The following is a 72,089-nucleotide window of genomic DNA, read 5'->3' on the forward strand; positions in this document are numbered from 1 at the left end:
ATTGAAGTCATTTTAAGATTAAAAAAAAATAATCATTAATAAATTGGAAGCTCTAGTAGGGTCTAAGTTTACTGGTAGTTGCCAAGTACTGTTTAGTTGCATTTGAAAGGTATTTATTGAGCTTTATTTAAAAAGTATTTATTAGGTGCTGGACACTTTTAAATGCTGGGGATACAGCAAGGAACAAAAATAATCATGGAGTTTATATTTTAAAGAGAGAGATATCATAGTAAGTAAATTATATATTGTTATTATTTAGTTTCTCGGTCTTTTCCAACTCTGAGACACCATGGACTATAGCTTGTTAGGATCCTCTCTTCATGGTATCTCCCAGGATACTGAAGTGAATTGCCATTTCCTCCTCCAGAGGATTTTCCCAACCCAGGGATGGAATCTACGTTTCTCCCGTATTCCAGGCGGGTTCTTAACCACCGAGCCACCAGTAAAGTCCCAAGACATACTAGGAATTTTTTATATATTAATAATTTATTGGCCCTAATATATTATGATATATATTATTTTGAACGGCGGTGTTGGAGAAGACGCTTGAGAGTCCCTTGAACTGCAAGAAGTTCCAACCAGTCCATCCTAAAGAAAATCAGTCCTAAATATTCACTGGAAGGACTGATGCTGAAGCTGAAAATCCAATACTTTGACCACCTGATGCGAAGAACTGACTCATTGGAAAAGACCTTGATGCTGGGAAAGATTGAAGGCAGGAGGAGAAAGGGATGACAGAGCAAGAGATGATTGGATGGCATCACCGACTCCATGGACAGGAGTTTGAGTAAACTCCGGGAGTTGGTGATGGACAGGGAAGCCTGGCGTGCTGCAGTTCATGGGGTCGCAGAGTCGGACACGACTGAGCGATTGAACTAAACTGAGTCCAGCAGTATTCTCATGGCAAGACCACGATGGAAAGCGAAAAGACAGGAGTCGGCACAGAGCCATTGTTACTTCGGCCGCAGCTTCTAGGGTGGTTATTCCCGAGGGGTTTAGGCGCCGGAGAGTGCCGCCCTGCAAGCGCTGTGGGCGGAACCAAACCCTTGGCCGACTCTGCGCTACCAAGGCTCCTTCCGTTTCCAAGGCAACGGGACTGTGACGCGAACGCAGCCGCGGCCCCAAAGCCGTGTGGCACCACAGCTTAGAAAGGAACCAATTTGAAGAGAGCTTGGTCGTCTGAACCCGCAGCCCTAGGCTGAGAAGCCCGGAAGACCGTACCCTTAGAAAAGCTGCCTCCGGCAGTGCAACTTCCGGGCCTCTGGCTTCGCCCAGTCCCAGGCGCGACGACTTCCGGCCGCGAAGGTCCCCTGCTCCGTGGCTTGCCCGGGTCCTAGCCATGGACAGGTGGCCGCGGCGGCTGCCTAACCCCTATTGGAACTTCGGACTAGGGCTGCCGCCTCCTCCGCGCGGGCGGCGGACACAGGAGCGCTGAGAAGATGCCCGCGGCTGGCGGGACCTCTCCCCGGGAGGAGAGTTGAGGGCGGAGTGCGGACCGGGAGCTGGCCCATCAGGCGGGATCCGGGCAGATGCGGTGGCGGAAGTGCTGGGACGTGGTCGGGGCCGAGCTAGACGTCTAGGAAGCCGCCGCGGCGGGTCCTCCAGCCCCGAGCAGCTGCCGAGCCTCTGCGTGACCGCAGCGACGAAGGCTCGGGCGCCGGCGAGATGCCTCTGTTCACCCCCAACCCGTTCGAGCAAGATGTGGGTAAGTGCTGGGCCCGGCCCTGGGCCGCTGTTTGTTGTGTTAGAAAGTGGGCGGTGGCGACTCTGGGAACTGGAAAGCCTAGGAAAGGGGGCGGCGCCGCCGCTCATAGGCATCCAGGAATTTTTTTGAGAGGGTGGGCAGCCTCGGCGCGTCCTCAGCGGCCTGGGGCATGTCTCCAGCCCACCTGAGGTTGGGGACCTCGAACAAGGACCATTCCCCTCGTCGAACTCAGGAATAGGGAGGAGCCTGGGGCTCTCTGGAGACTTCACTAATTGAGCAATTACGGAGTTGATGACACAAACTTTCAGCTCCCACTAGAGCTGGTTGAGTCTGGTGTCCCCCGGCCCTGCAGTCCCCTGCCCCGTGCTTAGGAAATGGTGCAGCAGACGCTGATGTGTAAGGCACTCAACACTTAGAGACTTAAAGTTGTTCCTGTTCAGTAGAAGGGAGGTGTTTTACCTGGCTTATATCCAGATGCGTCCAAGCTGTGATAGCAACTATTTACGGTAGTTGGAAGTGTTACTCTACCCATGGATGGCGCAAGTGCTATAAGGTGTTCTGTCTTTTATGAAAAGGAAAACCCCAAGATTTCAGAATAGTCCAGAACACCTGATATTTTACTTGTTGAGGGGTCGTCAGTGATTATGGAGCGAGATAATTAGGTTATGAAAAAGAAACCGCCAAGATTTCAAAACAATCCAGAACACCTGATGTTTTACTTGTTGAGAGGTTTCAGTGATTATAGAGTGAGAAAAAGATGAACTGGGTATGAGAACTTACTTGTGGCATTAGAAAAGCAGTAACTGAAGCTGACTAAAGTAAATATTGATATTTTTGTAGCAGCAGTTAACTGTAGATACAGTTTTAGGATTTAGTGTAATGAAATGCATGGCTGAAAATTGCCAGTCATACTGAATATTGCACATCACAGAATATTGCACCTGTTTCATAGTTACAATTTTCTGACTATGGGAAAAGTCTAGAAAGTGCCCTGTTGTGGTTTGTGATTTCAAAAGTGCTTATTCAAAAGTCTAATAAGTATTTTCTATTTCCAGAGAGCTAGAAAATATTATATGTTTTGACCCTTTTGGTTTTCAAGTATGTAATTCCATAATTTCATTCAGCTTTTCTCTTGGTAGTTTAACATTGGTGACTGTTATAAATCTCGGAAGCATCACGTTGAGGCTCACAACCTCTGCCTTTGGAGTACCTAATGATGTCTTCTTCCTTGCAGTGAGACCTACACTTTTTATTGTTGTTGTGAAGACTTTTGTTTTGTCACAGTTTTAAAAAAGAAAAAAGCAAACTAGAATAAGACAAGTGATTTTCAAACTTAAAAATTGTGGAACTCTTCAAGGGAGATTTTTCATGGAAGCCTATTGTTTTCTGATTGAAAACTTCTCTAGTGAAAGTAAGCCTAGTTGCTTTTCTAAACCTTCCCCTCAGTGGCTCCTGAGGTTCCAACATGGTTTAGTAGATCATAGTTTAGTACTGCTGTAATAAAAGAAGCACTGCCCTTCAGACAAAAAAACAAAACAGAACAAAACCATGTATAGATTATTTAATGGGCAGTGCCATCAGCCAAAGCTTCAGGTACTTATTTGTTAACTTAAGTATGACTGGAAGTCAGTATCCAAAAGACAGTTTAAAAATAAAATAGAAAGCTTGATTGTAAACTTCTTTTAGGCAAGTGGTTGGAATTAATAGAGAAAATGGTATGATTTAGGATTTCACATTGACTTTATATCTCTATCATAGAAGGAAAATTACATATTGCTCTTTGAAAGCGTAAAGCCTTCTTTAATTTGAAAGTAAAGTAATATGACACGCAAGTCATTATTTAACTTGCGATGTCCACAGGAATGTTCCTTTGCAATGTCATTGTCCTTTTCACCTGCTGTCTTTGATTCAGTCAGATTTTTGTTACCATTGTTTCTTTTTTGTCATTGCTTTGTTTACCTTTCATTTAACAAATAGGCATTGAGTGATTACTGTGCACCAGAAATTGTGTTAAGTTCTGGGGACACAAATTTAATAAACAGACTATGTTCCCTCAAGCAACTCTCTTTCTAATGGTGGATTCTTACACATATAAAAAGATAATTGTAGGGACTTCCCTGGCGGATAAGAATCTGCCTGCAAATGCAGGAGATACAGGTTTGATCTCTGGTCCAGGAAGGTTCCACATGTGATGGAGAAGCTAATCCTGTGTGCTACAACTACTGAGCTTGTGCTCTAGAGCCTGCGAGCTGCAACTCCTGCAACAAGAGAAGCCACCACAAATGAGAAGCCCATGCGCCACAAGGAAGCATAGCCCCCACTCTCCACCACTAGAGAAAGCCCACAAACAGCAACGAAAGACCCAGAGCAGCGAAAAAGAAATAAAAATTTTTTTAAAAAAATTGTAATACAATGTGAAAAATACAATATTAGAAATATAGGCAATGCTTTATATTTTCCCTCTATTTACAGCAGTCATTTTCCCTGAAAAGAAGGCAAGGACCTCAGGCATACATTTTATCTGTACCAGTGTTGACACTAGCCTCTCTCTCTCCCTGCTTTCCTGACAGTACTTAAACCTGCAGGGAGTAACCACCTCTTACCATGTGTATGATATGGTCATTTTATAATTAACTGAAAGTTGAAACTACCTTCCTTTGGTTGGTGCAGTCTCATCAGAGGATGCACAGTCTTTCTGATAGCATTCATGTGGAGAAGAAATCCTTTGCTTGAGGCAAAAGGCTGTAGCAAGTCAAGATGTCCTAGAAGGCAAATGGACTTGTCAAATGGGAGCAGGTCAAAGTCGAGGAGGTCAAAAGCTCTGGCAAGTTCCAGTTTTTATCCTGAAGTCAAAACCTATAAATCCTGAAGGATATGCTAGGTACACCATACCTAGCATTAGCGCTCTTTAAATATTTACTGGAATTCTTCTAATCTGGATTTATTGTTCATTTTGTTGAATAAAATTTCTCTGAAGCTGTGCTGAGAAAAAAAGAGAAAATATCCGCATGTATCCCTTCGCTCTCCCCCAGCCCTGAGTCTTCTCTTGAAGGGGGAGTGTGGGTTTCCTGAGGTAGAGCCTGGTTAGGGCAACCTTTTTAGGGGATTCCAAGGAGAAAGTAAAACATGAGGGACAGAGTCAACAATAGCAAGATTTAGTGATAGTGTTAAAAGGACTGATGTCATTTCCTTATATTCTCTATCAATTTTTTCCAGTCTCATGACATTGGTTCTGGAGTCATGACTGTTCTGCTCCCTAACTCCAGTTCTTATTTGCGTATCTTTTTTCTCCTTACCCAAGTCAGGCAGTCTTTCTTGCCAGTCTCCGCCTCTATGCCTTTTACTGTTCACTGATAGATTTTTGCTCTTTTTCAACAACTGTTGGTATCTCCTTCCTTAAGAGATATACTTAATTGTTTTCCGCAAAGCTAAGCTTAAACTCTGCCTCTATAAAAACTCTTCAGACTAGTGGATTGAAGTATGAACTGTATCTATAAGGAGACTTTTTCAAGTAAAATTTGAATGTATGTATTGCTGTCTTTGGCTTGTGTTGTGTTCAAATAACTTAACAGTGAGGTGGCTTAGGATTTTCTGTATGGAATTTTTTTCTCAATGAAATTTTACAAGAAACCCTAATGTAAAAATAGATATTGGTAGCTCTCTGATAATACAAATTAACTTTATATGTTTAAATTTATTACCTTTATGTAGTTAAGGCAATTCTTGAACACATGGAGTGGTTATAATCTTTGTAAAAAGTTAAAATGAAAAAAATTTTTGATTATAGGTGAGAATGGTAGCCTTAACCATCAGGTTTTTTCCCCCATACTTTCTTTTGCTCACGTGGTACCAAAAATCCTAATACCTAGTCCTAATTAAAATAGTTATAAATTATAATTGATGTATTTTGTAATTTTTTAAGCAATGAAATATTTTTAGCATAAAGCACAGAATATAATGTAAACTTCTCTCCCTATCCACCTCTGTCAAATCCTAACATTTGTCACACTTTATTCTTGTTTTCTTAGGAAAACATTCAAGATACAATGGGAATTATTACCTATATTTAGTAACTACTTGACACTATTCTTTTTCCTCTCCTTACAGTAAGCACTAAAAGATTAAAAAAAACTATCTTATAATGTATACTAAACATGTAAATACGTGTATTTTTACATGTTTTTAAACTTCATAAAAATAATACTCTTTGTAGTCATTTGCAACTTGTCATTTAGCACTTTTTGGGAGAGTTATTCATATTGATGTTTGTAGCTCTAGTTCATTAATTTAAAAAACTATGTGATATTCCACGTTTTTTAACTCATTATCCTATTAATGAACATGAAGTTTTTTACAGTTTTTTTGCTGTTACAGACAACACTGCAGTGAGAATTCTTATCCATGTTTTCTTGTTCATAAGAGTGAGAGATTCTACAGGGATTGTATCTTGAAGAGGAATCCTTTATTAAAAATGAATATAGTGCAGAGTTGCAAAATCTTAAATAATACTGAATTGTTCTTTCATGTATTTTGTGGAACATTTTACTCCCACCAGCAGTGGAAGACAAGCCCCTGTTCCATATTCTCAATAACACTGGGTATTGTCATAATTTAAAATTTATGCCAATTTGATGGGTATGAAATAGGGCATTGTTTGCATTTCAGTTTCATTGCAATTGAACATCTTTTCATGTTTTTTGGTTTGGTGAGTCAGTTTTTTGTTTGTAAAAATTGGGCTTCCCCGGTGACTCAGCAGTAAAGAATCCACCTGCAGTGCAGGAGCCACATAAGATAGGGTTCGATCCCTGGGTCAGGAAGATCCCTGGAGGAGGGCAGGGCAACCTACTCCAGTATTCTTGTCTGGAGAATTCCATGGACAGAGAAGCCTGGCAGTCTACTGTCCGTAGGGTCTCAAAGAACTGGACACGACTGAAGTGACTTAGCTCACATACACCGTCTGCTCATTACTTTCATATGTTTATTCTGTTGGGTTATTTTCTTACTGAGTTTTAGCATTCCACATGCATCTTCTACTAATCTTTCATTGTTTACATGAATTGCAAATATATATCCCAGTCTGTTGCTTCTTTTTGTTTCTGATACCTTTTACTGTTAAAAAAAAAAAAAAAAGAGGTTTTTGTTTAGCAATACTGTCTTTCTCCTTCGCCTTAATTTTTTTTGTTCTAGAAAAGCTTCTCTCTGCTCTGAGTCTATAAGAATGTTGTCATGTTTTCTTCTGAAAATTTTATTGGAGTTTTGATTTTTGTAGTTAGGTCTTTAATCCATATGGACTTGGTCTTTATGTAAGCTCTAAGGAGGGATCTGATGGGATAGTCAGTTTACAATAGACAGTAATCAATTGTTTAATCACCATTGTTGAACTGTCTATCCTTCCCCTATTAGTTTGGTGCACTTTCTCCTACATAGTAAATCCCTTTCCCTGTATGAGACCTGTGTCTGTGCTTGTTGGTCACTGTTCTGTTTATCCTATACCAATACCACATTTTATTCCTATGTCAGTGGTTTTCATAGGTGTGGTAGGGTCAGACCTGTGTCTTGTTTTGCTAGTCTTATCTGTTTGGAGCCTTTTTTCTTCCATATGAGTTTATTATTAGATTAGTACAATCGTAAAAGGAAATTTATGTTCTTTTAAGATTTGAGAAAACATTGTAGTTTATAGTTTATTTATTTATAGTTTAAGTGGCCACAGGACTGGAAAAGGTCAGTTTTCATTCCAGTCCCAAAGAAAGGCAATGCCAAAGAATGCTCAAACTACCTCACAATTCCACTCGTCTCACACGCTAGGAAGGTAATGCTCAAAATTCTCCAAACCAGGCTTCAGCAATACGTGAACTGTGAACTTCCAGATGTTCAAGCTGGTTTTAGAAAAGGCAGAGGAACCAGAGATCAAATTGCCAACATCTGCTGGATCATTGAAAAAGCAAGAGTAGCGGAAAAACATCTATTTCTGCTTTATTGACTCTGCCAAAGCCTTTGACTGTGTGGATCACAAGCAACTGTGGAAAATTCTGAGAGAGATGGGAATACCAGACCACCTGACCTGCCTCTTGAGAAACCCGTATACAGGTCAGGAAGCAACAGTTAGAACTGGACAGGGAACAACAGACTGGTTCCAAATAGGAAAAGGAGTACGTCAAGGCTGTATATCGTCACCCTGCTATTTAATTTATATGCAGAGTACATCATGGGAAACGCTGGGCTGGATGAAACATAAGCTGGAATCAAGATTGCTGGGAGAAATATCAATAACTTCAGATATGCAGATGACACCACCCTCATGGCAGAGAGCAAAGAAGAACTAAAGAGCCTCTTGATGAAAGTGAAAGAAGAGAGTGAAAAAAAAACTTGGCTTAAAGCTCAACATTCAGAAAAGTAAGATCATGGCATCTGGTCCCATCACTTCATGGCAAATAGATGGGGAAACAGTGGAAGCAGTGGCTGACTTTATTTTGGGGGCTCCACAATCACTGCAGATGGTGAACGCAGCCAGGAAATTAAATGACACTTGCTCCTTGGAAGGAAAGTTATGACCAACCTAGACAGCATATTAAAAAGCAGACACGTTACTTTGCCAACAAAGGTCCGTCTAGTCAAGGCTATGGTTTTTCCAGTAGCCATGTATGGATGTGAGAGTTGAACTGTAAAGAAAGCTGAGTGCAGAAGAATTAATGCTTTTGAACTGTGGTGTTGGAGAAGATTCTTGAGAGTCCCTTGGACTGCAAGGAGATCCAGCCAGTCCATCCTAAAGGAGAATAGTCCTGAGTGTTCATTGGAGGGACTGATGTTGAATCTGAAACTCCAGTACTTTGGCCACCTGATACGAAGAGCTGACTCATTTGAAAAGACCCTGATGCTGGGAAAGATTGAGGACAGGGGGAGAAGGGGACAACAGGGGATGAGATGGTTGGATGGCATCACCGACACAATGGACATGGGTTTGGGTGGACTCCGGGAGTTGGTGATGGGACAGGGAGGCCTGGCATGCTGCAGTTCATGGGGTTGCAAAGAGTCGGACACGACTGAGCAACTGACCTAAATTGTAGTTTATTCTTCATTTATATGAACTGATGATATTGATAGCTAATAATACACTTTTTTGTGTCCTGATACTAATATTTAGTTCTAAGCTTACTTAGATTTATAGTTGACCCTTGAATGACTCAGGGGGTTAGGGTTGTCGATCCCCCTGCACAGTTAAAACTCCATGTATTAACTTTTGACTCCCCCCAAAACTTAACTACTAATAACCTGCTGTTGACAGGAAGCCTTACCGATAACACAGTCTATTAATATGTTTTTGATGTTATATGCATATCTACATATATCTTACACATTCATGACACACCTTTTTCTTAATCTTTAAAATATTTCTAGGCTGCCCAATTTGTCTGCAGATTTTTTCACATTGTCGTAAACCTCTAAAAATTTTTTATAGTTATTAGAAAAAAATTTGCATATTACATGGATCTGTGCAGTTCAAATCCATGTTATTCAAGAGTCAATTTTAAAGTTAAGACGGCAAGAGGAGGATTTCTTTACAGGTAAATATACAACATATTACAACTTAACATAGAGGGTTGAGAGGAAAGAATTTTTTTTTTTTTAACATTATTGCCTTATTTGTCTATAACTATGCTTGTTAGTTGGAGAAGGAAATGGCAACCCACTCCAGTGTTCATGCCTGGAGAATCCCAGGGACGGGGGAGCCTGGTGGGCTGTTGTCTCTGGGGTCGCACAGAGTCGGACACAACTGAAGCGACTTAGCAGCAGCAGCAGCAGCATACTTGTTAGTGACTGTTTGTATTTAGTATAGGAATTGAACCTAGGAAGGTCAGTGTAACAAGACTTTGCCCCCTGAAAACTATTGACATTTTGAAGCTGCCACCTACTTAGTTTTAGCTCATATTATTTCATTTTCATGTCAAAAATTTGCCAGTACATAGTGGTGTAGTTTTGAGAATTTTAGGCATTCTAATGGTATCTCATTGTGGCTTTAATATGTATGTATGTGCTTGATCTTTAATATAGTCACTAAATTAATATTCTTTTTTGAAATACCTATTTAAGTTTTTCATCCATTTTTCTTTTCACTTAATTTTCACAACTCCTCTTTTAAACATGGCAGCCATTCTAATTTCCATTTTACAGATGAGAACATGGTTTCAGATTTCAGTCAGAGCTGAGGGGAAGCCTTAAGTTAGTGTATAAATTTTCAGAGCTGGGAATAGAGAAGGTGAGTCTTCAGTGTTTAATGGGTGATGTGGGTGCTCCATGTGTGCCCGGTGATTTCCTCAGTCTTCAGAGAACAAGTAATCATCGGCCCAACCTAACTGCTTTTGATTCTCCATCAGTGGTGTTTTGGCAAGTTAGGGGCTACTTTTGGAGATTCATTTTTCCTTTTCCCCATCTGTTAGTAAGTGTTTTCCACATGAAGCCTTCAGGTAAGTCTGTTGAAATGGAAATTATACTTAGTACATTTATACTTCTGCCCTGTTTCCTAATGTCAGAGTGTTTATAGAAATGAGCATAACTGTTCTGTGGAGTTGGGAGTGGGGTATGAGAAAATATGGTCCACTGGAGAAGGAAATGGCAAACCACTTCAGTATTATTGCCTTGAGAACCCCATGAATGGCATGAAAAGGCAAAAAGATAGGACAGTGTAGATGAACTTCCCAGGTGGGTAGGTGCCCAGTATGCTACTGGAGATTAATGGAGAAATAACTCCAGAAAGAATGAAGGGACGGAGCCAAAGCAAAAACAACACCCATTTGTGGATGTGACTGGTGATAGAAGTAAGGTCCGATGTTGTAAAGAACAATATTGCATAGGAACCTGGAATGTCAGGTCCATGAATCAAGGCAAATTAGAAGTGGTCAAACAGGAGATGGCAAGAGTAAACATCAACTAATTCTAGGAATCAGTGAGCTAAAATGGACTGCAGTGGGTGAATTTAACTCAGATGATCATTATATCTACTACTGTGGGCAGGAATCCCTCAGAAGAAATGGAGTAGCCATCACAGTCAACAAAAGAGTCCAAAATGCATACTTGGATGCAGTCTCAAAAATGACAGAATGATCTCTGTTTGTTTTCCAAGGGAAACCATTCAGTATCACGGTAATCCAAGTCTATGCCCCGACTGGTAACGCTGATGAAGCTGAAGTCAAACAGTTCTATGAAGACCTACAAGACCTTTCAGAACTAACAACCTAAAAAGATGTCCTTTTCATTATAGAAGACTGGAATGCAAAAGTAGGATGTCAGGAAACACCTGGAGTAACAGGCAAATTTGGCCTTGGAGTACAGAATGACGCAGGGCAAAGGCTGATAAAACAAGAGAACGCACTGGTCATAGCCAAGAGAACCACTGCCAAGAGAACACACTAGTCATAGCAAATACCTTCTTCCAACAACACAAGAGAAGACTCTACACATGGACGTCACCAGATGGCCAACACTGAAATCAGATTAATTATATTCTTTGCAGCCAAAGATGGAGAAGCTCTATACAGTCAGCAAAAATAAGACCGGGATTGGACTGTGGCTCAGATCATGAACAACCTATTGCCAAATTCAGACTTAAATTGAAGAAAGTGGGGAAAACCACTAGACCATTCAGGTGTGACCTAAATCAAATTCCTTATGACTAGACGGTGGAAGTGACAAATAGATTTAAGGGACTAGATCTGATAGAGTGCCTGATGATCTATGGATAGAGGTTCATGACATTGTACAGGAGACAGAGATCAAGACCATCCCCAGGAAAAAGAAATGCAAAAAAGCAAAATGGCTGTCTGAGGAGACCTTAAAAATAACTGTGAAAAGAAGAGAAGCAAAAAGCAAAGGAGAGAAGGAAAGATACACCCATTGAATACAGAGTTCAAAAACTAGCAAGTAGAGATAAGAAAGCCTTTCTCAGTGATCAGTGCAAAGAAATAGAGGAAAACAATAGAATGGGAAAGACTAGAGCTCTCTTCAAGATAGTTAGAAATACCAAGGGAACATTTCATGCAAAGATGGGCTCAATAAAGGATAGATGGTACGGACTTAACAGAAGAGAAGATACTAAGAAGAGGTGGCAAGAATACACAGAAGAACTGTCCAAAAAAGATGTTCATGACCCATAATCATGACGGTGTGATCACTCACCTAGAGCCAGACATGCTGGAATGTGAAGTCAAGTGGGCCTTAGGAAGCATCACTATGAATAAAGCTGGTGGAAGTGATGGAATTCCAGTTAAGCTATTTCAAATCCTAAAAGATGATGCTGTGAAAGTGCTGCACTCAATATGTCAGCACATTTGGAAAACTCAGCAGTGGCCACAGGACTGGAAAAGGTCAGTTTTCATTCCAATCTCAAAGAAAGGCAATGCCAAAGAATGCTCAAACTACTGCTCAATTGCACTCATCTCACATGCTAGGAAGGTAATGCTCAGAATTCTCCAAGCCAGGCTTCAGAAATACATGAACTGTGAACTTCCAGATGTTCAAGCTGGTTTTAGAAAAGGCAGAGGAACCAGAGATCAAATTGCCAACATGTGCTATCTATTTCTGCTTTATTGACTATGCCAAAGCCTTTGACTGTGTGGATCACAAGCAACTGTGGAAAATTCTGAAAGAGATGGGAATACCAGACCACCTAACCTGCCTCTTGAGAAACCTGTATACAGGTCAGGAAGCAATAGTTAGAACTGGGCATGGAACAATAGACTGGTTCCAAATAGGAAAAGGAGTATGTCAAGTAGTATATTGTCATCCTGCTATTTAATTTATATGCAGAGTACATCATGGGAAACGCTGGGCTGGATGAAACATAAGCTGGAATCAAGATTGCTGGGAGAAATATCAATAACTTCAGATATGCAGATGACTCCACCCTCATGACAGAGAGCAAAGAAGAACTAAAGAGCCTCTTGATGAAAGTGAAAGAGGAGAGTGAAAAAGTTGGCTTAAAGCTCAGCATTCAGAAAAGTAAGATCATGGCATCTGGTCCCATCACTGCATGGCAAATAAATGGCGAAACAGTGGCTGACTTTATTTTGGGGGGCTCCAAAATCACTGCAGATGGTGACTGCAGCCATGAAATTAAAAGACACTTGCTCCTTGAAAGGAAAGTTATGACCAACCTAGACAGCATATTAAAAAGCAGACACATTACTTTGCCAACAAAGGTCCGTCTAGTCAAGGCTATGGTTTTTCCAGTAGCCATGTATGGATGTGAGAGTTGAACTGTAAAGAAAGCTGAGCGCAGAAGAATTGATGCTTTTGAACTGTGGTGTTGGAGAAGACTCTTTGAGAGTCCCTTGGACTGCAAGGAGATCCAGCCAGTCCATTCTAAAGGAGATCAGTCCTGAGTGTTCATTAGAAGGATTAATGTTGAAGCTGAAACTCCAATACTTTTGGCCACCTGATGTGAAGAGCTACTTATTTGAAAAGACCCTGATTCTGGGAAAGATTGAGGGCAGGCAGAGAAGGAGACGACAGAGGATGAGATGATTGGATGGCATCACCTACTCGATGGACATGAGTTTGGGTAGACTCCGGAAGTTGGATGGATAGGGAAGCCTGGCGTGCTTGTTCCATGGGGTTACAAAGAGTTGGACACAACAGAGTGGCTGAACTGAACTGAACTGATGGTTCTCAGCAAACCGGATAACAGAGGGTATTATGGGAGTGTCACATAAGAAGAAAGTGAACTTGTAGGGAGGTAAAGCCTGCTGTAGACCTTTTACCTTTTTCAGTTCAATTCAGTTCAGTTGCACAATCGTGTCCGACTCTTTGCGACCCCATGAATCGCAGCACGCCAGGCTTCCCTGTCCATCACCAACTCCCGGAGTTCACCCAGACTCACATCCATCAAGTCAGTGATGCCATCCAGCCATCTCATCCTCTGTCGTCCCCTTCTCCTCCTGCCCCCAATCCCTCCCAGCATCAGAGTCTTTTCCAATGAGTCAACTCTTCACATGAGGTGGCCAAAGTACTGGAGTTTCAGCTTTAGCATCATTCCTTCCAAAGAAATCCCAGGGCTGATCTCCTTCAGAATGGACTGGTTGGATCTCCTTGCAGTCCAAGGGACTCTCAAGAGTCTTCTCCAACACCACAGTTCAAAAGCATCAATTCTTCGGCGCTCAGCTTTCTTCACAGTCCAACTGTCACATCCATACATGACCACAGGAAAAACCATAGCCTTGACTAGATGGACCTTAGTCGGCAAAGTAATGTCTTGTTGGTCTAATACAAATATGTTGTCTTCAGACAACACTGAGTATATTGGCCTACATTATTCTAGGTGTTGGTAGTTTTGTGCACATTTGAAGGAATATTGAAACTGTGCTTTAATGTACAAGTAGTCTTCACTTAACATAATTCCAGTATGCATGAATTTAGTTACCATGTGTTGGTTAACTAGTTTTCTTTGTGAGGTAGGTCTGTTTTGATATTACTAAATTCTAGGATGCCTTCACTCCTAAGGTGTGATAGCCTTTTGGGGGTTTCAACTGATAGCCTAAAATGTGGTCGTCTCTGCTCTAGTTGGGTGGAGTACTAGTCTGCTTGGGCTGCCATAGCCAAATTACGTAGACCACGTAGCTAAGCAGCAGAAATCTGTCGCTTATATTTCTGGTGACTGGAAGTCCAAAATCAAGGTCCCAGCAGGGTTGGTGTCTAATGAGGGCTCGCCCCTCAGGCTGCAGATGGCTGTCTTCTCACTGTGCCCTCACCTGACCTCATTTTTGTGCATGTGAGAAAAGACAGGGAGGTCTCTGGTGTCTCTTCTTTTGAGGACACTAATCCTCTTGGGTCAGGGCTTCAACCTTATGACCTTAGTTCACCTTAATTACTTCTTTAGAGTCTGGTCTCCAGCTCCAGCAGTGCTGGGGGGTAGGGCTTCATGGTGTGAATTTTGTGGGGACACAGACATTCTGTCCATAACAGGCAGAAACTTGTAAAGACTCCTTGCGTTGTGCAGCCTTCCAGCCTCATAGCAGGTGATCTGTGCTAGACCTCACAGAACCTCACCCAGAGTGTGTGGGAGTGTGGGTGTGTAAAGCATAGCCCTTGACCAACAAGGACCCACAGTTAAATCCCTATGCTCGGAAATCTGGCCTCTGTCTCCTAGGTGCCTCATTTGGGCTGGTTCTACTTGTGTTTTGGGCTTCCCTGATAGTGCAGTTGGTAAAGAATCTACCTGCAATGCAGGAAGTTCAGTTCAGTTCAGTCGCTCAGTCGTGTCCGACTCTTTGCGACCCCATGAGTCGCAGCATGCCAGGCCTCCCTGTCCATCACCACCTCCCAGAGTTCACCCAGACTCACGTCCATCGAATCAGTGATGCCATCCAGCCATCTCATCCTCGGTCGTCCCCTTCTCCTCCTGCCCTCAATCCCTCCCAGCATCAGAGTCTTTTCCAGTGAGTCACCTCTTTGCATAACGTGGCCAAAGTACTGGAGTTTCAGCTTTAAGCATCATTCTTTCCAAAGAAATCCCAGGGCTGATCTCCTTCAGAATGGACTGGTTGGATCTCCTTGTAGTCCAAGGGACTCTCAAGAGTCTTCTCCAACACCACAGTTCAAAAGCATCAATTCTTCGGCGCTCAGCCTTCTTCACAGTCCAACTCTCACATCCATACATGACCACTGGGAAAACCATAGCCTTGACTAGATGGACCTTAGTCGGCAAAGTAATGTCTCTGCTTTTGAATATACTATCTAGGTTGGCCATAACTTTTCTTCCAAGGAGTAAGCATCTTTTAATTTCATGGCTGCAGTCACCATCTGCAGTGATTTTGGAGCCCCAAAAAATAAAGTCTGACACTGTTTCCACTGTTTCCCCATCTATTTCCCATGAAGTGATGGGACCGGATGCCATGATCTTCATTTTCTGAATGTTGAACTTTAAGCCAACTTTTTCAGTCTCCTCTTTCACTTTCATCAAGAGGCTTTTTAGTTCCTCCTCACTTTCTGCCATAAGGGTGGTGTTATCTGCATATCTGAGGTTATTGATATTTCTCCCGGCAATCTTGATTCCAGCTTGTGTTTCTTCCAGTCCAGCATTTCTCATGATGTACTCTGCATATAAGTTAAATAAGCAGGATGACAATATACAGCCTTGACACACTCCTTTTCCTATTTGGAACCGGTCTGTTGTTCCATGTCCAGTTCTAACTGTTGCTTCCTGACCTGCATACAGATTTCTCAGGAGGCAGGTCAGGTGGTCTGGTATTCCCATCTCTCTCAGAATTTTCCACAGTTGCTTGTGATCCACACAGTCCAAGGCTTTGGCATAGTCAATAAAGCAGAAATAAACTCTGGTTCAATTCCTGGGTCAGGAAGATCCGCTGGAGAAGGGATAGACTACCCACTCCAGTATTCTTGGGGCTTCCCTTGTGGCTCAGCTGGTAAAGAAGCCACACGCAGTGCGGGAGACCTGGGTTTAATCCCTGGGTTGGGAAGATCCCCTGGAGAAAGGAAAGGCTACCCACTCCAGTATTCTGGTCTAGAGAATTCCATGTGTAGTCCATGGGGTCGAAAAGAGTCGGACACAACTGAGCGACTTTCACTACTTGTGTTGGGACAAGTATGTGTATGCCCAGGTAGAACACGAGGGCCATGGTGAGGCTTGCTTCATATTTCTCTTCTCTCAGAAACCTCAGATGTGCACTGCTTGTTGTTCACTTCCTGACCACAGTTGCCTCAAATATTTTGGCCTGTTTTATTCTTGTTTTCAGCCCCATGGTGGCTCAGATGGTAAAAAAATCTACCTTCAATGCAAGAGACCAGGTTCCATCCCTGGGTCGGGAAGATCCCATAGAGAGGGAATGGCAAGGCACTCCAGTATTCTTGCCTGGAGAATCCCATGGATGGAGGAGCCTGGTGGACTACAGCCTACCGGGTTGCAGAGAGTGGGACGTAGAGTGACGAACAACATACTTGTTTTCAGTAGAGTAGCAAGTCTGGTACCAGATATTCTGCCATGGTTGAAAGCAGACCAGTCGTGAGTTTTTATTTTCAAACCTAGTAGGAAGAGCTTTAAAGATCTCCTTGAGGCATTCTTCTTTTGTATAATTTTTTTTTATTACTGATGGAACATATTTTCTTAAAAGTTTTATGGGTAGACTTGAATCCTTTTTAATGCTGTGTGTTGAACATAATGGGCTGTGTAGAGGGTGAGTCTTTTGTTCCTTATAGGTATTGATGGACTGATTCTTTATGATATTCTTAGAATCTTTCTGAAGTATTTCACTGTGTATTTGAAGCTCTCTATATACAATCATAACCTGGTGATGAAATGTTATGACTTACACCCACCAAACCCTGGAAATTTAGCATTTAGGCCCCAGGAGGGCTCTTTTAATTCTCCCCTGCTCTATGTATTTGACATAGGATAATGTGAGATAGGGCTCCAACACTGGGCATGGTGACATGCTATAAAAGAATGGTTCCTTAATTATAATATTTAAGATTTTTCCTGGAGTTTAAAATACTTTTAAGTGCATAATTTAACTGTTATTTCCTTCACTTGAGAAATGAAATCCTTTTTGGCAGGCCATTATAAAGTCTTTAGATTTTACACTTTTTAAAAAGGGTAATTGTGAGTCCTATATTTGTAGAAAGTAAACTATGTTGGATAGAGTATTTAAATTAGGATTTTTCCATTTTCTATAAAAGATCAAGTAAAAAAAATTCTGTTGAGATATTTTTGAAATTGGAAGGGTTTTGAGGAGGTATCAAAGAGGCTTCACATTTAATTATGTATCACATAGCCCAAAGTGAAAAAACAGTCATTAAAAATTGAGTTCTAGCAGGAATAGGTAGGTTATTGGATGATCTAAAAATCAGTTGTGGAGGAGGGGAGCATGAGTGAGTGTTGAGTGTATTGGTACTGATACACATGTATACTGACAAAATTCGGTGATTGATGATGCTGGCTTCTCAGATCAAAGAGGAAAGGATAGATTCTTAGATCCCCACCTCACCCCATGTGCCAGATGAAATTCCAGAAAGACTAAGGATTTACCTGTAAAAGATAAATAATATATATATTTCTCTATAAAGAAAAATATTCTGGGGGAATATTTAATCTCAGGTAGTTGTAACACTGCCAAATGACATTAAAAAAAAAAAAAATGTCTGTACAGCAAGAACAAAACCCCGTTATAGGCAGAGAGAAAATTTGAGCATGAAGCTGGCAAGTTGTAATATATGTGATTTGCTCTTTAGCCTCAAGATAAATATATATCACTGTACTAGAAGTCTTTTGCCTCCTTCTGGAGGCATTCCTTTCCCCATTCACCCTGGCTGTCTTTTTAGATGGACTCCCAGAGGTATTGGTATTGTCATTCCTCTTCAGTAAACAAGTGGAGAACTGGAACCTCCCTTTTAAGCTCCCTGGTGCTGTTGCCTTTTGTTGCCACTTGGTGTTACTGTTGAAGCTTGATTCTGTGGAGCCCCTTGTACTGCTCAGCTATGAAGCTCTTCATGGTCCAGAAGCTTGCACAGACTTCACTGGGGCCCCTTGGGGCTTCTTAAAGGCTATGAGAGTTCATTTACTCAGAAGCTCTGCTGTTGTTTCCCCCTGTAGAGTCATTGTACCAGGGTTACAGGGTATGAAGGAGCAACCAGCACCATTTATTAATTCATTCATTTGACAAATAATTGCTTGGCACCCGCTGTGTGCACTGGATACTGTTTTATTTATTTTAAGTAATAATAGTGAACAAAACAAAGCAAACACTTCCTGCCATGTTGGAGTCTACGTTCTTTCTGAGGAGTGGGTGGATGGGATAGTGGTGGCAGAAAGAGATGACGGGGTTAAGCGTTAATGCCATGACACATCTGCAGAAACTTCTGTGCAGTCAGTTCTGACCTCTTTTAACTATTTTGTTATTTGTTCTATGTGGGATATCAGTAGGAGTGATTCCAGTAAGTGTAATAAAGAAGAGAGGCTGAGTACTTGATGGATTTAAAATTACGGTTCACTGATGATTTCTTGCTAGCTTATGTAGGCACTTTGTGGCCACACTGTATATACTGGTGCATCATGCAGCGATTAAAAATGTTGTTGGTGGTGGGTTGTTCAGTTGCCAAGTTGCATCTGACTCTTTGTGACCCCCTGGACTGCAGCACATCAAGCTTCTCTGTCCGTCACCATCGCCTGGAGTTTGCCCAGATTCATGTCCTTTGACTCGGTGACGCCATCCAACCATCTCATCCTCTGTCACCCTCTTCTCCTGCCTTCAATCTTTCCCAGCATCGGGGTCTTTTCAGATGAGTTGGCTCTTCACATCTGGTGGCCAGAGTGTTGGAGTTTCAGCATCAGTCCTTCCAATGAATATTCAGGGTTGATTTCCTTTAGGATGACTGGTTTGATCTCCTTGCAGTCCAAGGGACTCTCAAGAGTCTTTTCCAGCTCTACAGTTCAGAAAGCATCAATTCTTCAGTGCTCAACTTTCTTTATGGTCCACCTCTCACATCCATACATGACTATTGGGAAGACCATAGCCTTTACTATACAGTACAGACATGTATTGGAGAAGGCAATGGCACCCCACTCCAGTACTCTTGCCTAGAAAATCCCATGGATGGAGGATCCTGGTAGGCTGCAGTCCATGGGGTTGCAAAGAGTCGGACACAACTGAGTGACTTCATTTTCACTTTTCACTTTCATGATTGGAGAAGGAAATGGCAAGCCACTCCAGTATTCTTGCCTGAAGAATCCCAGGGACGGGGGAGCCTGGCGGGCTGCCGTCTGTGGGGTCGCACAGAGTCAGACACAACTGAAGCGACTTAGCAGCAGCAGATAGACATGTATTTATGAACATGAGATGATTATGTTAAGTGGAAAGGCACCTTAGGAAGTAATATATTTAGGATGATCACATTGTTGAAAAGTACCTTTTCTCTACCTCTGAGGTCTCCTTTCTGAGCAAGGAGTTCTGTTGGTGTCACCCAAGTCTGCCCCCACTTCGTTATTGACTCCATCCCTGTTATAATGACTTGAGTGGTGCGTGCTGAGTCACTTCAGTCATGCGACCCTATAGATTATAGCTTATCAGACTCCTCTGTCCATGGGATTCTCCAGGCAAGGATACTGGAGTGGGTTGCCATATCCTCCTCAGATCTTCCTGACCTAGGGATCAAACCCACATCTCTTAGGTCTCCAGTATAATGACTTATCTAATTGTGAATTTGAGAGTAACTGCTGAAACTCCAGTACTTTGGCCACCTCATGCGAAGAGTTGACTCATTGGAAAAGACTTTGATGCTGCGAGGGATTGGGGGCAGGAGGAGAAGGGGACGACAGAGGATGAGATGGCTGGATGGCATCACTGACTTGATGGACGTGAATCTGAGTGAACTCCGGGAGGTGGTGATGGACAGGGAGGCCTGGCGTGCTGCAGTTAATGGGGTCGCAAGGAATTGGATGCGACTGAGCGACTGAACTGAACTGAACTGACCCTCCTAGTGCCCGTTGTCAACGTAAGAGCTATCGCGTCTTTTTATAGCCATGAATTGATTTCTTCTTGGAATAATTGTGCAGGGGCTCAACCCTGCAGGGAGAGGTCCATCTCTGGGGCTCACTGCTAGCAAGCCCATTTGTCCAGCACACCTAAAGCTTCTATTAGGAATGACAGTGATACTTTATTTTTTGTTTTGTTTCTTGTTCATAACTTTGGCAGGGAACTGGTTAAGTTTTGGGGTGCTCTCTTTTATTTAGTTTTATACATATTTTTTCCCCGTATACGTTTTAGAAAAAGGTCTGGGTAAATATGCATCATACTTTTCCAAGAGGTTCGTAGAACTAGGAGATTTTTCCCCTTTTTTTTTTCCCTGTCTGTACTTTTGAATTAACTGGGATTATTAGATATGTTGAGAAATAGTTAAACATTTTCAACCTCTGAAAAATACAGCCTGGTCTGACTTTCCCTGTGAAAGAACTAGTTATCTTTCTACCAGGGAAGAAGCTAGACTTGAGTGATAAGTTTCTACCTGCAGAGCTTGGTGCTTAAGTCTAGAACTTATGATAGGCAAAAATATATTACTAAAATGTCTGACTTAACATTTCACGGTCAGAATAATTGCCTTTTACCCTTAAATTTACAAGTTTTCAGTTTTTTGTATCCCTTAACTACTCTTGTGGATATAGATGAATTTACCTCTTTTGTCTTTTAACCTTCCTACTACCTTTGTCAGTAGTTAATCTACTATCTTCACTGTACATTTGCCTTTGCCAGTGAGATTTTTCATTTCAAAATGTTTGTATTTCTAGTTTTGATGTTTGCTGCATAAATGCTTTAACATTTCTCGTAAAGACAGTTTCAGTTCAGTTCAGTTCAGTCACTCACTCAGTCCTGTCCGACTCTTTGTGATCCCGTGGACTGCAGCACGCCAGGCCTCCCTATCCATCACCAACTCCCAGAGTCTGCCCAAACCCATGTCCATCGAGTCGGTGATGCCGTCCAACCATCTCATCCTCTGTTGTCCCCTTCTTCGCCTGCCTTCAATCTTTCCCAGCATCAGGGTCTTTTTAAATGAGTCAGCTCTTTGAATCAGGTGGCCAAAGTATTGGAGTTTCAGATTCAACATCAGTCCCTCCAGTGAACACCCAGGACTGATCTCCTTTAGAATGGACTGGTTGGATCTCCTTGCAGTCCAAGGGACTCTCAAGAATCTTCTCCAACACCACAGTTCAAAAGCATTAATTCTTCTGCGCTCAGCTTTCTTTACAGTCCAACTCTCACATCCATACATGGCTACTGAAAAACCGTAGCCTTGACTAGATGGACCTTTGTTGGCAAAGTAATATCTCTGCTTTTTAGTAGGTTGGCCTTAACTTTCCTTCCAAGGAGCAAGCATCTTTTAATTTCATGGCTGCAGTCACCATCTGCAGTGATTTTGGAGCCCCCCAAAATAAAGTCTGACACTGTTTCCACTGTTTCCCCATCTATTTCCCATGAAGTGATGGGACCGAACACCATGATCTTAGTTTTCTGAATGTTGAGCTTTAAGCCAACTTTTTCACTCTATTCTTTCACTTTCATTAAGGGCCTCTTTAGTTCTTCTTTGCTTTCTGCCATGAGGGTGATGTCATCTGCATATCTGAAGTTATTGATATTTCTCCCAGCAATCTTGATTCCAGCTTGTGCTTCATCCAGTCCATCGTTTCTCACGATGTACTCTGCATAGAAGTTAAATAAGCAGGGTGACAATATATAGCCTTGATGTACTCCTTTTCCTGTTTGGAACCAGTCTTTTCTTCCTTGTCCAGTTCTAACTGTTGCTTCCTGACCTGTATACAGATTTCTCAAGAGGCAGGTCAGGTGGTTTGGTATTCCCATCTCTCTCAGAATTTTCCACAGTTGCTTGTGATCCACACAAAGGCTTTGGCAGAGTCAATAAAGCAGAAATAGATGTTTTTCTGGTACTGTCTTGCTTTTTCAATGATCCAGCACATGTTGGCAATTTGATCTCTGGTTCCTCTGCCTTTTCTAAAACCAGCTTGAACATCTGGAAGTTCACGGTTCACGTATTAATGATGCTAAACTCTTTTAGCTTTTGCTTGTTTATGAAACTCTGTCTCCTTCAAATCTGAGTAATATCTTTGCTGGGTAGAGTGTTTGTTTTTGTTTTTTTTCAGGTGGGTTGTAGTATTCTTGTTTGTAGGTTTTTCTCCTTTTCATCACTTTGAAAATATTATGCCATATTCTTCTGGTCTGCAGAGTTTCTGCCAAAATATCAGCTAATGGTCTTATAGGAGTTTCCTTGTGTGTAACTGGTTTCTTTTCTCATGATACTTTTACGTCTTTCCTGGATTTATTATTATGTAAGACATCCTGATTCTTTTGTATGTTTATCTCTTATAGAAAAGGCTACAAATGAGTACAATACTACAGAAGATTGGAGTCTTATTATGGACATATGTGACAAAGTTGGAAGCACTCCTAATGGGTAAGATGGCCAGTCATGCCCAGTGAATGTCTAGGAGCTTAATAATCTCTCTCTCTTTTCCTGATATAATTCTGGAAGGAAACAGGATTTTTGCTATTTCCTTTTGGGAGTAAAAGTAAAGACATGCTACTGGCTGAATTTCTGTGGTTAATCTTATTCTGAAAGAACCATAACTGAAAACTTGAAATATTAAAATGTATAATTAAAGCCTTGATACAGGGAATTCCCTAGTGGTCCAGTGCTTAGGACACTGTTCTTTCACTGCTGGGGGTCCAGGTCCAATCCCTGGTTGGGGAACTAAGATCCCAGAAGCCTCAAGGTACAGCTCAAAAAAAAAAAAAAATATATATATATATATAATGCCTTGATTTAATAGGGACAGATGTTAACAATGAATAGACTTAATTATTTAGGGTGTTCCCCTGTGACTTAGACATGTTATTAATGAGGTAGATAAATATAACAATATATAATATATTCAAAAGATCTTTCAGTAATGAATAGATAAATGCAATAAATCATGATGAAAAAGTGAATATAATAGTGCTTTGAGGATGGAATGGGGACATTAAACTGATTATACATTAGAGGTTTAGAAGACTGATGAAAGCATTTGTTTTAATGTTACAGCTTTCTGAAGTTTATTCATGCATGGTTATACTTAAATCATTTGAGATTATGTATCTTGCTAGTTTTTTTCCCCACAAGATAAGAATTTGCTGTCTGAAAGCTGTCAGTCTTAAATGTAAAGATAATTTTTATGATATTGTTCTCTTGTGTTGACTGACCTTTTTGATTTTTGGTTTTTGGGATACACAGCCTTTGCAACAAGCATTTTTTTCCCCTCTACAAGTCTATGAGCAAAAGGTGTAAGATCATTTGATAGATTTATTCCTTTAATGAAGTAAAGTTTGCAGGTGTACATATAAGGTATTGTGTGACCAAATAGCTTTTAAAGTTACTTGATCATAGAATACCTTATGTATTTACTGCTTGAATTGAAATTCTGAATACCTAACTTTCTTCATTTTTTTAGAGCAAAAGACTGCCTAAAAGCCATAATGAAAAGGGTAAATCATAAAGTTCCTCATGTTGCTCTGCAGGCATTAACTGTAAGTGAAAGTCATGTTATTATTTGGCCCAAATTTTAAATGTGTTTGTTTCAGTAAGTTAAGTAAGATTACATCTCAACATTTGTATATTGATTTTTATTTTAATTAATAGCTTCTTGGGGCTTGTGTGGCAAACTGTGGAAAGATATTTCATTTAGAAGTTTGTTCCCGTGATTTTGCAACAGAAGTACGTGCTGTGATAAAAAATAAGGTAAATTTTAAAAAGGAAAGAAATTGGAGTCATTAAAAAATATATATGCTGTGTTATTTTAGCTGTGTTATAGCATTAGTAGAGTTGTAAGTGAAATCATTTTAGATAAACTTGAAACAAAACAAACTTTCTGTTCTAAAATTTGTTGTTTGCATTTGTAGCCCCAAAAACTGTTTTCCTCCCTAAAGCATATATATAAGTGATAACGCTGATCTTTATTGAGGGTTAGCAGCCACTGCTTTAAGCATTTTATGTATGCTGTCTTGTTTAATGCTCTTAACAACTCCTAGAAGGTAGATTTCCAGGTCATTCCTATTTTATAGATGGAGAAACTGAGACTTAAGAGTAACTTGTCTAAGATTATGCAGCTAATAAGTGGCATAGCTGAAGTTCAGATGTAAGTGTCTGTGATACCAGCATCCAAACTAACCATCATTCTGTCCTGATTCCCAGTAGAGATGGTGAGCAAAGGAGGCCTTTATTTTAGAACAAGGTGGAGAGGGTCTTTGTGATGGGGTTGTTATTGATTTATTTGTAATAGAAACTCTGGTATACTGTGTTCATACTGTTAGTGACAAAAATCTCAGAGTTTTACTTTAGTTGATATAAAAAGTTTAACCTGATATTGAGAATATTAGGAAAACATGAAATAATCTCTGAATATGACAGATTCATTATCATTGTGTAAGATATAAACATTAATGTTCAAAACGGGTAATTTTCCAAGAGACAAGTATATATTAAAGTAGGTATTTATCGAGTGCTCATCTAAACTAAGGTTTGCTGGACTCTTGTGGATATTCATAAAACTAGAGAATTTTGGTGGTAATTCTCTTTGTTAAATAATTCAAGTGCTTATTTTAACCATTTTTTTTCCTTTGCCTTTTCATTAAAAGGCTCATCCTAAAGTATGTGAAAAACTGAAATCTTTAATGGTAGAATGGTCAGAAGAATTTCAGAAGGACCCTCAGTTTAGTCTGATATCTGCAACTATTAAATCTATGAAAGAAGAAGGAGTTACTTTTCCTCCATTAGGTTCTCAGGTAAGAGATTCATTCAGATTCATGGATGACCCTATACTATAGTATTTTGAAGGTATATACCTTATTTCAAAGCTGGCAAGGTCTATCTTAGTCATTACTCACCTCCACTCTACATGAGTTTGTCTAGAGCAGTGCCTGTAATTGTTGAGTGAATTCTACACATGAGAACTTTGAGAAGTGAGTCATCCATAAATAATCTGTTTAATGCGACTCTGAATCTAGAGTCATGCAAAAGGCATAGATGTGTGAGAGAGCCCTTATGTTCAAGGTATTTATAGTCAATTGAAAGGGTAGCTTTATATATGTGAAAAATAACTGATTATAAGTGACAAAGATGGATGGGGGGTGCAAAAGTTAGATGCCAGGAAGAAGAGGTAACTGTAGACTGGGATGATGAAGAAGATGAAGAGTAGAATTTTTAGGCTGGAATGCAATTCAGTATGTAAGAGGAGTAGAGAGGTTGTCAAGGGAGGAATGACATGAATCACTTCATGGACTTGAGAAAGCTCGAGGCCTGTCCGTTGAAGAGGGAACATGCCTGAAATGTGCTTTTGTTTATATATAAAATGGTTGGCCTTTTACAGGTTGGCCTGTAAGGCTAGAAGTTTATTTGAGGACACAGGGACAGCTTTTGCAGGACCGGGGTGGAGGCAGGGATAATGATCCCAGAGTCCGTGGTGTATTTTGGTCTGTGGGGAAAAACACTGTATCTTGAGTTCTGCTCTCAGTGTCTCTTGTTTTTTCAGGATATGGGCTAGGGAAAGAAACTAAGAGAACTGTACATTTTTTCAATTTTAGACCATAGACTGAAGACACAAACAGAACCTTTTTAGTTGATCAGATCTGTGGGTTCAAAGTAGAATGTAGTGAGGTGGATGAACTGGAACCTGTTAGAGAGAGTGAAATAAATCAGAAAGAGAAAAACAAGTATCATATATTAGCACATATAAATGCAATCAAGAAAAATGGTACTGATGAACGTATGTGAAGCCAGGAAGAGAGTTGCAAGCATGGAGAATGGACTTGTGGGCACGGTGGGGAAACACAGGGTGGTACAAATTGAGAGAGTAGCATTGACATATATGTACTATCATGTGTAAAATAAGTAGCTGGCAGGAGGCAGCTACCTCCTGTATGTAGCACAGGGAGTCAGCTTCAGTGCTCTGTGATGATGTGGATGGGTGGGATGGGCATGGGGTAGGAGGGAGGCTCAAGGCGGGGGGAATATATGTATACTTATAGCTGATTCACATTGTCATAAACAGCAGAAGCCAACACAGCATTGCAAAGCAGTTACCCTCCAATTAAAAATAAATTTTAAAAATAAAAGTCTTTTAAGTAATACAAAGCCAGCATTTCCTTGCTCTGTCCTTTCTGCAAGTCATTCTCAAAAATCAGTGTTGATCATTCGGAAAAAACTGCTTGATGGTTCAGAAACCTGGACATCTCTGTCTTCCATGCCCTTAAGTTTAAGCATGACCTTCCTTAGTCCTCTGCTATGTCTGAAGAGTCACCGCCATTCAAACACAATGAGTAGTGAAGGGGGTTAGCATGTGTGCCTAGAGCTGCCCCTGTTGTCTGTGTCCCGCCTCTGCTCTTCTTCATTATCCTGACTTCTTGCTACTTCTCCTGTAGCCCCGCACCTCTAGCAGCGTATCATCGCTCACTGAATTAGAGACTTTGGACCACCGAGATCAGGAAGTGCAGTCAGGAAAGATGTATATTTAAGTACTTTTCTTCATGCCAGATTCTGTGTCAGATACTAAGATTCATGCAAACTGTAAGCCAGTTCATGTCTTTTGTGATATTTTTCATATTTTCTTGAAAATTCTGATGTTCTGTTTTAGTATTTGAAACAACTACTTAAAATTATCATAAAGACCTTCACTTTTAAGTGAAACTCATTAGTTACATTAGTTGTTTTTTTAAATTAGCATGTGTGAGTAATTATAGAGCTTGTGTTTTCTTTGAAAAGGTAGTTGTGTTCATTTTACTTATACATTACAGACTGTCTCAGCTGCTGCCAAGAACGGTACGTCATCGAACAAAAACAAAGAAGATGAAGATATAGCTAAAGGTAAAGGATCAAGCACATGTCGTTTAGTATTGCTGATCTTTGCAGAATGATTTATTGAAATAAAAATTAAAACTGAGTTTACTTGTAGTATTTTACCTCAAATCTAAAAATTAGTGGAGTCTGAAAACTTAAGAGAGACAACTGACATAAGGTTAATTGAATTCATAATCTTGTCAGTAATAGTTTTTAGTGTCCTACCTTTGAAGAGATTACATTTCACCTTTTCTTTAATGCCAAAGTTATGAGTCAAGCACAGAAATATGTTCATGACTTGTCCTATATGGAAAGCTACCCATATTATAATGTCACAATCTGTTTGCTGTAAAAATAATAGCTGCTGTATATGACAGACTGTGATATTAAGGAATGAGCAAAAACTTTATATTTTCAAAAATGTCATAGTTGCTGCCCTGTTCCCTTTTGCCCCCCACCCCCACCCTGCAAAAGCTAACTATTTAGTATTTAACTGGACAAATAACATTCACTTGATTTATTCTTATTAAATAGTATATTATGTAATATTTCTTTTTAAACTCTTAAAAAATCAGAGTTAATACTGGCTGTCTTGTTTTTTGCATTTTAATTTTTCAAACTAGCTATTGAATTATCATTGCAAGAGCAGAAGCAGCAGCACACAGAAACAAAATCCTTATATCCATCTGCAGAAATTCAGTCAAATAATAAAGTTGCAAGGAAAGTGAGAGCTTTATATGATTTTGAAGCCGTTGAGGACAATGAACTCACCTTTAAACATGGTGAAATTATTATTGTTTTGGATGACAGGTATGTTTTAAATGTTTCTGGAATATTTTGAAGTTATTCAGTATCATATCCTTAATTTAGAATGCTGAATATTCAGCTTTTGACTTTGGTGTGTTTAAATCATACTAGAACCTTTTCTGCCTTAATTATTTCTTTCTAAGATTAGTTAGACAGGGTAGTTTGAGTTTCTTATTCTTTGGTTAAATTTGGTAACAAAGTGTTCTTTGTATCCTGGGTTAAAAATGTATTGAATAATATTGTTTATTATCACAATTGAGACAGAAATATTCAGTCATCTGAATGTATTTACATTGAGAATTGTATATACCAAAATTACTGGCAAAAAAAAAAAAAGAAGAGATATAGCTGTAATACCTTTGATCAGCTCAGCTAAAAACTACGCTTGGCTCCTCCCCAGTTGTTAATCTGCTACTGCCTCTCCCTCACAATTTCTCTATCACTTAGAGTTGTAATAAAGAATAGATTTGTCTTTATTGAGCCTTATTCTACTTTAGTTTGCTTTTGAAAGAAATTGATGAAATTTAGCAAGAGTGAGACCTAACAACTCATTACTAACAGATTGCAAATGTATTTGGTATCCATTATAAATAACTTAGTAAGGATACATTAGTATATTTTTAAATTGGTAGATACCCAGAATGGTTTTACTGTGCTGCAGTAAATATTTATTGGGCAAATACTATATGAATATGCTGTGTTTATAATAAAGAATGAGGAAACAGTTCTTTTCTTCTTAACCTAGAATAAAGTAAGGGAGTTAAGATTACTTTACAAGTAAATATGTGGTATGGAGATTGTGAATGCCGTAAAAGGTAATGTTGGGGTCCAGAAAAAAGCGGAGTCACACCTGGCACACACCTCTAGGAAAAAAGGTTTATCCACTGGGTTCACTTTGGGTGAACTTTGATCTTACAGACCAGGAAAATAAAGGTCTGTTACACAGTCAAGATAACATTATGTTTACTTAGAAAGTAATCTTTTTTTTTTTTCCTTTAAGAATCTTTTTTGTTTTTCTTTTTTAAATAATCATGTGGAGCAGAGCACATGACCCCTGAAGGAGAATATATAGATGTGAAGGTGAAGGGTTAGTATGGGGTCTGAATGCTGACAGTCTGAAATGTCAGGCTTCTGGGTGTAAAATGTTTATAGAAGAACTGAAGTTTACACTTCTGATACTTTTATACAAGCATAAAATTAAGCACATTTATAAAATAAATAGAAGCAAAACTACAAAATGAGCGTTATTTTTATGTAATGAGAAAATTTTCCAGTGTAAGTTACTGCTCACAAGGTAAATAACAGTACTGATCAGTGGCACAGCTGCTTCCTCATTTTCTTCAGCAAGTCTGTTCTGCTCACTGCTCTGATAACTCAATTTCTTCTGATTGTTTCTTATGTGGTTGTTGTGACTCGTTCATACATACCATATCCCTTGATGTCATTTGATGTTCATGTGGCATTATGTTATCCATACGGTCTGCAGGCTTGCAGTATGTAAAGGGTTACATCATTGTGAAGCCATGTGTCTTTTCGTTGATGTCTAGTTAAAGCACAAATCCATTAAATAACTTAGACTCATACGGAACTATTTTCAGTTAAGGCTTATCCTTGCAAAAGAGAATGTTTTTTTCTGCTGTAAACTACTAAGAGAATTCAACATGGATATGATGGAATATGTAGGTTGATTAAATGTCATTTTGATGTTAGGAGACCCCAATCTTAAAACTGCCATAGATGTGCTCATCAACACACATAAGTTAAATGTTGTCATTCTAGGAGATTGGTTATTACTGGCAAGATTTTAAACACAAACGCACACTTGGGTACTAAAGTTAAATGGCCATCTTGCATTAGAAAAGAGATCATCTGGATGATGCAGAATATGACTATAGCCATCGTTTTTATATTCAGTTGAAATTGAAAGTACAAAATTTAAAACTTCACATATAGAACTTGAAGTCCCTTGAAAATATATCATTCTCTAGACAGGTGCAGATTCCTTATTAACAGAGTATACCAAAAAATGTCACTCTCAGTTCAGTTCAGTTCAGTCGCTCAGTCATGTCCGACTTTGTGACCGCATGATACGCAGCACGCCAGCCCTCCCTGTCCATCACCAACTCCCGGAGTTCACTCAGGCTCACGTCCATCGAGTCCCTGATGCCATCCAGCCATCTCATCCTCTGTCGTCCCCTTCTCCTCCTGCCCCCAATCCCTCCAGCATCAGAGTCTTTTCCAATGAGTCAGCTCTTCACAGGAGGTGGCCAAAGTACTGGAGTTTCAACTATAGCATCATTCCTTCCAAAGAAATCCCAGGGCTGATCTCCTTCAGAATGGACTGGTTGGATCTCCTTGCGGTCCAAGGGACTCTCAAGAGTCTTCTCCAACACCGCAGTTCAAAAGCATCAATTCTTAGGTGCTCAGCCTTCTTCACAGTCCAACACTCACATCCATTCATGACTACTGGAAAAACCATAGCCTTGACTAGATGGACCTTAGTTGGCAAAGTAATGTCTCTGCTTTTGAATATGCTATCTAGGTTGGTCATAACTTTTCTTCCAAGGAGTAAGCGTCTTCTGATTTCATGGCTGCAGTCACCATCTGCAGTGATTTTGGAGCCCCCAAAAATAAAGTCTGACACTGTTTCCGCTGTTTCCCCATCTATTTCCATGAAGTGATGGGACCAGATACCATGATCTTCGTTTTCTGAATGTTGAGCTTTAAGCGAACTTTTTCACTCTCCACTTTCACTTTCATCAAGAGGCTTTTTAGTTCCTCTTCACTTTCTGCCATAAGGGTGTTGTCATCTGCATATCTGAGGTTATTGATATTTCTCCCAGCAATCTTGACTCCAGCTTGTGCTTCATCCAGTCCAGCATTTCTCATGATGTACTCTGCATATAAGTTAAATAAGCAGGGTGACAATATTCAGCCTTGACATACTCCTTTTCCTATTTGGAACCAGTCTGTTGTTCCATGTCCACTTCTAACTGTTGCTTCCTGACCTGCATACATATTTCTCAAGAGGCAGGTCAGGTGGTCTGGTATTCCCATCTCTTTCAGAATTTTCCAGTTTATTGTGATCCACACAGTCCAAGGCTTTGGCATAGTCAATAAAGCAGAAATATATGTTTTTCTGGAATTCTCTTGCTTTTTCCATGATCCAGCAGATGTTGGCAATGTGATCTCTGGTTCCTCTGCCTTTTCTAAAACCAGCTTGAACATCTGGAAGTTCACAGTTCACGTATTGCTGAAGCCTGGCTTGGAGAATTTTGAGCAGTACTTTACTAGCACGTGAGATGAGTGCAATTGTGCAGTAGTTTGAGCATTCTTTGACATTGCCTTTCTTTGAGATTGGGATGAAAACTGACCTTTTCCAGTCCTGTGGCCACTGCTGAGTTTTCCAAATTTGCTGGCATATTGAGTGCAGCACTTTCACAGCATCATTTTTCAGGATTTGAAATAGCTCAACTGGAATTCCATCACCTCCACTAGCTTTGTTCATAGTGATGCTTTCTAAGGCCCACTTGACTTCACCTTCCAGGATGTCTGGCTCTAGATAAGTGATCACACCATTGTGATTATCTGGGTCGTGAAGATCTTTTTTGTATAGTTCTTCTGTGTATTCTTGCCACCTCTTCTTAATATCTTTTGCTTCTGTTAGGTCCATACCACTTCTGTCCTTTATCAAGCCCATCTTTGCAGGAAATGTTCCCTTGGTATCTCCAGTTGTCTTGAAGAGATCTCTAGGCTTTCCCATTCTGTTCTTTTCCTCTATTTCTTTGCATTGATTGCTGAAGAAGGCTTTCTTATCTCTTCTTGCTATTCTTTGGAACTCTGGATTCAGATGCTTATATCTTTCCTTTTCTCCTTTGCTTTTCACCTCTCTTCTTTTCACAGCTATTTGTAAGGCCTCCCCAGACAGCCATTTTGCTTTTTTGCATTACTTTTCCAGGGGGTGGTCTTGATCCCTGTCTCCTGTACAATGTCACGAACCTCATTCCATAGTTCATCAGGCACTCTATCTATCAGATCTAGGCCCTTAAATCTATTTCTCACTTCCACTGTATAATCATAAGGGATTTGATTTAGGTCATACCTGAATGGTCTAGCGGTTTTCCCTACTTTCTTCAATTTGAGTCTGAATTTGGTAATAAGAAGTTCATGATCTGAGCCACAGTCAGCTCCTGGTCTTGTTTTGTTGACTGTATAGAGCTTCTCCCTCTTTGGCTGCAAAGAATAGAATCAATCTGTTTTTTGGTGTTGACCATTTGGTGATGTCCATGTGTAGAGTCTTCTCTTGTGTTGTTGGAAGAGGGTGTTTGCTATGACCAATGCATTTTCTTGGCAAAACTCTATTCGTCTTTGCCCTGCTTCATTTTGCATTTGCCTGTTACTCCAGGTGTTTCTTGACTTCCTGCTTTTGCATTCCAGTCCCCTATAATGAAAAGGACATCTTTTTTGGGTGTTTGTTCTAAAAGGTCTTGTAGGTCTTCATAGAACCGTTCAACTTCAGCTTCTTCAGCGTTACTGGTTGGGGCATAGACTTGGATTACTGTGATATTGAATGGTTTGCCTTGGAAATGAACAGAGATCATTCTGTCGTTTTTGAGATTGCATCCAAGTACTGCTTTCGGACTCTTTTGTTGGCCATGATGACTACTCCATTTCTTCTGAGGGATTCCTGCCCACAGTAGTAGATATAATGGTCGTCTGAGTTAAATTCACCCATTCCAGTCTATTTTAGTTCGCTGATTCCTAGAATGTCGACATTCACTCTTGCCATCTCTTGTTTGACCACTTCCAATTTGCCTTGATTCATGGACCTGACATTCCAGGTTCCTGTGCAATATTGTTCTTTACAGCATCGGACCTTGCTTCTATCACCAGTCACATCCACAGCTGGGTATTGTTTTTGCTTTGGCTCCATCCCTTCATTCTTTCTGGAGTTATTTCTCCACTGATCTCCAGTAGCGTGTTGGGCACCTACTGACCTGGGGAGTTCCGTCTTTCAGTATCCTATCATTTTGCCTTTTCATACTGTTCATGGGGTTCACAAGGCAAGAATACTGAAGTGGAGAAGGGAATGGCAAACCACTTCAGTCATTCTCTGCTCCCAAATATTACAAAGGATCTAGGAAAAAATAAACCTAACAAAGATACTTAAGGACGTCATGGAAAAATTATAAATCCTTTGAAAGATATAAAATAATATATATATTTATATATCAGTAAATATAAATGGAATGAGATGTCATTTATGCTGAAGAAACTTTAATATTGTAAAGATTACTTTTTCTAATATTAATACATAAACAATTCATTTCTAATTAAAAGCTCAATAAGGCTTTTTTCCGGAGAACTTGGAAACATTTTTATTTTGACATTAACATGGAAACATGAAGGTCTACAATAACACAGAGAAGGTACTTTTTCTGTCGCATATCAAGGCATATTAAGAGGTTATAATAAATATAGTCTATTGCGACAGGATGGAATCCAAAAATAAGCTTATGAACAGATAGCAGCTTGCTGTTTGAAAGATAGACTATCATAAATCAGTAGGAAAAATGATGTACTGTTACATAAATTTTGCTGGGATGAATTGACTTTCTATGCAGTATAAATAAAATTTGATTCAGCTTCACACAGTACATAAAATTTCATTCCAAATAAAGACCTAAATGTGGAAGAGCACTATAAAGGAAAATGTGAAACTATTAGGCAAATATAAAGGAGAATAGATTGAGGAGTTCAAGGTATTTGCATAATACAGACAAATGCTCTTCAGATATGTACAGAGCTCCTAAATATTCATGAAAAGAGACACATGACCCAGTGAAAAAAGAAAAGTGGACAGAAGATATGAGCAAGCAGTCTACGGAGGAATTAGTCTGGATGCTCAGAAGTGCGAATGGGCACAGCAGTAAGAGATGATTTCTCCTGTGCAATACCAAGTGTTGCCTGGATAGTTAAGACATGTGAGCAAAAATGACATTCTCACATGCTGCTGAGGGAAAGGAGGTTGGGGAATTGCCACAACCACTTCAGAGAACATTTGACAACATTAGTAAAATGGAAAATGCTTAGGTTCTGTGGCCCAGCAAGCCTGTCTCTGTGAACATGCCTAGAGAATTGTTGCATGTGTGCCCTGAAATCTAGAGTGATTATTACCCCAGCCTTTATAAGGGTGAAAGAAAAGACTGGAAATAACCTAAATGTCTGCCTGCATGGGGATGAGTACATCAAATATGCCATATCTGTGTGATGGATCTTTAAAAGGAATTAGTAAAATCTGAAAGAATTAACCTATAAAATTTTAAAGATATATAATGATTAACATTTATATTAGGTTGGTGCAAATGTAATTGTGGTTTTGGACCATCAATTTTAAATCATTATAACTAAGCTCGAACATATCTTTATTAATCAAAATAGGAACCTTTTCAATCAACACGTTTTTGCCAACGAGTAATAAGTTTACTTATTCCTGTAGTATAAAAATCTGTGCTCCAGATCAATCCTAAAGGGTTCTGCTCTATAGCATTGTGTCTAGGATTATAATACTGTACTGTGCACTTAAAATTTGCTGTGAAGGGGGATCTTTCATTGTGTTATCACCAAAAATTAATAAATAGAGACGGGTGGAGAAAGTTTTAGGAGGTAATGGATATATTTATTGTATAAACTGTGGTGATGATGTTCAGATGCATACTAATTTGTAAGTCCCATCAAGTTGTACAGTAAATAGGTACAGCTGTTTGTATGTTAAAACCTTAAGAAAGTGGTTTCGAAAAATTTAAAAAAAAAATCTGTGCTTCAGGATTTTACTCTTGGAAAGCATTTTCTGCCTCCTGCTGGTTTGTGGAATCATTTTCCCTGCAAAAAGTTGTTGAGATGCTCAAAGAAGTAGTCAGTTGGTGAGAGGTCAGGTGAATATGGCGGATGAGGCAAAACCTTGTAGCCTAATTTGTTCAACTTTTGAAGCATTGATTGTGCAACATGTGGTCAGGCGTTGTCGTGGAGAAGATTTGGGCCCTTTCTGTTGACCAAGGATGGCTGCAAGCATTGCAGTTTTCGGTGCATCTCATCAATTTGCTTAGCATACTTCTCAGATCAGTGGTTTCACCAGGATTCAGAAAGCTGTAGTGGATCACAGTGGCAGCAGACTACCAAACAGTGACTGTGACCTTTCTTGGTGCAAGTTTGGCTTTGGGAAGTGCTTTGGACCTTCTTACCAGTCCAACCACTGAGCTAGTCATCACCAGTTGTCTTATAAAATCTACTTTTCTTTGCATGTCACAGTCTGATCAAGAAATGGTTTGTTGTGGCGTAGAATAAGAGAAGATGATACTTCAAAATGATTTATTTGATTTGTGGTCAGCTCATGAGGCACCCACTTATCGAGGTTTTTCACCTTTCCAGTTGGCTTCAAATGCCAAATGACCATAGCATGGTCAACGTTGAGTTCTTTGGCAACTTCTCATATAGGTGTAAGAGGATCAGCTTTGATGGTGGTGTTACCTTCCGATGGCTGGCCACTATGCTCCTCATCTTCAAAGCTCTTGTCTCCTTTGCAGAACTTCTTGAACCACTTGAACCACTGTACTCTCCTTTCATTAGCAGTTCCTGGGCCAAATGTGTTGTTGATGTCGTGAGTTGTCCCTGCTGCTTTACGACCCGTTTTGAACTCAAATAAGAAAACCACTCCAATTTGCTTTTTGTCTAACATCATTTCCCTAGTTTAAAATAAATACAAACAACAAGTAATAAGTCATTAGCAAAAAATATAAAGCAAGAAATGTGCATTAAAATGGTGTATAACATAACCATATTTATTTAAGAATACATCAATGTCAAATGGCAAGGTTCAGCAATGCAAAACTGCAATTACTTTTGTACCAGCTTAATATCTATAGAGTTGGCTATACATATCTCTATATATCTATACCGGTAGAGTAAACTCTATATGTAAACTCTATATGTAAATATAGAGTTTATAGATACAGTAAATGAATAAAAAATACATCTGAAGGAAGGTGACATAACTTGGTGGTGGTATGAAGGATGGATGTGAGTTTGGGATTTGGAAGTGTTGATAAAGGAAACTTCAGTGTTATCTGTAATGTTTTGGTATTTTTTTAAAGTGCAGAATCAAATATGACCAGTTGTTGATAGGTTCTGAATTTAAGTATGAGAATATAGATGTTTATTTTATTTGTACTTTTTTATATCTCTTATCAAGTTTACTTCCCTGGTGGCTCAGATGGTAAAGAATTTGCCTGTAATGCGGGAGACCCAGGTTTGATCCCTGGGTTGGGAAAATCCTCTGGAGAAGTCATGGCTACCCACTCCAGTACTCTTGCCTGGAGAATTCCATGGACAGAGCAGCCTGAAGGGCTATAGTCCATGGAGTCACAAAGAGTAGGACACGACTGAGCAACTAACACAAAAATTTAAGAAGAACTACTTTTAACTATAGTAGAATTTGAGCTAGTATTTTCAAAATAGACTAAATTTAATTTTTATCTTAATTACTCTTGACACTAATGAAATATAGAGTAACAAATGGCATTTTTGTACTGTATTTTCAGTGATGCTAATTGGTGGAAAGGGGAAAATCACAGAGGAATAGGACTCTTCCCATCTAATTTTGTAACATGTAATTTAAACATAGAATCGGAGGCAGGTAAGTTAAATCTGTGGAAAGGTTAAATCTATTGAAGTTTTTTGTTTGAATTTTATGATTTGGTTTGAAATATAAAGTAGATTGGCATTTAATTCTTGTTTTGAATAATTTATTTATAGATAATACAGTTTAACCTACTTCTTCCCAAATTAAGGGGTTAGCTTATCCCAGGTCAATTCCAAATTACAGTTATTTCCTTATCGTTATATTTTAAATCCTTTGAGAGTTAATGTGCATGGGTACATATAAGGCATAAAGTAAGCTGTGCTTGACCATGTAAATATTTAAATCAGTGTAATTATGGTTTAAGAGGCCATTTGCATTTGTCTAGTACAAAAAATGTTTTATTCATCATTGAAGCGCAGTATCAAAGCAGGCAGGTTGGGGGATCCATTGACAAATGCTGAGTGTGATTACAGGGGTTAGGAGTACTCCTAAATTTTAGATTTTTCCTTACATTGATTTGGTCCCAGGGAACTCAGAACAATAACAAAGTAATGTAATCAAGACAGTAGGTTCCTAGTTCACATCTTCTGAACTTCCCTCAGTTTTGCAGCCACAGACAGTTCCACACAGCTGCTGCCAACCATGCCAAGAAAGCATCCATTTGTTAGGCAAGCAGGGAGTTGGGGGGCAGGGTGGTGGTGCTGAATGTGCAGAACAACTGGTAATAATACTAATGATGGTGAGGGTCAAAAATAAAATTGCTCAGTGGTGTTTAAGCACTCGCTTATCAGGTGTTGTGCAAAGTCCTTTGCTTGCACTATTCATTTAATCTTCTTAAGTCTGTGAGGATAGGTACTTTTGATATCCCATTTTATAGATAAGAAAAGTGAGGTAGGTTATTTGGCTAGTAGGTGGTAGAGCCAGGATTCTAAAGTTGGCTACTCTGCCATTAGAATGTACTTGTACTGACACAGCTGCTGAACATACTGCTTTACTGCTTCTAATCTTTATAGTTCTAGGGAACTTAAATTGAAAGCTCTGTAGCATGTGTAACATCATCTTTGTATAGATTGAGTGATGCATTCAATTAAAATTCAGAGAGATGAATACTGAGTACTCTGCCACTCAATACTTCTTTTGCCTCCATTCTGACTCTTAAGTTGATCTGAACATTGGAGACACTAGGTTTAATAGCTTGATAGACCATGCTCAAGGAATGCCGTAGAATTCACTATAGGCTGGAGAAATTGAGCTTCTATTTTTAAAAGTAAAAAATACCCTGGATTTTCAGTAAATCCTTGTGTTATGCTGAGCTCTGCTTCTTAGGGCATACGTGAAAGTTAACTAAATATTTGAAATAACTGTTGGGACTTAAAACTTCTTTGGTTATATAGTTTTTGATTATAATTTTAAATTCAAATTTACTTTATTAAAATATAGTACATTGTGGCAGTTCTCCAGTGAGCATTTAAATAATTTTCTATATATATATTTTTAAGTTATTTTTCAACCTTCTCTTTTCTAAGAAAAGTTTTTGTTTTGTGTTGCTCTAACTATTATCAGGTTGAAATCAGGTCTCTTTTTTTATTTTTTACATGTAGAAAATAATTTTATATAGCAGGAAAGAGTGTAGTTCATAGATTTAACTCTGAAATTAGGTAATTAGATAATACTCTACTCTCGTATATATATTTTCACCCTAGCAATAACACCCAGTTTTAGGAAGGTGCCTGTAATGACAGTTCCCGTTAATATTGCTTACTTGTTCCACTAGAATGTAAGTTATATCAGGGTAAGGATTCCTGTTTGTTTTATTCACTAGTGTATTTTCAGTGCCTCAAACAATGCTTATCATATAGTAAGGGCTAAATAGATAGTTGTGGCATGAATCAATGACCATATGTAATAACATATTGATTATGAAATGTTATGATTATATTGATTATGAAATGTTATTATTTAGTTTCCTTTTTTTTTCCTTATGAATAATCACAGGCTATTTATAAATTAATAACTAAACTACCAAAGTGAATACTGAGGAACTTAAAGTTTACTTTGTTTCCATAGCAGCTGTGGACAAATTGAATATAATTGATGATGAGGAGGAGGAAATTAAGAAATCAGAGCCTGAGCCTGTTTATATAGATGAGGTAGAGTCATTCTTTTGTTCAATGGTTAAACTGTCAAGACTTTTAAAATGTGTTATTCTTGAGAATGCTTGAAAATAAATTTTTATAATCGTTGAAATTACAGCTCTTCATAAAGTGTCCTGTTACTTTTTTAGGATAAGATGGATAGAGCCCTGCAGGTCCTGCAGAGTATAGATCCAACAGATTCAAAACCAGATTCCCAAGACCTCCTGGACTTAGAAGGTACTCAGTGAATATTAGGGATTACCTTAATGTCATTTAATGTTTTAGCAATTTATAATGTCTTCAATTTTTTCTGCCTCGGGTTGCTTCCAGAGATTAGAAGTCTTTGGTGGGAAGTAGACTAGTGTAGTAAAATAGTAAACATATGACTTGGAAGATGTTACAACCTGCCTATCCTGTTCATTGGGGAAGTCTTTACTTTTCTGTAAGCCCACTCATGAAATTTGCAGTTCAAAAAAGGACAGAATTAGAAATAGCATCATAAAGTAACTGAGTCAAAATGTTGAAAATTCTTATTCCTCTTCTAATTCTCTTGTATCAGAATTTTAAAGGTCAAAATTATACATGATCTATGTTTACTTTGTAATGTAGGGGTATTTGATACATGCTGATGTGTCTTTTTACTCTCTAAGAAATTTGAAGCAATTAAAATGATGTTTTTGTGCCTTTTTAAAAAATCCATTGGGAGAAAAATCTCTGGTATAAGTGTATCAGTTCAGTTCAGTCGCTCAGTTGTGTCTGATTCTTTGCCACCCCATGAACTGCAGCACGCCAGGCTTCCCTGTCAATCACCAACTCCTGGAGCTTACTCAGACTCATGTCCATCGAGTCAGTGATGCCATCCAACCATCTTATCCTTTGTCGTCCCCTTCTCCCACCTTCAATCTTTCCCAGCATCAGAGTCTTTCAAATGAGTCAGTTCTTTTCATCAGGTGGCCAAAGTATTGGAGTTTCATCTTCAGCATCAATCCTTCCAATGAATATTCAGGACTGATTTCCTTTTGGATGGACTGGTTGGATCTCCTTGCAGTCCAAGGGACTCTCAAGAGTCTTCTCCAACACCACAGTTCAAAAGCATCAGTTCTTCGGTGCTCAGTTTTCTTTATACTCCAACTCTCACATCCATACATGACTACTAGAAAAACCACAGCTTTGACTAGACAGACCTTTGCTGGCAAAGTAATGTTTCTGCTTTTTAATATGCTGTCTAGGTTGGTCATAGCTTTTCTTCCAAGGAGCAACCATCTTTTAATTTCATGGATGCAGTCACCATCTGAAGTGATTTTGGAGCCCCCCAAAATAGTCTTTCACTGTTTCCATTGTTTCACCATCTATTTGCTATGATGTGATTGGACTGGATGCCATGATCTTAGTTTTCTGAATGTTCAGTTTTAAGCCAACTTTTTCACTCTCTTTCATTTTCATCAAGAGGCTTTTTAGTTCTTCTTTGCTTTCTGCCATGAGGGTGGTGTCATCTGCATATCTGAGGTTATTGATATTTCTCCCAGAAGTCTTGTATAAATTTTATTAAATTTTTCATAGAGGAAAATCTGGTTATGAATATAGAATATTGTGCTACTGTATCAATGTTTACATTGGAGATATAAAACTGTTATATTGAAATGGTTTAAATAAATATATATATCTGTATATAATTATTTTATATATTGTGACAAGTTCATTTTATTGTAACTGATAATAGTTTTTTAAGTATTTTTAAGGTTTTTGAGATAACTCCAAATTTCAGTCTATAAAGTAGTACTTTGAAAGAACATGGTGGGATTTCTGTTCTGATTTTTACTTTGCCTTGGTCACATGGTATTAATATTGGTGCTGAATAGTATTACTGTTTGGCCTGTTACAGTCCTTTCTCTAGCATAACTTAATTCTCTTTATATTTTAGATGGTGTTACATATTGGTGCTCTGTTGTTAAAAATTGTTGAAATTGACTTAAACTGGTTTTTTAGTTTCAAGATTTTTAAATATTTTTGTGTTTACAGATATCTGCCAACAGATGGGTCCAATGATAGATGAAAAACTTGAAGAGATTGATAGGTGAGATTCTTCATGCAGGAAATGACAAGTATAGTTTTCTTATGTTGACTTGTTTTGGCAGAACTTTAAGCTAGGAAGTTTTTGTGGAACTGTTCAGTCTCTTGAAATTGTTTCTGTTCCTAAAAACCCTTACAGACTAATAGAATGGTACTTCTGATTTTGATAATAGCTTTTTTCATGGCAATGTCTTATATGTAGAATGATGGACTCCTATTTTCATTTTTGTACTTGGGCTGGAGTTGAGGGATAATGAAGAATAAATTTGAATAGAGCACAAAATGAGAACAGGAATCACAGGCAAGCACTGTTTTATTATATAATGAAAAGTAGTATTTGTAACACTTTCCAGTGAAATTTCTTCTTTTACTCTAAATCCGATTTACACACCTTCTCTTCTCATATTTCTTCCTTGTATTTCTGTATTTCTGTTGTCCTTTTCATTTCACTATCCCATCGAGTCTTGCTCTTCCTTAGAGATAGCAGCACTGAAGGTCAGACTGTCAGGCTTTTGAGCTTTTACCCTAGTTTTGCCCCTTCTCTTATTCCTCAGAGCTTTGTATCTTAAGTTGGAGGGGGCAGCCATGGTGAATGGCAGACAAGGAAGAAGGCTTTAGTGTCCCACCATCATCCCTTTCTAGTATCTGTTTACTGAGCTTGGGTATAAAATAGCATAGGAAGAACAGGAGCTACTTTGCTTCTTATCTGCCTTTACCAGAGAAAAGGTTTCTTCTAGTCACTGAGGATTATAATCTTTGTTCCCTAGGACTTTTTTTTTTTTTTTTTAATAAAGTTGTTGTATTTTCTATAGAAATGAAAAATAAATCCCTGTCTCAGTAAATGAAATTATGGTGACAGTTTCATCATATTTTTGGTCTTATTTTAGAGAAAGCATGGAGTATCTACTGTTAATCTGTTATTTTGGTTTCAGTGCAGGTATGTTAATGGTTAGTAGATAATCAAATGGAAAAGATTAAAAAGAGGGCTTCCCTGGTCACTCAGTGCTAAAGAATCTGCTCGTTAATGCACAAGACACAGTTGGATTCCAGGTCTGGGAAGATCCCATGTGCCACGGCACAGCTGAGCCTGTGCTCTAGAGCCCGGGGACTGCAACTGCTGAGCCCACAAGCTGCAGCTGCTGAAGCCTGAACCCCCTCTAGCCTGTGCTCAGAAACAAGAGAAGCCGCCGTAATGAGAAGCCCGTGCACTGCAGCTAGCCCCCATTCACCACAGCTAGAGAAAAGCCTGCCCACACAGTAGCGAAGAGCCAGTGCAGCCAAAGAAATACATAAATAAAATTATTTCTTAAAAAGATTAAAAAGAAAATGGTATTATCTTAGGTGTGGTTGCTGCTGCTGCTGCTAAGTCACTTCAGTTGTGTCCAACTCTGTGCAATCCCATAGACACAGCCCACCAGGCTCCCCCATCCCTGGGATTCTCCAGGCAAGAACACTGGAGTGGGTTGCCATTTCCTTCTCCAGTGCATGAAAGTGAAAAGTGAAAGGGAAGTCGCTCAGTCGTGTCCGACTCTGAGCAACTGCAGCCTACCAAGCTCCTCTGTCCATGGTATTTTCCAGGCAAGAGTACTGGAGTGGGTTGCCATTGCCTTCTAGGTGTGGTTAGGGCTACAATTATTATAAACCTTTCTAAAGACTAAAAATCTTTTAACTCAGCAATTTCAGGCCCATACTAAATACATAGGGATATATGCAGATTTAGCTCTTTGGGTGTTCTTCACAGTGTTATTAACAAACTTGAAAGTAACTAAAATGTCTTTCAATGTGAGATTGGTTTTTAAAAAAGTATACATCCACACATTCTACAGTAAAAAGCATTATCATTGATAAACATCTATTGATAGGTAGTGAAAAAAGCCAAAGAGATTACAGAATAATTTTTTGTCAATAAAGAATATTTTCAGAGGAAAACAAATAGTCACTTTATTTTTTTAATTATTTTCCTCTGAAGATATTCTTATGATATTACTTTTTTGAGCGAAAGCTCACCTGTTAACCAGTTCTGTCTTTAATTTCAGTCTCTGAATAGGCCAGCTGGCATTTTCTGTTTTATGCCCACTGACTGCAGATGCAGCTCCTGTTTTGGAAAATGCTTGTTATTCTTCAACAAATTTTTATTGACTATTTACCCTTGTTGAGCATTCAGAGATGAATAAAATACTGTTTCTTCCCTTGAATGGATCACCATTAGTTTGTTTTTCCTAAGAAGAAAAATAACTTTACTGTCAGAATATTAAATTTTAGCTTTCATTTCTGTCATTGTACAGAATGAAATTTTGTAGCATTTATCCTACTAGCAAATTATATTGGGTAAACATGTAAATTGACTTCAAAACAAGGTGTAGATAGAGTTATTGAAGAAAGATCCATAGCCTGAGCTTAACTATGTTTCAGGCTGTTCTAACATTCTTTTCTACTGCCTTCCCAAAACCATTTTTTACCACCTCTGTCAAAGTGCCTTTTCTACCACCTTTTCACTCTTCCCTTGTGTACCCTTCTTGTTTCTTTCAATTGCCTTGATTTACACTGTCCCACTGACCTGATTTGGTCTTCCTTTTTTGCTTGACCTTTCCATCCTTCCTGGAATACCAGCTTACGTCCCAGCTTCTCCATAAAGCCTTGACAATCACATTAATCCCCTCCTCTAAACTCTTCGGTCCCCTACCTATTTCACTGAGTTTTGCATTTGGTTATGTGCTATCTTATATCATTTACTATTTTTCAGGCCTTGTCTTCCTAACAGACTGCAGTCTTTCTGAAGGAGAGAAGGATACTTTTGCCTAATTTCTCTATCCCAGGATAGTGTGAGGCACAGTTTAGTAAAAATTTGTTACTGCTTTGGGACTGTGTCTCAACTCCTTGAAGGTGATCTCAAGTGTGCACTCACCCTGCCCTTCAGTGTTCTTCTGGTGTTTCATTAGTGTAATACTGGCTTATATGGACTCTGGTTCTTAGAGCCTACGGTTCTTAGTGACACATCTGTTAGCATGGATGCTCATTTCTGAAACTTTCTGTGCAATTTACAGCCAATATTTCTGAAAGTAGAGTTCAGCCTTCTTGATACAGTCATACATGCAAGAGAGCAAACACCACTTTTTGTTTCAGACATAACAGTCTCTGATAGAGGAAAGGTGACAAGTCCTGGTAGGATTCAGTCCAGGTCATGTATTGGGTAGCCCTGTGTCTGGCTGCTTGCTTTGCTTCTTGTCTCTTGAGTCTCTCTGTATTTTAAAAGCTACATTAATAAACAGATTTGTGGGTGCTTTAGGCCAGATTGTGGCCATTTAACTTTTATGAACTTGTCAGTTATAAAGGGAGTTCTTTATTACCCCAGAATGAAAGCAAAACTGTACCAAGTTGAAAGGACTGGCTTTGGAATTCCCTGGGCAAATTTGAAGATGCAAACTTGAAAATATTCTTATTTGGACCTATATTCACTCACTTTCAAAAGAAACCAATGAACAAGCTGCAAAGACTAGTTTATGTATACATTTTCTTATTTGCATTTTCAAGGATAATTATTAATTTTTTTTAGTTGAGCCTTTCATGAGTGTAAACAAATAAAAATGTGTCATTTTGTTTGTGAATGCGCTTATATCTCAGTCATATTGTATCTCACACCTGGCTCTGGGCCTTGCCTGAGTACTTTCTTTTTCTACTAAGATTTTTAATTAAGACTTGGACTCTTCCTCAATTCAAAAATTACTCTTGTTTGTAATTGAATTTTTAACAGAAACCTGTAACATAAGAAAAAAAAATTCTCCTAGCACCAAAATTATGAATTGGTTGCATTTTATGAGTTGTGGAAAGGAATTACCCTAGTATTACGAAGTATATCAGCCTAGTCATTACATGAAGTAAATAATTCCTCCTCCTGTTTTCCCTGTTTGAATATTCTTTCATAGTAGAATCTTTTAAAATATGAATAGAAAATGTAAATTTTAAAAATTAATTTATGTTGCCAAGTGAAAAGTGAAGGCGCTCAGCCGTGTCCGACTCTGCAGCTCCACGGACTGTCACTTACCAGGCTCCTCAGGTGACAGTCCATGGAGTTTCCAGGCGAGAGTACTGGAGTGGGTTGCCATTTCCTTCTCCAGGGGATCTTCCTGACCCAGGGATCGAAACCGGGTCTCCCGCATTGCAGGCAGACGCTTTACCATCTCAGCCACAGGGAAGCCCTTCTTTTCATTAGTCTGGTATGTTGCTAAAAATATGCTTAAATGCTTAAAAACTTTGAAAGGTAGTAAAGAACTTTTCTTCTATATCAGGAAGCATTCAGAACTGTCTGAATTGAATGTAAAAGTCTTAGAAGCTCTGGAACTTTATAATAAGTTGATGAATGAAGCGCCAGTATATTCAGTCTATTCAAAGATCCACCATCCAGCACATTACCCAACTTCATCAGCTGGAGTTCCAATTCAGGTGAGCATGCCTTTTGAGAACATTTTTCAAAATTTAAAAAAAGTTTTAAATTAAAATAAAGCGTAGTATTAAAATTTCTGTGGTCCATGAATAACATTATAAAATCCATCTTCGTCAGAAAAATGTTGGATAAACAGTTAAGTGTTCACCAGGACAATTAGACACTCATATTTCACAAATATATTTTAGTTCATTTATAACATAATGAAGAGACCATTAAATATATGAGGGGAGTTCTGTTCTTCAGAAGGTTTTGTAAATATAAATCCTTTGATTTAGGACAGAGCCTGGCATGTCAGGAATCTTCCAGATGAGGTACTGATGCTGTTCCTGTTGCTCAGCAAGCAAAATCTAACATTTATTTTAAATTTCTGTTAAGATTTCTTTAACTTCTATGATTATTAAAAAGGCCTAAAGAACGTATTTTGTTCCCAGATCATGCTTTATATTTTCTCAGATGTGCTTACACTGTTAAAAACCCACACAGGATGAGGATATGATGCAGGTCTGTACGTGCAGGCTCCATGAGCCTTTCATGAACATCTTTTCCAGGGCTTTTTACACCTTTTCTGCGCTTCCCAGCTGAAGTGAATATTATATTTCTCTGTATCCAGTATTCTGAAGCCTTTTTCAAATTTCAGCCAGTTAGCAGTTGATTTCAGAATGAGGTCGGATGAACAAATTTCATGTTAATGTATGAAAACTGGTATGTAAAGGAGTGTGTGAAGGAGACACCAAGGAGAAACAGAATGTGGATGCATAATCTAGGTGACTTGACACAACATAATTGTTAAGTAAAAAAAGAATAGTTACTATGGTAACTGTCACATCAGACAAGATGCATTTATCAAATATGCTGTTCCCCGAACTTCTGAAAACGATGAGAGTCATTACATGTGCGGGTAGAAAGGACTTCTGGATGCAAAAGACAGCTGGAGTTCATTCAGTATTGCTTCTGTTTATCTGCTGCTGTTGTGAACATGAAACAAAATAAAAAGTCTGTGCCATTGTGTTACAGGACTAGATGTTGTATTTACTCCTTTGTGTGTCTGAAAAGGGTTACTTGTCCTTCCTGTGTCAGATTTTTATGTTTAGTTGCATGCTGTTTACAATCCATGTTTCGCTAAGCACAGCTTATTCCTTTAAAAAGTTAGCATGCTGTCTAGTTTGATTCTTCATAGAATGTTATCTATACTATTCACGCATAATAACATTTGAAATATTTAAAGTTCCTATTCTAATTTGAAAAAGAAAAGTTCATACTAGAAAAAGTTAGAGTAACACACCATTAGCTGCATCTGTGAAGGCCATTCAGGAATCCTAATGTGCAGAAGAGGTCCACTCCCACCATCTTAGCCTGCTGTCGATGGGCTGTGTGTGTCTGCTAAGGAGGTAGTATGATTTTTTTTTCCTGTTAAAATTTTTGGCTGCACTGCACAGCTTAGTTCCCCAACCAAGTGTCAGACCCATGCCTTCAGCAATGAAAATATGGAGTCCTAACCACTGGAAAGAAAGTGAAAGTTGCTCAGTTGTGTCCAACTCTTTACAACCCCATGGACTATACAGTCCATGGAATTCTCCAGGCCAGAATACTGGAGTGAGTAACTTTTCCCTTCTCCAGGGGATCTTCCCAACCCAGGGATCGAACCCAGGTCTCCCACATTGCAGGTGGATACTTCACCAGCTGAGCCACCAAGGAAGCCCAAGAATACTGGAGTGGGTAGCCTATCCCTTCTCCAGCAGATCTTCCTGACCCAGGAATTGGACTGGGGTCTCCTGCATTGCAGGCGGATTCTTTACTAACTGGCTCTCAGGGAAGCCCCCTAACCATTGGACTGCCAGGGAATTCCCATGATTATAGTTGTCAATGTAGTAACTGATCTGGCATTTCTAGAATTCTAAATTTTCATGTTTTTGGTCTTTGCTTTAAAAATAGCTCAGTTTAAAACTGGTGTGATGATAGTTACTGTATGATACTTGTTAAACATGCAGTTATTTTGAATGTTGTATTTTGTTAGCAGGTTGTAGATCCTGTCCTGAAAGAGATGTTACCCTGGAAATTAAGTAGGGCACACATACATATAAATATCCAAAGAGACTTAGACCATGTTGCTAGTTCTTAAGGGCACATCTCCTTTACCCAGAATTCTTCTCTTCTTTTGTCCTATCTGTCCTGCAGGAAGGATGAAGGAGGCATTGCCAGAGAGGGCCTGCCTTGATACCACTTATCCTTCAACTTAAAGTTTCATTCTTAAGTTGAATAAGGCACCCTGAGATAGGGGTGAAGAAGGTCATCTCTGTCATGGTGACTTGAAGGGAGTATATAGTTCTCTGTGGCTCAACAGCAAGACATGTTACCTAGTAATAGACAGCCTAGATGAATTCCAACCTGCTGCTTAAAAATACACCACCTCCCTTCCTTTCATCCCATTGCAAAATAAAAGAATGAGCAAGTAAATCATAAACTTCCATGGATTTGGCACTGTGATGTGGAAGTGCTCCACATTTTATACCAGGGTGGACAGATTGGTGAAATCAGATTGCTCTCCAAAGAACTATAACATTTTATTTCATTTAAGTCTTTTAAAGTTTTAATGTATTGCTAGGCAGTAGTTTGGGAAATCAGTGAGTCAACCTTTTCTCCTTGGTTAACAGACATACCCAGTTCAACCACATGGTGGAAACTATATGGGTCAAAGTATTCACCAAGTCACTGTTGCCCAAAGCTACAGCCTAGGACCAGATCAGATTGGTCCACTGAGGTCTCTGCCTCCAACTGTGAATTCCTCAGTGACAACACAGCCTGCTCAAACTCCGTACTTAAGGTAAGTTTTTGGGAACTATGTTAATTTTGTAATTATATACATTAAATTTTCACAGATGTTCAGAATGAGCATAATTAGACCCTTTTCTTTATAATAATAGTGCCCTCTTCTGCTGTTGAGATGAAGTTTTAGAAGTGCTCATTCGAGATCCCATGAGATAGGAATGGTGCTATCTTAGCTTTGCTACCCATACCGAGATGGTGCCCAGACATGGATTATAGTCTGGGTCCCTGGGAAAAAATACAGCTAACTTGGAAAAGGAAATGGCAAGCCACTCCAGTACTCTTGCCTGGAAAATCCCACGGATGGAGGAGGCTGGTAATCTACAGTCCATGGGGCCGCAAAGAGTCAGACATGACTGAGCGACTTCACTTTCACTGTCACTTCCCTTATAGAAGCCAAACCAATGATATACTTAACACGATGCTATAATTAGTAGTCTCAGTGAAGACAGAAGTCGCAACCCACTCCAGTGTTCTGCCTAGGAAATCCCATGGACAGAGGAGCCTGGCGGGCTACAGTCCACGGGGTCGCAAAAGAGTCGACATGACCGAGTGACTGAACAACAGCAAAGTAGTCTCAGACATATTTTAGGATGTGTATTCTTAAAAAGCAAAACCCTTTGCTGTGTTGACTCTTAAAAGAAGTATGTTTCAGCTGTGGAATTTGTCGTCTGATTTTTTTTATACTCTTCACTTCTATTCTGAAAACCATGTTTGAATCTTGCCTTCTGTTAACTTTGCTTAACAACCCAAAATGTCTATTTAGTACAGTCATATGTAATGATCTCGAAAGTCTCTTCCCACTCTTAAATTCCATGAGTATAAATTTTAGATATTATCTGGTAATTAAATAAATCTGTTCATACTGGTATTTAACTCAGTTAAAATGTAAAAATTTTGTTATCCTGAGTGACATTAGGAATTACAGAGAGAAAAACTATAGAGGAGTATAGACATTAATCTTCCTGTATTGAAGCAGTATATTTGGTGCAATTAAAAATTATAGCCACTGGGGAAGCCCCTTTTAAAAGTTACACTACGTTGGGACTTCACTGTGGTCCAGTGGTTGAGAATCCACCTTCCAGTGCAGGTGGCATGAGTTCGATCCTTGGTTCGGGAACTAAGATCCCACATGCCATGGGGCAGCTTAGCCCGTGTGCCACAACTAAGGCTTGGTGGAGCCAAATAGGTAAATAAATAAAAAATAAAAGCTACACTATAGTAATTATAGGAACAAATAGATGTCCTGCAGTTTGGTGTGATTTTCAACCTAGTAGGGATTTGGAATTTTTTTGTTTTGTTTTTGCATAGTGTTAATATAGTCTGTTGAGGGTAGACTCAGGTCCTGTGTGGATTCCACATTCTCCCTTCTTGTATTATTTTTATGTTGGGATTCAGGTTAAGCTACCAGGGGCAGCTTGGAAAGGGCGCTACAGAGGAAAGTGTAAAGGGTGGGTAAGGAAACACAGTCTCCACTGTGCTGACTGAGAGAAAGGGGACAGGGGAGAACAGGCCAAGGGCGTGCTTGAGCTGGGGTTCTGTTCTCACCACAGCTGGTCAAGGACACCAGGGGCCGAAGCAATCTGTGTCTCCTCGGAAGATTTCCAGATGTTTTCTGTGAGAGATTTGGGGGAAAACTAAATTAGATAGGCCTTATAATCCTATATTTTGTTTCACTTGGAGTACTTCCTTCTTCCCAAATATGATAATTACATTAACAGTGTTGGATAGCTGGAGTGGTTAAATCCTAATCAGAGTAGTAGAGCTATATAAACTTAGAAATACGGAAAAGACATTTTTATTTTGTCACAGTGTTTGATCTCCGACTGTAACGCAGACAATGCAAAGTAAATATGGTTTTCTTTTTAAAATTTTGTTTGCAGCACTGGACAAGACACTGTTTCCACTCCTGCTTACATGAACCAGAACTCTAACCTTCAATCAGCTCCTGGTGCAGCTGTTTACACACAACAGATGGGGATGTCTGTGGATATGTCATCTTACCAGAACACTACTTCCAACTTGCCGCAGTTGGCAGGCTTTCCGGTGGCAGTTACAGCTCATTCAGTTGCACAGCAGCAAACAAATTACCATCAACAGCAGCCTCTCCTTTAAAATCGAACCAAGCATTTTCTTGAAAGCCTTCATAAGTGTACTGCTCAACCCTTGTGATTATAATCTGAAAATATTAACAGAAGGAAAAAAAATTTTCTCAACTGAAAAGACCCATGAATAAATAAAGCACAAAAACCTGTCTTATTTTATTATGCTATAAAAAGTTCTTTTCAAGTTCCAGCTTGTTTGAAGTCAGACTTTTGATCAGAGGCAGCTTCAAGTTGCTTCCAATTAGTTTTTTCTTACTTTCAAATCTCTCTGCAGAAATCTGGACAAACAAGTAGCCTTATGACACTAAACAACAAGAGATAGGAGTGCAGGAGTGTGAAAGGAAAGCACCATTTACCCCTAAATTGTCATGGTAATTGGGAAAGCACTGAAACCTTTAAGTACTTTTTGTCTGCTTTTTTTTTTTTTCAGTTTCCCACATACCATTGTTTAAAAAGGCGAACGTGTTTTTGTGCAAGCATTTAGCTTCCCTGCATATTTCCTTTGTTTCCTTAAATTGCAGTTGTGTTTGCATTACTGTCAGTTTTGCTCTCAGTGATGTGTTGAGTAATAATTAGCATAGAATTGTCTACAGAAGGAAGAGCACTTTGGGAGGAACAGAAATATTTTCTGTTATTATTAGTGAAGACCATGTAAATGCAGATGTGTGTTAAAGTGTAGCCAGTTCTCCAGTCATGCCAACAGTGGGTTGAGGAATGCCCCATGAAACATTTCCATTCGCTGGAAAAAAAATAAAAACATTTTTTCCTACAAGGGTCCTTAGCATTTAGAATTGCCACTTAACAACCTTTTCAAGTGGTTTTGGCCAGCATCTAGTGAAGATACAAGGTCCATTTGGGTGGGTTTTTTTTTGATTGGTCAGTTGGTTTTGTTTTTCTGCAGCATGGTGTGCAGAGACACTGCATTTCCTTTTTCCAGACTATGTGAATTTGAGCTATGAGACATTCCTAATAACTTGATGCAGTGTATACCAGGCATGAATGATGTGTGTTTTTACTGATGTGTTGTTTTTTTAAAAGGTGATTTGAAAGATTGTTGACAATTTTGGCCATTGCTTTCAGAAGTAATCTTGAGCTTGTGGAATAAGATTTATAGGGAAGCCATCAAGACCGTTTTCCTGAAGCCTATGTTCTAGGTGAGTTTGAAATGCTAATATATTCCATTTACTTGGGAATTAGGTAGTAAACCAATAGGGATTGTTTTCTTTCCTAAGAATTTGCACCACTACTGCATCATCTGCCAACTTTTTAGATAGCACAAAATGTGAATACATATGCTCACAGGTTGATGGTATTTCGACTGGGAGAAACAGTGGATAAAAGTGAAGTTTTTAAAAATTTAACTCGCAGGAATTCCCTCGCTCTCCATTGGTTATGACTTGGCGCTGTTACCGCTGGGGTCCATAAGCAAACCAAGATCCTGCAAGCTGTAAAAATAAACTTGCATGGAAGCAAGATTTCTATATTGTTTTTTAAAGAAAGCCCTTAATCTTTATACTAAGAATCCATTTGAAGATAGTGCTCTGGAAATATTTGTCATTTCTGTATTTATAGAAATTCCATTATAAATATGTTCCTTTTTCAAAGAAACTATATTCTGGAAAAAAACAGTCTTCTGTGTACTACTTGGTCTACGTTTAAAGGGAAAAACAAGCAGAATTTGAAAAACCCAATTTCTGTCATTGTCTTATTTCAAATATAAGTAACTGGAAAGAAACTTTTAACCGTTCATATCTGTTTTCTGTTTTTATCCAGTATTTTCCTTCTATGTGAATTTAGTTATATACTTGTAAGAAATTCTAAAATAGCACCTTACTTTTTTGGAAATCAGTCTTCTATAAAGAAAACAAAACAGAAAAACATTTACAAAACCTCTTGATAATAATTAACATTTGCATAATATATGAAAAATCTTAATTTTTCCCGCAAACAATATTTAATAAACAGTTATTTTAATGTTTGTGTATATAATTTATGTATAATTGTGATCTGAGTTGTAAAAGCTTGATTCTGTGTAAGTCTTTGAATTACAATAAATACTGCACACCCACTAATTTGGGTTCTGCCATTTTTAAGTTCAACTAATGTAGTTTTGGAATGATATAACATGAAACGTGTATATAGTGTATATTGGCATTTATCTGTGAAATTTTATATATCTGGAAGTTTCTTCTCCCTTTTAAATTAAAAATAATTTTATTTTTGCCATACTGTAGTGAATTTTGTGTTACAGGTTGTTGGTAGTATAAAAATGTTATTAAATCTGTGTACTGAGATATTTTTGGTGTTAATAAGAAAAACAGGGTTATTTTTCTTTCTTTTCATGATCTTATGGATGTGTTTAAGACCTGTTTATAATTAAATGTTTTCTGCCAAAGGAATTGTCTAACATCAGATTTCTGCATTAGGTTCATACTCACTATTTTATATAAAAAATAAAAATAACTTCTACTTTTTCATATGGAGATACATTAGAAAGAATTCCTGACAATTTATAATACAATTTTCACTAATGTAGGAAAAATCTACCCTAGATCTTAAACTATATGAAGTGAGGAATAGTCTTACACTTTGAAAAATATATGATGTACCAACATTGTCTTGTAATTAAGTAACTTGTTTATAAAATTACCTGAACATTAAATAATTATAATACTTATCAATTAACAATTGATACCTGACTACATAACAGATATCACTGTATATTTTGAAGACAGTTATGAAGTTTCACCATCCAAATTTTTTAAAAATTGATTTTAGCTGTTAAAAATTATGGTTTAGGAATTTTAAAAGAATGTTCTTCTTAGTAAAAATTGTGCCAAGGCCCCTGACTTCTGGGAGAGCATTTATTGTCATTTTGATGAGAAAGCTGAAGTTATTTTCATAAGTAATAAATTATAAATACTATAGCACCAATCTGTCATGCTTTGTTTCTGTCAAAAGGCATTTTTCTTATTTATGTACATCAGTTTTAGTAAGTAGAGGACTCAGTTCTAGGGATTTGATTTAGTTTTTTGTGAATATTAAATATTTATTTTTTAAATAAAATTCTCCACAGAAGATTGTTTCTAATCTTACCAAGCCAAATTTAAATTTGCATCTTGAAAAAACCTTACTGTGTCAAAAAGAAAAATTAGGTTGCTTACATAGAGTAGTGGGATGACCGAAAGTAAAGTCGCGTCGCTCAGTCGTGTCTGACTCTTTGTGACCCCAGGGATTGTAGCCTACCAGGCTCCTCCGTCCATGGGATTTTCCAGGCAAGAATACTGGAGTGGTTTGCCATTTCTTTCTCCAGGGGATCTTCCCAACCCAGGGATCGAACCCAGGTCTCCCACATTGTAGGCAAACGCTTTACTGTCTGAGCTACCATGGAAGTTCCCACGTAGCTCAGTTGGTAAAGTATCTGCCTGCAATGCGGGAGACCTGGGTTCAGTTTCTGGGTCAGGAAGTTCCCCTTGGAATAAATGTCCTCCCAAAATTCATGCTCCCCTAGAATGTCAGAATGTGAACTCATCTGGAAAAAATCAGCAGATATAATTAGTTAAGGATCTCAAGGTGAGATCATTCTGGATTTAGGGTGGGCTCTAAATCACATGACATGCCCTTATGAGAAGAGAAGACACAGAGACACAGCCAGCAAGTTGTGAAGATGGAGGCAGAGATGAGAATTAATCTACCACAAGTCAAGGACTGCCTGGGGCCACCAGAACAGGAGGAAGCAAGGACAGATTCTTCCCTAAGAGACTTCAGAAGTAACATGGCCCTTGATTTCAAATTTCTAGCTTCTAAAACTCACAAGAAATCAATGCTTTAAGCCACTCTGAGGGACTTTGTTATGGCAGCACTCGGAAACTAATGAACTTGGATAAAAGTCTATGGTGAAATCGGAATACCGGGCATTCCAACTTTTACAAGACTGGTTAAAATTGCCACAAGAGTTCTGAGACAAGTCCAGCTGCTAGACTTTTATTATCTTTTTCAAACTGTAATGAGATTGTATGTATAAATGAAGCTAAGACCCCTGATAATCCCATTTTTAGTGATTAAAAAAATCTGCATTTCAATAATTGATTTCCTTCTGCCAGAGCTTATGCAATTACTATTCGCTCTTCTAGTGGGTATTGAACAAAAGGAGAAATGTTCAAGGCAAGCAGAGGGACAGAAGAAGAAACCAGAAAACTGGGTATCCTCCAGAAAGGCTACTGAAGAATTATGTTCTTATTATATACCATAAAATAAAGGAAAATTTCCAATACTTTTACAGCAGGTCAATGACCTCTACTAATTATATGTAGTCTAGGGAGCCTGTCTTTAAAAAAATTGAAGTGAAATCATGTAACATAAAATTAGCCATTTTGAAATGAACAGTGGCATTTTAGTACCATTTACCACATCCCCAAATTAGTCTTTTTGTCTTTTTTTTCCGTTTAGCATAAAGTTGTTGAGGTGCATCTCCACATATAACATAGTAAATGATGTTCATATACCACAGGTTTATTTATCCATTCATCTGTTGATGGGTACTTGGACTGTTTCCACCTTTTTGCTATTGTGAATAGTGTTGCTATGAATGTGTGTGTACATGTTATTTGAATACCAATTTCCAGTTCTTTTGTATCTATATATTAGGGTGAAACTACTGGGTCATATGGTAATTTTATATTTAATATTATGAGGAACTGTCAGACTTTCATGCTGCCACCAGCAATGCTTGAGGGTTCTGACTGATTTCTCTACATTCTCACCAATGCTTATTTCCTATTTTTAAAAATGATAGTCATTCTGATGGATGTGAAGTGGTGCCTCATTGTGGTTTCTATTTGTGTTTCCCTAATGGGTATTGAGCATCTTTTCATGTGCGTGGCCACTGTGTATCTTTTTTGGAAAAATATCTGTGAGCCTTCTGCTCATTTTTTAAATTGGATTGTTTGTCATTGAGTTGTAAGAGTGCTTGATAGATGATGGATACTAGACACCTGGATCTCGTTTCTTGCATTCTGTAGGTGGTCTTTTTATTTTCTTGATGATGATCTTTGATGCACAAAAGGTTTTAATTTTGATGGGAGTCCATTTTATTTACAATTTCTTTTGTTGCTTGTGCTTTTGATGTCATATCTAAGAGTTTATTACTAAATCCAAGGTCATGAAGATTTTCTCCTGTTCTAAGTGTTTTATGGTTTTAGCTCTTGAAAGTAGGTCATTGATCCATTTTGATTTAATTTTTGTGCATAGTGTGAGATAGGACTCCCAACTTCTTTCTTTTGCATATGGGCATCCAGTTGTCCCAACACCATTTGCTGAAGAGACAGCTCTTTCACCAGCTACTTTTCAACACTGCTATAGCATAAGCTAATGGTAGTCAGTTCTAGAACCTAAGTCCTCTAGCTGCAGTGCATCAACTGCATAGCTGTATAGTTTGCAGTTCTAAGAGGTTATAGCCTTGTCCTCATCTGGTCACTTCTGTCACATACCTAAAAGGGGAGTCAGTGCTAGCTTGTCAGGATATTGTTCCTGGTGGTCAACAGATTAGCCCATGAACAGATATGTTGGGTGTCAATGTAGAGATTTGCCGTTAGCTATCATGTAAGTTTTTTTTCTTCCAAGTAACTACAGACAAGCATTGTGAAAAGTACATTGTCTAAATTTTAAAAATGGGACCTAGAACCCAAGACAAAAGTAGGTTTTAGCATTTCTTTCCTAGGAAACCCTTCCCCAGAGATTTTCACCTACATGTCTGGTCAGTACTGTGTCAAGAGGTACCCTTAACAGCAAGTGAGTCTGGGAAAGTGAGTATTTTGCTTTCAGCCTCTATGTAGAGAAGGCAGGGGAGGAGATGATTGGGAATGAATGTAGAGTAGAGTGAGCCATTCTGTAGTACCTGACAGAGACAGACCTGTGCATGTGTGTTTACAACCTGGTATTACTATTTGCCTGGTAAACAGACTCAGACTCAAATCGCTCTGTTGCTGCCCAGTGGTCAAATAAGCTCTTGTTAAGATTCTCTTAAGTATACCATAATTTTTAGTCAATAAAGGCTAGAATTAGCATAGTTACATCTGACTTGATCATTAAAACTGGGACTTTTTTTTAACCTTCTCAGGAGAGAACAAGAAGGTCCTGGAAGTCTATAGAGATGGGGATTAAAGTTTTAAGTTGCTCCTGTCATTTCTATTTTGAAACAGATGAAGACATTACAGGTTTATTAACATTCATTAACTAATTCATATAATTACATAGGTACTATATGCTGGGGATGCCAAGAACTGAATTTCCAAGGTTGCGTTGTGCTTGTGGCTTTGCCGTGCACTAACTGGTTGTATAACATCAGATGTTGCACTTGGACTTGAAAAACTTCTCGTATGCCTTGTCTTTGAATTCGCATAACACTTGTTAGGTAGGCAAAGAGCTGACATAATGGTCTTCACAAGGTCACACAGTTACGGAGCCAAAGTTGCGATTATGACCTGGTCTGTCTGAGGCCCACGCCTGTGCCTTTTCCCACTACACTGGTGTGACGGTTACCTAGGAATGATTTGCATATTCAGGCTGTCAGTATCTTATAACAGCTTCCTTTCCCACAAGTCACTGAGACAGGTCCCAGAGGGCTCACATGGGGTAAAATGCCTTCAGATGTGAGAGTGCTCCTGTAAGGAACAGCATGCAAGTGGCTGGATCTTTAATGTGTACCTTCTGGTACAGTTAGCTCAGTCACACGGGGGATGATGAGACCAGATCTTGATGCAGATAGACTGGCTCTGAGATCCTGACAGTACTCTGTTTTCTGAATAGAAAAGAGTGAAATTCAAGGAATTGCTCTGAGGAAGACAGCAGGTGACAGCTAATTGAGATTGATTTGAAGTAGGAGAACTAGTTCTGAGTTGAAATCTGGGGCCCAGCATCCACACATACAGGTTAGTTTCTCCAAGGACCAAAGCTGCTGAGAAAAAATCATCCAACCTGAGCTTGGAGTCCTGTCACATACTCAGTAAGGGACCAACTTAGGAGTCATGTACTAGTTAGGGTCTTTATGACCTCACCCTTGGCAGCCCTTCTAACGTCTTTCACTTTCTCACATACATGCTAGATTTCAACATTAGCTCAAAATTCCTCAGGTGCTAATATTGCGTGTGTGTGTGTGTGTGTGTGTGTGTGCGCGCGCGCGTGCGTGCACGCGTGCCTGTGTTTGGCCCTGTTGTTTTTCTCTGCCTGAAATGCTTTGATCACCTAATAAACTGTCTTTGTGTCAGCCCAAATTCTGATTCTGATTCTGGCTCCTAGACCCTGCTGCCTGCAGGTAGCATCTTATAACTCTGTAATAGTTGACACCTTGCATTGGTATGATCTGTGTGTGATGACGGATCTGTCTTTAGGTCAGATCTACAGCTTGACCCATTCAACATCCAATTTCCAACCATCTTATTAATATTCCTCCATATGGAAATCAGCAAACAAGGTAATAATGTTTGCCTTCCCAGATTCCTTTGTAGCCATGGGTGACCCAATGACATAGGCTTCAGTCAATGAAATATAGGTCAGAGTTCCTTGGGAGGGCTTTCTAGGATGAAAGACAATTTTAAAAGAAAAGGCTTTTGGCTCTTCCCTCTTCTGGCTTAGAAGGCAGATGCAATGTCAAGAGATAAAGCAACCATATTGTGACCATGAGGAATAAAGTTATGAAGGCTCAGAAAAGGTTAAAGATGCCTGATTCTTTGTTGGCACCTTTGAGAGATACACCAGTTCTAAACTATCTTCCTCTGGACTTCCTGTTGGGGCGGGGGGTGGGGGGGGTGGTGGTGCGGAATCTGCCATTACCCCTGTTTGTCTAGGTTTCTGTTAGTAGGGCTCTGCTATTTGTATCTGAAAATATTCTTACCTTCACTAGATCTACAAAATCTTTCAGAACTTGGAGTTCTGTTTTACTCATTGGTGTATTCCCAGGGCCTAGCAGAGGCATGTAAGATATTTTTGGAATGAAGAATAAAAATTGATTTAGCAGAGAGCTGCATAGCACCTCACAGTGCCTGGCATCCAAAAAATATGAGTTTTCTTCATCTTTTTTTAATCCTTGTACTTGTTTATTGTAATTATTCCACTTTAACATGTATGAAATCAGGATGCATTTTATTTTACAGTGGATGGGTATGTATTGTAGGACTTAATTTTCTTCCCTTAAAGCTATTCTAACCAGTGATGCATCTTAAAATCCAGATTATCTTAGAATCCAGGGACTGCTAAGTCACTTCAGTCATGTCCAACTCTGTGCGACCCCATAGACAGCAGCCCACCAGGCTCCCCCGTCCCTGGGATTCTCCAGGCAAGAACACTGGAGTGGGTTGCCATTTCCTTCTCCAATGCATGAAAGTGAAAAGTGAAAGTGAAGTTGCTCAGTCATGTCCAACTCTTAGCGACCGCATGGACTGCAGTCTACCAGGCTCCTCCCTCCATGGGATTTTCCAGGCAAGAGTACTGGAGTGGGGTGCCATTGCCTTCTCCCATCCAGGGACTATTCCATTTTAACTAGCAAGAGACAAAGGGCCCTGTCATTGTCAATATGGTCAGTAGCTCTTAAAAAAAATCTTAGTGTCTCCAGTGCTCAGCAAATAATACTCATGGATGCCTTCCAGGAGAGCATGTTCATTTCTCTACATTGAGCCCAGGGGTTGCAGCAGAGCAGAAGCCCAGTGAATATTTCCTTATGTCTCATGGCAGGTAACAGTACATCACAGACCTTGCTATGGACTGGAGAGGGAGTGAGTGGTTATGCAGAACAATAAATAAAGGAGTCACCTAGAAGATGGAAAGGTCCTGTTTGGATTTCCCTGGTGGTCGAATGGTTTTGCATCCACCTTCCAGTGCAGGGGAGGCGAATTCAACCCCTAGCCTGGGACCTAAGGTCTCACATGCTGTGAGGCAACTAAGCCCACGTGCTGCAACTGCTGAGCCCGTGTGCCACAACTAGAGAGACGTCTGCACTCCACAGCTAGGAAAAACAAGGAGTGTGCATGTGGCAACTAACACCTGACACAGCCAAATATTTCTAAAAAGAAAGGTTATAGATAATCTGAGCAGGTGACATTAACAAGAGACGCAGCACAAGGATATGGAGATTAAGGAAAAAGAAATTCTATGCAATGGTCCTGACAATGCTGGTTATTCCATTCCAAGTTATCCTTCAGGTGGAGGGTTGTATTGCTGTTTGTAGGTTTTTGCTTTCCCCCTTTCCTGGAAGAGGCTTGTACATATCTGCCCATGCTCTTGACTTCTGGAGTAGTATGTTTCCATGCAGTGATTTTTGTAATGGTTGCATGTCGTGTATTAGCCATTGGCATGTGAGCAGGTGCAACAAATGCCCACGTCTAAGCAGAAGCTTAAAGAGGCATCTCAAAATTCCTGTAGCCCTCTGGTTTCTACTCTGTTCAGAGCTAGTACATCTAAGATTTGGGCTGCTTCTTTAGCCTGGACCTGAGAATAGGAAGACAAGCGGAGACAAGCCATCGGCTGGACCAGAAACATGGGATCCATGGTATTGTAATCCATTAAGATTTGGGACTTCCCTGTTGGTCCAGTGGTTAGGAATCCGTCAGTCATTGCGGGAGACACACATTCAATCCCTGGTCTGGGAGGATTCCACACGCCTTTGGAGCAACTAAGCCCAGGCGCCACAACTACTGAGCCTGCAGTCTAGAGCCAATGAGCCACAACTACTGGAACCCCTGCACCTAGAGCCCGAGCTCCACAGCAAAGATCAGCCCCCACTCACTGCAACGGGAGAAAGGCCACGCACAGCAAGAGACCCAGTGCAGCTAAAGAGTAATAGATGTGTTACTGAAGCAAAGATGACAAATAGGGCTGGTAAAAAAAAAAAGTAAAAAAATTAGCTAGTAGTTAGCATCTCAGTGGGGAGAAGGCAATGGCACCCCACTCCAGTACTCTTGCCTGGAAAATCCCATGGACAGAGGAGCATGGTAGGCTGCAGTCCATTGGGTCACTAAGTCAGACACAACTGAGCGACTTCCCTTTCACTTTTCACTTTCATGCATTGGAGAAGGCAATGGCAACCCACTCCAGTGTTCTTGCCTGGAGAATCCCAGGGACGGGGGAGCCTGGTGGGCTGCCGTCTATGGGGTCGCATGGAGTCGGACACAACTGAAGCGACTTAGCAGCAGCAGCAGCAGCTCAATGACTTCCCGGGGTGGCTCAGATGGTAAAAGTGTCTGCCTACAATGCAGAAGACCAGGGTTTGATGCCTGGGTCAGGAAGATCCCCTGGAGAAGGAAATGGCAACCCACTCCAATACTCTTGCCTGGAAAATCCCATGGACAGAGGAGCATGGTAGGCTACAGTCCATGTGGTCGCAAAGGGTCGGACTTGACTGAGCGACTTCACTACACTACACTACTAGCGTCTCAATATAATTCCCCACTTTATCTTCCCAGGCGGCACGGTGGTAAAGAATCCACCTTCCAAAGCAGGAAATGCAGAGACACACAGGTTTGATCCCTGGATCGGGAGGATCCCCTGGAGAAGGAAATGGCAACGCACTCCAGCATTCTTGCCTGGAAAATTCCATGGACAGAGGAGCCAGGTGGGCTCCAGTCCATGAGAGGGCGAAGAGTCAGACACGATTGAACAACTGTGCACATGCAAGATGTGTGAGTCATCTTCACAGTAATTATACTTCAAACTTGAACCTAAAAACTTACTTCCATTACTATCTGCATCATTTATACTCTTTAAAATTGTATCCAGAAAACAATATTTTCAATGGGTTTTATAGCATATAAGCTTTTTAGGGTTAAGAAAGTAGACTTTTTCCAATTTTTGAATCTATAACAATCTTGAATATCCTGAAGGTCCATGGCCTTATGTGACTTTGGAACAGATTTTCAAAGTTTAAACCAGAGTATTAGGGGAGAAGGGGAGGAGAAGAGGTAATTCAGGATAAATTCTTTACAAGACAACATAGATCCTCCTGAGACAAAAACTCAGAAAATTTACAGTGGGATTGTCATGAGATAAAGGTGAAAGGTTAGTTACACAAACCTATCAATGCAATTGAGTACATGTGCTACTGTTATGATTTTTGTATACTCCAAGCTTAAAAATACAAATAATATTTTCCTAGATGCATGGACCCTAGACAAAATGTGTTGTGAATTTATTTTTAAATATGAAATTACTGACATCTTACGATTCTGAGGTCTGTAAATCATGTCTTTTTTCAACAGTACTTCAGACAGAATTTTGACTGTAGGAAACACTTTGCAAAATGTATTTAAGTGACAGAATAAAGTTTTAAGAGTATTTGCAGCTGACAAAGTGATTCAGCAGCATTCAACGTTTTAGGAAGACAGAGTATAATGGTGGTCAATTGCTCTTGAGTAAGTCATTCTCTTGAGATCAGATTCCTAATTTGCTAAAAGTCGGGTTTGTTCTAAATGGTTACTAAGTTCCCTTCCAGCTATAAAATTTTAGACTTAAAAAAAAATTTTTTTTAATCTTGGGATCGTTTTAGATTTACAGAAAAGTTATGAAGATAATACAGAGAGTTCTAAATGTTTCCCCTATTAAAAACATCTTACCTTACTGAAGTACATCTGTTAACACTAAAACCAGTATTAATACATTATTATTAACTTAAGTCCATACTTGATTCTGACTTCCTTAGCTTTTGCCTCATGTCCTTTTTCTGTCCTAGGATCGCATCCAGGATACAACATGCCATTTAGTCATCACATCCCCTCAGGCTTCTTTTGGCTGTGACAGTTTCTTGGACTTTCCTTGGCAGTTTTGAGAAGTTCTAAGTCATGTGTTTTATAGAACCTCCCTCAATCGAGATTTGCACGGTGTCTTTCTCATGATTAGACTGGGGTTGTGGGTTTGAGCTGCTGCTGCTGCCAAGTCACTTCAGTTGTGTCCAACTCTGTGCGACCCCATAGACAGCAGCCCACCAGGCTCCCCCGCCCCTGGGATTCTCCAGGCAAGAACACTGGAGTGGGTTGCCATTGCCTTCTCCAATGCATGAAAGTGACAAGTGAAAGGGAAGTTGCTCAGTCGTGTCTGACTCTTCGTGACCCCATGGACTGCAGCCTACCATGCTCCTCCATCCATGGAATTTTCCAGGCAAGAGTACTGGAGTGGGGTGCCATTGCCTTCTCTGGTGGGTTTGAGAGAAGGCCCTAAAAGTAAAGTGCCTTTGCCCTCCTGTGATGTCAAGGGTATGTATTGTCATCCTGGCCAGGTGATGCTGATCCTGAACACCTGGCTGAGGTGGTGCTGGTTGCCTTTCTCCACTGCTGGCCAGGCTGCCCTCTTTGGAAGATCACTGCGCAGTGCACACGGAAGGCGTGGTCGCTATGGCGTTTCTAATAGATTATTTGGAATTCTTCCTCATGGGAGATTTGTCTCTTCTCTTCCGTTTACTTATTCAGTCATTTATTTTTATCACTATGAGCTCATAGATATTTATTTTATACATTAGGATATATTCCAATACTTCTTTATTTTATTGCTCAAATTGTTCCAGCTTTGGCCATTGAGAGCTCTTTCAGTTTGTTCTGTGCCCCTTTGATGTATATACCCAGTCACTTTTTTTTTTAAGCACTTCTTTACTTTCTGACATGATAATGCTCCAGGCTTATCTTATATACTTCCTGCCCCACTCCTAGAGTCAGCCATTTCTTCAAGGTGCCCTTTTATTAGAGGATAGTATTAGAAACCAAGACCTGAATTCTAGATGCATTTGTTGCTGAGTGAGATGCAGTTATTTCTAGGCCCTCAACCGAGGACAGGAAAATAACTGTGTATATGCTAACCCATGCATATCTTTACATATTTCTATATGGAACCATCTGAATCTCATACTAAGCTATACTTGAGTTCACAACTGTGTCTCTGACCCTAATCCATCACCACACGGATCATCCTAGACATCTCGCATCTGTAACCTTCCACTCCAACAGTAGAAAACCTGGCTCCCAACACCTGCCATCGATTTACCTAATTGTTCCATTCCAGTATGTATGTATAGGGACTTCAGAATTGTTAATCCGTCCTCCTCAGGGAACAACTTTATCAACTGCAGTGCAGTCCTGCCTCTGCACAGCTCCTTTTGCCTTAGTCTCATAGACTCCACTCATTTCAAACAGTACTTAGACTAGCACCTCCCCCCGCCGTGTCTTTCAGTGAAGTTGTTTCATGGTTTGCTGTCATAATAATAATATTCTTTTGTCACATTCTGCCTCTCATCTTGGGAATGTCCAAAATTTCTAAGTGATTTTTTAAAATTTGCACACATTAAGGTTCACTCTTTGTGCTGTAAAGTTCTCTAGGTTTTGACAGATGCTTAGAGTCAAATATCCACCGTTACAGTATCCTGCAGAGTCGTTTCAGCATCCTAAAACAATCCTGTGCTTCACCCGTTCAGCCCTCCTCCTTTCTACTGATCTGTTTACTGTTATAGCTTGACTTTTTCTAAAACTGCATATAAATATAATCATTTGTGTGGGCTTCCCAGGTGGCACTAGTGGTAAAGAACCCACCTGCCAATGTAGAATTTGTAAGAGATGGAGGTTTGATCCCTGGGTTGGGAAGATCCCCTGGAGGTGGGCATGGCAACCCACTCCAGTATTCTTTTCCTGGAGAAGCCCATGGACAGAACCGCCTGGTGGACTATAATCCACAGGGGCGCAAAGAGTTGGACCTGACTGAAGCAACTTAGCACTCACGTAATCATTTATGTAGCTACAAATGTAGCCTTCGTTCATTAAACAAGATGCATTTAGGGTTTATCCATGTCTTTTTATGGCTTGTTAGATCATTCTTTTTTAAAATCACCAAATAATATTCCATTGTACGATTGACTATATTTTAAAAGATACATTTGCCTATTGAAGGACATCTTGGTTGCTTCCAGCTTGGGATGATTATGAATAAAACTGCTACCTACATTTGCATGCTGGTTTTTTGTGTGCACCTAAGGTTTCAAGTCAATTGTGTAAATACCTAGGACCACAACTGCTGGACTGTTGGTGTGTTTAACTTATTAACAAACTGACAAACTATCTTCCATAGTGGCTGTAGCCTTCAGTATTCCCATCATCAACGAATAAGAATTCCTGTTGCTTCTAATCCTCACTAAACATTGCTATTGTCAATTAAAATTGTTTTTAAGCCTGATAGGTGTGTGTTGGTACTGTATTGTCATTTTAATTTGTATTTGCCCTTTGACAAATGATGTTGGGTACCTTTTCATATGCTTATTTGCTACTATATTTGGTAAAGTGTCTATTCAGATCTTTTGTCCATTTATTAATTGAGTTGTTTTCTTATTGTTGAGTTTTGAGAGTTGTTTGTATATTTTGTTTACAAAATATCGGATTTGTGTTTTGCAGATGTATTCTGTCATTTCATTCTCTTAACAGAGTCTTTCACAGAGCAGTAGTTTTTAATTTTAATAAAGCCAAACATGTCAATTTTTACTTTCTTGGATCACATTTTTGGTAGTAGTGTATCCAAAACCTCATCACCAAACCCAAAGTCATGTAGATTTTCTCCTATTTTTTCCTCCTAGACGTTTTAAAGTTTTGTACTTAGATCTGTGATCTGTTTTGAGTTCACTTTTTATAAAGTCTGAAGATTTTTTCAAAGTAGAGGCTTTGAGATAGTTCACATACCGTACCATTCATCTACTTAAAATGTACAGTTCAGGGACTTCTCGGGTGGGCCAGTGCTTAAGAATCCACCTGCCAATGCACAGCACATGGGTTTGCTCCCTGGTCTGGGTAGATCCCACGTCGTGTGGAGCAGCCAAGCCCTGTACCCCATGGCTGCTAAGCCAGTGCTCTAGAGCCCACGCTCCACAACAGGAGAAGCTACTGCATTGAGAAGCCCACGTACCACAGCCAGAGAGTAGCCTTCTTCACTCACCACAACTAGAGAAACCTGAGTGCAGCAACGAAGACCCAGTGCAAAAATAAATAGGTGAAACATGAAAAAGTGTACAATTCAGTGCTTTTCAGTATTTTTATTAACATTTTCTTTGCCTCAAAAGGAAGCCCTGTAGACTTAACTATCACTTCAATATCCCCCTAACCTCCCCTGCCCTAAGCAACCACTAATCTGTTTTTAGTCTCTATAGATTTATTTATTTGGGACATTTCATGTAAATAGAATAATATAATATATGACCTTCTGTGACTTATTTCTTTCACTTAGCTTAATATTTTCAAGGCTCATTCACACTGTAGCATGTATCAATACTTCGTTCCTTCTTATTACAGAATAATATTCCATTGTATACAGATACCACAGTTTCTTTTGTTTATTCATCAGCTGGTGGACACTTGGGGTATTTCCGCTTTTTTGGCTATTATGAATAATGCTTCTTTGAGCTTTCTTGTACAAGTTTTTGCATAAATATATGCTTTTGTTTATCTTGGGTATATACTCAGGAGTGGAATTGCTGGCTCATTTTGTAACTTTATGTTTAAACACTTGAGTAGATGCCAGACTGGTTTTCAAGGGAACTGCACCATTTTACATTCCCACTAGCAGTGGGAATTTCTGATTTCCAGTTTCTCTATATCTTTGCCAATAATTATTATCTGAGGTTTATCTAGTGGATAGTATAGTGGTATATCATGGTTTCAATTTGCATTCTCCTGATGACTAAAAATATCATTTTTTCATCAGCTTATTGGCCATGTGTATATCTTCTTTGGAGAAAGGTCTATTCAGATTCTTTTCCTATGTTAAAATAAGGTCATCTGTCTCTTTATTACTGAGCTATAAGAGTTTTTTATATATATATATATATATAAATACACAAATATATACATATTTATACACACACACGTATATGATACAAGTCCCTTATCAGATATATGATTTGCAAATATTTTCCGGCATTCTGTTGTCTTTTCACTTTCTTGATAGTGCCCTTTTCACTTTCTTGACAGTGCCACAAAATTTAAAAAGTTCAGACATTTTCAATTTTGAAGTTCAAATTTACTTTCTTTCTTTTGTTGCTTGTGCTCCTGGTGACATATCTAAAAATCCATTGCCAAATCCAAGATCGTGAAGATTTACCCCTATGTTTCCTTCTAATAGTTTTACACTTTTGTGTAAGACCTCTTCATTTAGATCTTTGGTCCATTTTGAGTTAATTTTTGTATGTGGTGCAAAGTGGGGCCCAACTTCATTCTCTGAGTTCCAGTCCTGGGGGCAAGGACAATGGCATTCTCTGTGTGACATTTTCACTTTAGGAGCTGAGCGCTTGGTAGTGAGGGGCAGCAAGCCTGGGTCTCCTGGCTTGTCTCTCCAGGAGCAGTTGGGTCCTCAGTATTCTCTGTGGCACTGTGTCCCAGGCAGAGCCCCCATCCCACAAGTGGGGGCTGGGCTAAAGAAAGGAGCCCCCACCTCTGCTGTATTTGAGGGGAACTTAGCCTCAGCAACAGGTGGCCGCTGCAGGATGATAAATGGCCTGTCCCTCCCAGGAAAATAACCCTCCAGCTGGGAGCTGAAGGGAGAGGGAGCCCTGTATTCCCAGCAGCATCAGGTAGCCAGTTTCCCTCTTGCTCAATCAGATGAAGGTGGTGGGGGGTGAGGGTGGGGAGAAGAAGTCTTGGTTCAAATACCACAAGCTCACTTTTCTTATTGAGTTTTAGTAAATTTTCCTGAATGAATGTTTTTTCAGTGGCTGCATACCCTTCTCTGGACCATTTCCACAGATTAAAGAATTTTTTAGAAACTATTTTCACCAGTTTTGCTGTGAGGTAGGTAAAGAGAACTCTTCAATGTCATGCCACTGTAGATTCTTTTTTGATAACTCAATGTCATAAGACTGTAGGCAGTAGAAAGCCAGAAAACTCAAATCCCAGTGCCCACATAATAATTCACTCTGTAAGTATTGATTAAGTATCAACTATGAAAATGGCTGAGAACTTAAAATGGATTGAGTTGATGGTAACTAAAGCAAGGGGTTCTGCATTGGCAGACATACCATTATCCATATACTTTATGGAATATCTATTAATATAACATGTGAGATATAAGAATGGAAGATAAAAAGCTAAAAATCTATTTTAGGAATTAGATTTTCACAAAAAGAGAACACATAAACCAAGGCAGCCTGCACTAAGTGCCCAGAGAATAAATGCTCCAGTTTTTCAGGGCATGGTCAGGGAAGATTTCTGTGGAAGGAGAGTGTGTTGAACCAGGCTTGGAAGCAGGGTAGGATGCAGGCGGGTGGGACTGGGGGCAGGACACATTTCAGGCAGAGGTGCTGAAGAGGGATTGTATTTGGTGTGTTTGAGCAATGAGTAGACCTTTCTGCTTGCTATTCAGTGATCAAGTTGGAGAAAAGTGGTAGTGACCAAAGCAGGAGATTGGTTGTTGGGCCAAGGAGTTTGGACTCTGTCTTGTGGGCTGCTGAGAGCAATGAGCGCCATCAACTACAAACTGACACTTGCCATCTACCTCTATAAGGGTTAAAGCATGTGCTGCTGACCTTCAGCAGCCTCTGAAAGGAGTTCAGGTGGAGCCCAGAAATGAGGCACTCTGTGCTCGGGATGGGGTGGGGGAACTGGCAGGACAGATCTTCAGATAGGTATTTTGAGGATCTCATTTTATAGGTCCAATTGTTATGCTTCCTCATATCTAGAAAAGCACTAAAATCCTTCATGGTGATGATTGTTTCTCATCACTGGCAAAAAGCTTCATGAGACTAGCAGAAACCTGTACATGTGCTTGATTATATGTATTTCCTCCTTTGCCAGAATCAGGTGTATACTGACCTTCACCCCTGCCTCTTTGGAGCAGTCTCTCAGAGCTACTTGAGGCACCATTTCCCAGGCTGCAGTCCTCATTTTGCCCCAAATAAAACGGCATGTAACTCACATTGTACATTTTTTTTGAAGTCAGCAGTGCTTTTTAGAAAAGAGTGAGTTGAGTAAAGAGATTTTAGGAAAATGGTTTTGCCTGTAGTGTGTAGATAGAATGAAGTGTGTGGGTATGTGTGTGTGCAGGTGTATGCTTAGAGGAAGGCTGGAGGCAAGGAGACTAATTATTATACTCTTACAAAGAACTGAAGGTCTGGATTAAGTGAAGGGGGTGGGAATGGAAAGAAAGTGTCTGGTGTATGGTAAAACTATCAGGACCTCAATAAGGCCAACTAATTGTTAAAAGAGACAGGCAGTTTCCCTCAAAAAATACTAGAACCCAAGGTGATAGGGGCTGATGTAGTAATTTAAGATACCATGCAAATTTTATTCATGGATTTCTCTTGCAGTAACTATTTACAATTAAACAGGGTCTCTTTATTTTTGAATTCGCATGTTTCTCTTCCTGCTTGTTACTTCAAGTCCTCCTCCCCACAATTCGCTTTTATTTGTTCTCCAGTTAATCTCTAGTATGTTTTTGCAGGAGGAAATTTAGGGTTGCAACAACGCCAAAGATGTATGATTTCAAAGATGAGTTTTCTCCCTTGAAGACAGATATCCGCCTAGAAAGGGAAGGCACGTGGCCAACTCTTGCCTTTCAGCACGTCTATGTGACCTTCAAAACTCCTTAGGACACGCCGGTTTGCTGCGGGCTGCACCCCGGTCAGACTCAGGTTGGCAGAATCTCCCGGGGCTGCCGGGTGTGCACGGCTTGCGGTTTTGAAGCTAGAGTTCACAGAACAATACAAAGACTCGGACAAAAAGCCAAACTACAGAACCCCATGCCTTACCACAATGGGCTGATGGGTGAAGTCACGGAAGAAAGGTTCTGCTCTTGCCCTTTTAAAATTCCAGTGCAGCAAACACACACCCGCGTGCACACACACACACACACACACGCATACACGCCGAATTGGCTTTTCCCACTCCCTGCCACTCTGCACCAGTGTCCTTCCCCGAGTCCTGATTCATGAACCGTGCCACCTTTGTCTCATTTTAAACTGTGCAGACTATTTTCATCCTCCCACCCCCCTCCTAGGTTCCCCCTCTCCCTTCCTCCACTGGAAAGCTCTGATGTAAGGCGCTCGCTAGGTGGGAGAGCGCTTCTCCATCGCCTCGGGTCGGCGAGATCCCGAGAAGCCCCCCTCCGCGGGACCTCCGCCGGCGGGGGCCGCTGCCTGGAGGTCCGCTGCGGGCGCGAGGGTGAGCGCCTCGAACCCTTTAAGGTGTCTCCGCGCTCGCAGGAGCCGGCGCGGGTCCCGAAGCGGGTGGGGAAGTCCTGCCGCCCTCCCCCGCCTCCAGCTTGCAAGCGTCCGGGGGGCCCAGCCGTCCTCCGCCCGCCGCGCACGGGCGGGCCATGCGGCTGTGAACCATGTCCTCCTCCTATGCCAAGAACGGGAGCGCCGACCGGCCGCGCTCCCCAACCTCGCAGGTACCGCCCCCTCCTCCCCTTCCTCGCCCCGCCTTCGCGCCGGGCGAGCGGGGCCCGGGTCCTGGGAGTCAGCGGCCCCGCTCCCCCACCCCTGCGCGCCGTCCCTCTCTCCTCCCGCCCTCTTCTTTCTCCTCCTCCTCCTGCTCCTTCTCACCTCGTCAGGTCTCTGCGCTCCTGCTCCGGAGTCCGCAGCCTTCCCCAGCCCATGCCGCCGGGGACTCGGACCCCGCACCCTGAGAGTCTTTGTTAATGGATGTGGTGGGTGCTCGCGGGCGGCTCTTCCCGGGCATCTTTTCAGTCGTCGAGGCTTAAGTGGGTGGGTGGGGTGGAGGCTGTATGTGGGGACCGTGGAGGAGACGTGGGTGCGGGCTCTGGGGAGCCCCCGGGGAGCAGGTCCCGAGGCGGACTCTAGCCTGGGGTGGTCGCCCGGCTCCCCACTGCCGCGCCCTCATGCGCTTCTCTCCGACCCCGTGTGTCGAGTGCAGGTGGCCCGAGGCACCACGACCCGGAGGAGCAGGTTGAAAAGATCCGATGGCAGCACCACTTCGACCAGCTTCATCCTCAGACAGGTAGGAGGCGGGCGCGGGGGGCGGTGGGGGTGGTGTTCCGGAGCTGAGCGCAGCCCCCTCGTGCGGGCGCGGCGGGCGGGGTCCCCGCGCGCCCCTTCCCTCCCTCGGCGTGCCCTGCGGCTGGTCCTTCTCCTTCCGTCCCGGCTCCCAAGTCTTAGGGTCCCGGGAAGTTGGTACGTGTGGACGCGAGCCAGCTGGGACCTAGTTGAATTTAAGAGTGGAAGTATTTCTTTTTGCACCTTCGATGCGCGAGGAAACCTTCTTAAGGCGTGTGACTTGACTTGACCAGAGCCCCGGGCGCCGGACAACTGCTTAGATTCGGCTGTTAGAAGCTCTTCTGTTTTGCCCTATTTTGAATACTCTCCTTTGTCATCTCCTAGCTCTGGTCCAAAGGAAAGACACTTTGAGCAGAAAGTTTGGTCTCGCTTGGGGACCTATTCTTTGGTTCGCTCGGTTAGGGAAAGACTGCCGGATCTGTTTAAATCTAAGTAAGCGAAGACCTACACTCAGTTTCTGGGGTCTGGGTGCTGCCACACTTAATGTTTGTTTTCTTAGTGATTGTTCTCTTCTGCGTGGTTCTAGTGCGCGTTGAGTGTGATAAAGATCACTGGTTCCACCGAATGCTGAAGTGCCTTTTACCTTGACACAGGAAGTTGGTTCTTAATTTCGTACTGTCTATGGGCTACAGAGAAACCACTCCTTCATAGCTACTGGGTGCTAGAGAGATCATGCGAAAAGGAATCACCTTGATTTCTCTTTGGAAGAGAAGCTATCGAGGTGTGTGAGTTCAGGGTACCCTGGGAGGGCCGTGGTCACTGCACCAAGGCTCCGCTGTGGGCTGCTGGAATGACCTTGGGAAGTTCTTTTCCCTCTAGGTAACTCAGATCATCGTGTACTGTGTTTTTAACCTATGATGGCAGCTGCATTATGTTTCTTTAGTGATTATCCTCAATTTAAACAGATTACCCCTGAGGAATGGGCATTAGACTCAAAATTGGACTCAGACCTCTCCTAAAAAGTCCATAAAGAGTATTTACATAGTATTTATTACACAGGCATTCATTTTCTTCAGGGACAGAAATTACTGCAACTACTCTTTCATTCAGTGAGTACTAAGTGTGTGCATTATTAAAATAAGTATATTTTGGATTCTGAATTCAAAAAATGTATTCTATCCTTTTTGCATTGTTTAGATTATTTACATATTTAATAAAGCAAACATTCTTCTTTTACAAAAATTGACTTATGTGACTGAGATCTTGTTTATGTTTATTTTGTAGATGCCTATTTTTGGTAGTGTTTTATTACTATAGATTCTTAGAAATACTAATTATACACCAGTATATTCCATGAGGCATTTGACTGACACTTTTGAATTTATCTATACCATCACTTCAGTAATGTTTTATTCATCCAAGCACAATCAATATTCTTTGTAATATATTAATCTTATTCTTTCCTCAAGTTAAATAATAAGTGAGATAAGGCGTGTATAAGTTCTTGTTAAATGTGCTGGTGTGTGTCGGCTTAAAAATGTAAAAAGTATTCATGCTGAATAATTTTGGGAGTAATTTAAACTGTCACAGATTTGGGGAACAAATATATTTCATAAGTCTTTCTGAAACTAGGCTAGGATATGTTGGTTTACTAAGATGATCTAATTTAAATTTGGACATTTTGTTGTAATGATATTATTAACATATACACAGTCTTACTAACTTTTCTGCACAGAAATAATACATAATTGTTATGAGGACTTACAGCTCAGTGAGCATCCTATATCTGATCTTCTTTAAATGTCATAATATAGACTTCTGTAATGACGATGATAAAACAACTGAGGAATTTTAATTTATTTGACAAGAGATGAAAAATGATTCCAAATGGAACTTTAACACTGTATTTTGAAATTAAATTTAACAGTTTTCACCCAAATGCCAAAAAAAAAAAAAAATTGTTTAAAAAAAGACCAGCAGCTGTTTAATGTTACTGGAGACTTATTATTTGTAGAATGACCAGTGATT

The 72,089-nt window shown here is 39.9% G+C and overlaps 1 protein-coding gene across 2 annotated transcripts; it reads left to right on the forward strand.

Moving 5' to 3' along the window:
- The first annotated feature begins 1,131 nt into the window (after positions 1–1,131).
- STAM2 (signal transducing adaptor molecule 2) lies at positions 1,132–52,502 on the forward strand. Of its 2 annotated transcripts, none has more exons than XM_069577525.1 (14): positions 1,132–1,705; positions 22,585–22,669; positions 23,706–23,781; positions 23,894–23,992; positions 24,889–25,035; positions 27,043–27,112; positions 27,709–27,895; positions 36,490–36,584; positions 38,598–38,680; positions 38,815–38,902; positions 40,685–40,739; positions 45,022–45,175; positions 47,831–48,000; positions 49,886–52,502. In XM_069577525.1, exons 1-14 carry the CDS (start codon positions 1,666–1,668, stop codon positions 50,115–50,117), a joined length of 1,581 nt encoding a protein of 526 aa, XP_069433626.1. In that variant the 5' UTR covers positions 1,132–1,665; the 3' UTR covers positions 50,118–52,502. The 2 variants fall into 2 exon arrangements, with proteins under 2 accessions (XP_069433626.1, XP_069433627.1); XM_069577526.1 differs by having other exon boundaries at positions 38,601–38,680.
- The last annotated feature ends 19,587 nt before the right edge of the window (positions 52,503–72,089 follow it).

Source organism: Ovis canadensis, chromosome 2 (genome assembly GCF_042477335.2).
Source record: "Ovis canadensis isolate MfBH-ARS-UI-01 breed Bighorn chromosome 2, ARS-UI_OviCan_v2, whole genome shotgun sequence".
Classification (NCBI taxonomy): Eukaryota; Metazoa; Chordata; class Mammalia; order Artiodactyla; family Bovidae; genus Ovis; species Ovis canadensis.

Coding starts and splice junctions, on each gene's coding strand:
- STAM2 (XM_069577525.1), top strand. CDS start 1,666: ATGCCTCTGTTCACCCCCAACCCGTTCGAGCAAGATGTGG. Junction 25,036..27,042: donor TTCCTCCATTAGGTTCTCAG/GTAAGAGATTCA, acceptor TATACATTACAG/ACTGTCTCAGCTGCTGCCAA. Junction 27,896..36,489: donor ATTATTGTTTTGGATGACAG/GTATGTTTTAAA, acceptor CTGTATTTTCAG/TGATGCTAATTGGTGGAAAG.